Below are 72,089 nucleotides of genomic sequence, written 5' to 3' on the forward strand. Positions count from 1 at the left end.
TACGCCAAGGGAATGAGAGCGCAGTGAGGGTACGACTAGATGCTCGGAGGAGAGGTCAAGGAACTGAGAGGTTAGGGAAGGCGGAGTTTACATGCTGTAGGATTACGGCCTAGGATTAGGACTGAAATGGTGTTGGAGGGCCTGATGAGAGCAAATGATGAAAAAATGACAGGCAATGTGAGCACAGATGAGGGACACTGGATGACAAGATTTAAAGGGAGGAGAGAGGATGGTCTAGACACACTGTGCAAGTGCAAGCAGGATGCTTACCTCACCTCCAAGCCCAGTCTTGGAGGCTCATGGTTGAACAAACAGGACCTACTACTTGAGAGGTGAAGGGGAAACAGTGCCCCAGGGAAGTCAGGTTTCCCTTAAACCAGGACCTGAAAGGAATCCGAAGAAATTCTGGGGAGGCTGAGCTTATAGGAACTGTCCCTTGCATGAGTAAACAGACAGACTCTAATGTGGCCCTACAGGATCTGGCCTCCAGGAATACATGCCCGGTGTGGTCTCCTTCCCTTGAATGGGGGTGGGACTGGTGATTTGCTCCCCATAGAGTACAGCAAAGGTGACAAGATGCATGTGTATAGGTAACTACTTGAGACAGGAATGGAAGAAGTTTACATTTAGCAATATTACTCAGTTCTCTTAGTTCTTCCGAGTATACAGCCCAAGAATCACATGGTGATCAGTTATCAAGTCACGTAAAGTTTCCTTCAATTTTGTTGATAACAAAGAACTGCAAGCCACCTGACTTGTAAGATAACTTATAACCCATTTGTTCTGAGTCATTTTTTAGTAGGGCACCAATTTCTGAATGTTCCTCGGAATTGTCCTAGAGGTTTTCTACATCTTGGATCTATGCGTCTGAGTAATGGGTGAGTTTTTACTTGGGTTTGTACAGTGGGAGGTGAACAGTTTTGAAAGGGGATGCTGTGTCTTCAGGTGCTTTCTTAAGCTGAGCAAAAAAAAAAAAAAAAACAACTCTGCTCCCATGCAGCATGCAGGATCTTAGTTCCCTCACCAGGAATTGAACCTGTGTCCTGGAGGCTTAACCACTGGATGGCTAGGGAAGTCCCAAGCTGAGCAATTTTAGACCACAGAACACATACTGGTGAGGCATCTGGAAATGAACACCTTAAAAATGGTCTTAGAAAGTCTTCATAAAGCCCAGGGAACACCAGTTTGAAGATGACAGTTTTAGAGGCTGTTGGGCAGAAAAGGAAAGAGCACAGGATGGCGTTAGGGCCCTGGGAGTAAAACCCAGTTGGGGGAGAAGACAGATTCTGAGCGACAAGACTTAAGAAATGACTTTAGAACCTTCCAATAGCAATCTTGGTGGGACCCCCAACAGAAATATTTCCTGGTTGGTGAGAAAAAAAATATATGTAAACAGTATGTGTTTTCTGAAACTTTAGAAACATCGAGTAAATGCATTCATCTTGTAAAATTTTCAAATAACACAAGTATATGGTCAAAAGTGGGGTTTACACCTTTCCTTTACTCAGCAGGTAACCTACTTAACAGGTGTGCTGTAGGACCCCAAAAGTCCCTTCCAAGTCCGAGGTTCCGCCTAAACCTCTTCCAACAGGTACCATTCAGGAACTATAACACCTGTTCAGGCTCTCAAATCTGTGGTTCCATGATCTGTCCTGCTCAACCTAAGAAGGCATCTCGAGAGTTTAGACACCTCTGGATCTAGGGACCCAGGACTGGCGGAGAGGGAAGGTGCGGTCACCCCAGTTTCTTTCCCAAATAACCCGCTATAGCTACGTTCTCCCCAAAGCAAGCTGTTAAAAAGTCTCATTTTTTGCGGCCACGCAGGTCCTCAAAAAAAAAAAACAAAAAACGAGGCCCGCCTGATCGTTCCTTATAAACTTACTAGACACCCAATAACACGCCGAGCTCTCCCGCGCTGTTTGGGTACTTTGTGGCAAAGGGACGCCCACGGAGCAGCCGCTCCCCCGACCTTTGCGGGCAGCGGACTCCGCCGGGGCCCGGGACGAGGCCGGGATCCGGAGCTCCCGGCCGCCGGCGCGGGCCCGCGGGCGCCTGCGCAGAGCGACCCTCCCGTCACTCCGGCGGGGGTGCGGGGCGGGGGCAGCAAGAGAAAGGAAAGCGGCGCGGGGCGGGCGGGGGAGAAGAGGGCCAAACCCTGAAGTTACCCGGATGTGGTCTCCGCGCGCGCATGCTCAGTGTCCTCCCGACAAGTTGGCAGCAACAACACGGCCCTGGTCGTCGCCGCCGCCGCCGCCGCCGCCGCGGTAACGGAGCGGCTCGAGTGGCGGAGCCCGCGCTCGTAGCCGCCCTCTGACCTCCGGAGGCCCCCGGCCCGCCCTCCCCTCGGCTCCGCGGCCGCCCAAGGGGGCGGGAGCGGGTGAGGGGAGCCGGGCGCCCCGCGAGAGGGGCACCCCCTGCCCCGGCCCTGCCGCGGGGCGGCCCGGGAGCGCGGAGGCGGCCGGGCCCTCGCGGGCAGCGGCGCGGCGCCGAGGAGCGGGCGGCCGGGCCCCGACGCCTCGGGGCGGGGGGCGAGGGCCCTCCGGGCGGACGGACGAGCCGCGGCGGGAGAGCGGAAGCCCCTCGCCGCCGCCCGGGCCCAGGTAACGCGCCATGTCCCCCTCCCCGTCTCCCGGGCCGCCCCGCGCGCCCCGCCCGCGGCCTCCCCGCCCCGGGGCGGGCTCCCGAAGGCGGCGAGCGCGCGCGGGAAGCCGGCAGGCCCGGCCCGGGGAACCGGCGCGGGCCGCGGCGCCTGGCGGCCCTCGGGCTCCGGAGGCGGTCCTGCGGCCCGAGCCGCCCGCGGCGCAACCGAGGGGAGCCCGCGCTGCGCGTGCTGCCGCGGCCGTCGCCGCTCTTTGTTGTCCTGAGGTAGTTCCCGTCCCTCGCGGCCGAGCGTGTCGGCCCCGGCGGCAGCGGGCGGCCTTCGGTCTGAGTGAAAGTTGTGAATGGTCTGTCTCCATTTCTTTCCCCGAGCAGCTGCTTTCTTGTTTCTCTTTGTCCCTTATTTTCTCTTCCTGGTTGTGTCACTCCAGTTCGTGTTTCTGGCTTTGGTTTGTTGACTTTACTCTTTTGAGTACCGTGGATCGGTGATGGCGGTGTGCAGGGAACATTATTAGCACCTAACTGACCAGCCCGCCTCCACCCCTCCACCCGCCCCGCACTCGTAGTGAAAAATAAGAGCCAACTTATTGTATTGCTCCGACTGCAAGTATTGAGCGTGAAATCGGTGTACGCTGTGTAGGGCGGTGGCTCCATCTCAAGCCCCAAACTGCTCTTGTGATTTCTCAAGCTGAATTTGAGATTTTCGAAGAAGTGGGTGTGTGTCGTTAACTTGAAAGATTTTTTTTTGGGGGGGGCAATATAGAGAGGTTTAAAAAAAATACTGAAAATTGATGATTATTAATATTTCCCCCTTGAAAAACGTAGTAAAATTTTTGAAAATAAGTGTCTTTGCCTGTTTCCAAATAGTTTATTTTGAATTTAGTTTCTTGATGCCTTTAGTTTTGGGGCTGTAGTTTAAGGTGAAACTGCTGGTTTATTTAGGAGTAGTAGATATAATGGGGAGTCATTTTAATTAGTCTGGATTGAGTTTCTGAAGGCACGTTGTCTTGGCTGATTTTAAGAACCTTTGCCTTTTGCAAGACTTAGCATCCCTTCAGTCTCAGGTTGTTTAAAAAGTAGGTTCAGTACTTTTTTTCTGGTAGAAACTATTTAGTCCCAATAGAAAATACAGAAATAAATGCGTTTTCGAACTTTACTAGATTTAGTCCATTGCATTTCAGTAATTTTTATTGCAGTTTGCATACGTTATCTTTGCTATGTTGTACTTAGACCAAATTTATTTCAGCTTGGGGAATGCTAGTGTGCAGCTTTTCTTTTTCTGCTAGAGGATTTATTTTCTCTTTTGGGAAGTTCGGATATGAGTAGTACTTGACATTTCAAGTTGTAAATGACTGATATCATTATCATCTTAAAGTATGATTTTTTAAATGAATGTTTCTTCGTTAATGTTACGATTTTACTTTCTTAAATGGGTTTGTTACAGTACAAATATAATACAGGTAGGCCAGGCGTTTAAAATTTGGAGTCTGTTTAGGTCTAAGGGAGGTGATGAATTATGTAGGTCTAGAGAAAATTGATATAACATTTTGTGAGTCTGTTAATAGAAGTGGCTTTTTCTTTGCTTTCCAGGTTTTTGGGGGAATTGCTTTAAAGAGGTATTGCGTCTTAATTTTTTAATTAAGTGCCTATGTAGAAACTTCTTTGTTAAGTTCCTTAGTTGTATATCTTAAGCTTAGAAAAACTGCAAGTCGATTTCAGATTTAATGAAAACCTGTGCTGAGAAAGTCACTGTGAAGTTTTTTGAAATAAGTTTTATATGCATCATTGACCTTTCTCGATGGCTTTGCTGTTCGAAGCAATTCTGCTTATACTGGCAAGCAGCAAGTCTTATTTGCTTATAAAAACCTGTGCTTCACTTTCTTAAGCCACATTTTAGTTGAGCTGTTTTACCATTTGTATGTGAATTTATTTTTCTGCATTCCCCTTCAGATCCTCCCCTCCAACCCCCACCCCCACCCAAGTGTTAAACTAATTTATGCTGTCCAGTCACACTCCAGCTTTCTGGCTTGGAAGCTGTTTTTTTTTTTTCTGATTGAGTTGGTGTTATAGTAACATCTTTAGACGCTATTCTAATTGAGCTGTGAATTGCTGAAGCCTCTACCAGGGCAGTTAACCCTATAGGATCTGCCTCATTATATGTAAAATGCATATTTAATTTCATCTAAAATTTTGTCCATTTTGGTGAGAACATACATTATTTTTCTTATGTGTAAACTTAGTTCTATTGTGTCCCCCTCTAGCTTATGCTGCTTTTTTTTTTTTCCCAGTTTTTTTCATTCAGTGACCATGTTAGTCATTTCAGTGCTCTTTGTACATGTTTGGATTTCCTTTATTTTTGTACCCTACAAGATTGTGTCGTTAGGCAGAAATTTTTGTTTTGCTTTAGTGATGATTAAAAGTGACTATTATGTGTAAAACTAATCTGATGGAAATGGTTTCGATTGATTTTATTGTTTTCTACACCAAAGTTAAAGGAGTTAGATAAACCTAACCCAGAATTTAATACCATTTTGTTAAATTATTAAATTTTGGATTTTTTTGCTCTACAGTTGATGAAGATTTGTTTTAAAAAGAGAAAAAAAAATCAAAAAAGAAGAGAAATTCAAGCAGTTGACAAATATGTCTAGATATTATTCATTTGAGCAACTTTGAGTACTGTTAGCATAGATAATATGCCAAAACATATGCTTAGTAATGAGTCATATTTAGAATTTTTGGATATTTTCCCCCCATCCTAAAATGTGTAATTTTGGTGATAGGAAATGTGGCTAAATTCCAGCTTCTCAGGAACAAAGTATTTTAGGTTGTGTCACCTTGACACTATTACATGGTGTACTTGGCATCCAGGAAAATTTGTTTTAACCATGAGAGTGGATAAAAACTAGGGTAGCACTTACCTATGTAGAACTGAGATGGCAGATCATCAGAATCTTATAACTTAAGATTGTTTACTACTGTAAATTATATCATAGGTCATATAGTTATTACATACTGTAAGGAGTCTATTTTTACATCTTAATTTAAAGTTGTTGATAATTCTAAATACCTTTAAATTTAAAGTCTATACTTCATTATTTACATTTTAAATGAGAATTGTTTGCATTTTGGAAAACTTGTTACTGTGTGGGGTTCATCTTTTTGTTGTTGTTGTTTTAACTCTCAAGGTTTAAGGCAGTGATTCCCAACCTTGGTTGTGTTTTGAAATCTCTTGGGGAGTTTTGCAAAATACTGATGGCTGGATCACACTTGCAGAAATTGTGACTCAGTTGGCTTGGGGTGCAACTGGGTCAGAGTTCCAAAATGGTTGAGGTATAGGGTCCTCTGAGTTCTTTTTAAAATTTTTTAACTGTTTCACCGTGTCAGGTTTACATTCTTTAATACAGTGATATACACATTCACATGGTTCCTTGAAGGTATTGCCATATTTCTTTTGCTTCCAAGTCGGTCCCTCTGTCTCCTGTTTGAACCTTTCTTCATTTTTCAATTCATTTGAGTTGTCTGGTAGCAGGTTTTAGGAAGCTGTATTTCCCCTGCTGAGAAGTTGGTTTATCATTGCTATCCTAAATAGGAAGTTGATATTTTAACATATTCTAAAATGCTTACTTGGGCTCCTTTTAAAGACTAATGACTTGGGTTAGGTGCTGAACTTTGCAACTATACTCCCAGTGGGAATTTGGTCTTCATAGGGGGTTGATCTGCTTGGAAACAGTCACATTTTGTAGGCAACAATTAACTGGTCACGTCATTGGTTCCTGAGAATACTCTCAGAGGTTAATTTACACACTATGAGACGGTTGTTCAATAAGGGCAAGCCACTCGAGTACTCTTGCCTAGAAAATCCCATGGATGGAGGAGCCTGGTAGGCTGCAGTCCATGGGGTCGCTAAGGGTCGGACATGACTGAGCGACTTCACTTTCACTTTCCACTTTCACACATTGGAGAAGGAAATGGCAACCCACTCCAGTGTTCTTGCCTGGAGAATCCCAGGGACAGGGGAGCCTGGTGGGCTTCCGTCTATGGGGTCACACAGCGTCGGACACGACTGAAGTGACTTAGCAGCAGCAGCAATGAGTTCTTCTTTTAAACATGAATTATTTAATTTTGGCTGCGCTGGGTCTTTGTTGAGGGGCCCAGGCTTTCTCTGGTTGTAGTGCAAGGGCTTCTCGTGGCCGGGGCTCCTCTTGTGGCTGAGCTCAGGCTCTAGACGTGGGCTTCGGTAACAGTGGCACATGGGCTTAGTTGCCCTGCAGCATGTGGGATCTTCCTGGATCAGGGGTCAAGCCAGTGTTCCCTGCACTGCACGGCGGATTCTTACTTAACCACTGGATCATCAGGGAAGCCCCATTAGCAGTTCTTTAGAGATCATCCAGGAGAGCATGATCAGTTCTCCAGTTACACTACCTGAAATAGTTCACAAGTGCTGGTTTACTAGTAGTTGCATCTGGACGAGCTATTTAAAAAAAAACACAACAGAATATTTTTTGTCCCTTCTGCACGTCCCATCCCCCAAACACGGATTCAGGATGAGAATGGAGTGGAGGAGGCATTGGAATCTATATATTTTTTTGTTTTTTAAAAAAAAGAACCTCTTGATTTTAAAGCGTTTGGATATGTTAGTATGCTTATCTTTATTGCTTCATTTGTTTTGATGCGGTATAAGCTTTATTTTGCAGTCCTTGAAGCACCAGAGTAATTTACTTAAAATTCATCAACCCCTAATTTGCGTGTTTAGAATGCAAATCTTCTTTATGATGTTTTAACAAAAAGGACTTCTACTGAATATTTGTCTTTGGTATGAGTAAGGTATAATCTTTTTTAATCTTAATGTAGATGAATGTGTGTAATTCAGATCTTTTACGTTTTTCAAAATGTATTTCTGAATGTAAGACTGGGTTAAGGTTATTTATCTGTGGCATTCACTAGTGAATTCTGGAGCATTTGATATCAGGTGGCCAGTCATTGTAATAATTGAATCATCTGATGAGAGGACAACTGAAAGTAGTGCTTAATGTGATGAGATAAAGAGGAATTACTGTTTAAAGTAACACTTGGTGCAGCTATGTCATACAGGTCTACCAAAACTAGTTGAAGGAAGAATTTTATGTGTGCAGATGTTGAAATCAATCAACTAGCTAATAATAAGAAAGATGGCACAGTTTCTATGTAATTAGTCTTTTTAATAGTTTCTTATATCCATGACATTGTAGTTTGTTCCACTGTCTTTCTGGTAATTTGTAAAGTGCAGCATGTAGCCTAGTACAGACTACATCAGCGCTTTGTGAAATTGATAGCACCTCAGACTTTGGGTGCTTTTAAAGTTAGGGCCGCACTCAGTATAGATTTAGTAGGGCTGGTGTGACCTGCGGGGGAATTCTGGTATAGCCCCTGTTTGAAAGAATAAGCTTGATGACTTGATAGTCTTCTTCAATTTGAGGTTTTATGAAATGTATTTTTCAGTTTCCAGTTATTAAAATCCACCCTACTTTACAGTCTTTTAAAACAGTGTTTTCCAAAGTGTGATTGACTGACTCCTGGGGATCCCCATGTCCCTTCTAGGGGTTCATGAAACCAAAATCATTCTTATAATAAAACAGACATTATGTGCACTGTTGCTGTGTTGGCATTTGCCCTGATAATGAGGAAGCAGTGGTGGGTAAACTGCTGGCACCTTAGTTTGAATCAAGGCAGTGGTACCAAACACATGTTAAGCATTTGAAAAAAAAAATGCCAATTTCATTTTAAAATTTCCTTGGTAAAGCAGTAAAATGTTTTAATTTTTAAAATCTCTACCCTGGAGTGCATGTCTTTTCAGTATGATTAAATAAATGTGTAGAGACTTCCCTGATGGTCCAGTGGTTAAAAATCTGCCTTGCAGTGCAGAGAACACAGGTTCGATTCCCTGGACAGGAAACTGAGATCCAATGCGCTATGTGCTGCGTGCTGCGCACAGAGTAAAGCCCACCTGCTTGGCTGCTGAGCCCACACAGCATGAGTCTTGTTCACCGCAGCAGATCCTGCATGCCGCAACTAAGACCCAACACAGCCAAATAAATGTTAAATAAGTTAATAAATAAATTGGGCTTCCCTGGTGGGTCAGTGATAAAGAATCTGCCTTCTAATGCAGGAGACTATAGAGTTCGATCCCTGGGTGGGAAAGATCCCCAGGAGAAGGAAATGGCAACCCACTCCAGTATTCTTGTTGGAGAAATCCCACGGACACAGGAGCCTGGTGGGGCTACAGTCCGTGGGGTCACAAGCAGTCGGACATAACTTAGCCACTAAACAACAACAGTAAATAAATAAATATTTTAAAAAATTGAGGTGTGCATAAAGTTCTTCTGCACATCAACGTACAAAGTTCATCTCTAGCAAAACAACTCGCCACTTTTTAAATGGAACACCACTTTTATTTTTACTTAAAAGAATAATAAGCTGTCATTACTTAGACTTGGATATTTGGCAGTCATTTTCCTTGAAAATGAGTGAAATGAGCCTGCCATTCAAGGATAATAACTGGTTGCTACCAGTGATAAGAATCTAGTCTTTCAAGTGAAAATTAGATTTCTGGAAAACGTGTACCTGTCACCATGGGCTTGCCAGCTTCCAAGTACTTAAAATATTTTTCTGATGAGATTGGTGATGATATTTAGGAATGTGATTTTTTAAAAACATATTCTATAAGAAATGTGTCAACCCTGGGAAGGTCTGTGTAACTCACTGAACCAGTATTTTTCTAGATGACCAAGGCATGATGTTACAAATCATTTGTGGGTAGAAGAGCCATTGGAAGTGTAATATGGACCAGTGGATTTTTGTGTAACAGAGCCAAGAAGTTCATTGATACAGTTTCAGATTCCACATTGCAACTAACTTTTAGGAATTGCCATTTGTTGCGTTTTGCATTGAATAAAAGATGAACAGCCATCATTATATAAAAGGGCCATTAAAATATTCCTGTCTTTTCCAATTACTTATCTGTGTGAGGCATATTTTCTTCATGAACATTAAACATCACAATGTATTGAATGCAGCAGCACTTACGAGAATCCAGCTGTCTTCTCTTAAGCTAGACCTTAAAAAAATTTGCAAAAACAAAAATGTCATTCTGAATATTGATTTTTTTGTTTTAGAAAATACTTATTTTTCATAAAATTTATATTAATATGTAATGGATTTGTTAAGTTAATTGAATCGAGTAAACATTTTAGATTTGTGATATGGTAAATATTAATAGATGTGACTCACGTAAACAAAGGTTGTTTGGAATTCTCAATAATTAAGCATGTAAGTAAGTGGACTGGAGACCAGTTTGGGAACTGCTATTTTAAAGTAACTTATTATTTGTGTTGCTGACAAAATTATTGGTTATTATTGTTGGTATATGTGGTTTGTATTATATTATTCTTATCTCTCAGAATGTTATTAACTCAGTTTTAAGGAAAATTGAAGCATAGAGTTGATTTACAATGTTGTGTTAGTTTCAAGTGTACAGTGCAGTGATTCAGATATATATATATGCTTTTTCAGTTCTTTTTCCCTTATAAATTATTACAAAATATTGAGTCTAGTTCTCTGTGCTATACAGTAGGTCTTCAGTTAAGTCAATTTTTGTTCAGTTAATTTGGGAAATATGTTGCAATCAAGTGAAAAGGGAATTGATTGATTTGGTCTGTAATCAGAGCTGGGCTCAGAGTGCTGGATCAGGGGTCACAAGGAGCCAGTATCATCAGGATTCTGTCTTCTGGCTGTGCTTCCTTTTCTGTTAGTTTAAGTCTCAGGCAGGGTCCCAGGTGGTGCTAGAGGTAAGGAATCCACCAGCCAGTGCAGGAGATGTAAGAAATGTGGGTTTGATCTCTGGATCGAGAAGATCCCCTGGAGTAGGAAATGGAAACCCATTCCAGTATTCTTGCCTGGAGAATCCCAAGGACAGAGGAGCCTGGTGGGATACAGTCTGAGTGGTTGCAAAGAGTCAGACACGACTGCAGTGACTTAGCAGGAAGGCAGGCTCCAGACTGACTACTCCCAGCTTCAAGTTCAGGTCCAGCAAAGAAAGACCTTTTTTTCTTTTTTCTGTCTGTGGTTCCAACAGAAGTCCTAGAGCTGTTGTTAGCCTGACTTGGGTCCTCTCCCATTTTTGAAACAGCTGATATGCCATGGAGGTGACTCTGGTTAGGCAGAAGGGGGATTATCCCACCTGCCCGGGTACATTCTCCTTCGGAAATCAGAGTACTGTTACAGAAAGGAAAATATATGCTGGCAGACAAAAAACGTGTCAACTAGAGGACTTTGCTGATTCTTCTTTTAGCAACCTTTAGTATATTCATTCAGAAAAATTAATTTTACAATAAGATTATTAATTATTAAATTATTTAGGAAATTGGTACACCAGTATGACATTTAAATCTAAGCCCAGAGGGTGAACAGCAAACATTTAAAAATTTGTCCCTTATAGTTCATCTTCATTCTTTTTGTTTCTTTGTATTATTCTTATCTTAAATCTTTATAATCATTGAAAAGTGTTAGTCACTCAGTTGTGTCCAACTCTTTGTGACCCATGGACTGTAGCCTGCTAGGTTCCTCTATCCGTGGGATTTTCCAGGCAAGAATACTGGAGTGGGTTGCCGTGCCCTTTTGCAGGGGACCTTCCCGATGCAGGGATTGAACCTGGGTCTCCTGCACTGCAGGCGGATTCTTTACCTTCTGAGCCAGTTAATATTGTGCGTGTCATTCGTTGTGCCCTTGGAGGTTTTCCTCCAGCTGCCCTCGTTTTGATGGGGCTCAGTCCAGGCTGTAACTTGGGATGCAGGTGGCTTGTGTCTCAGGTGATTGAAGTGAGCGTGTGCCCTCTCCCGCCCCACCCCTGGTGAGTGCCTGTGCTTCGAATTCTTCCTAACGATACTTCACCAGGCCAGGCTGGTTTTTTTCCTTGTTAAACTTAAGCAGTTTCTCAAATATTCCCATACTTGATCCTTGACTAAGATATGTATAACTTGTAGAAAATATGCCTCTGTGTTTGTTTTACAAATGTAATCATCCAAAAGTAAACAGACATCTGAGAAATTAAAAAATGGCAGCATTCATTAATTACAGTTCATGAATCTCCATGAGAGCCTCTCCAGGCAGCACTCAACCTGTTTAATTTTACTGAGTATTTTAATTATTGTGACTTTATACTACATGGAGTTGCTTTTAGATCTGTGATCAACTTCAGGTGGCACCTTATGTTTAATAGCAAGGCTAGGGACAAAACACAAAATAGGTAGATGTAAGAATAAACCTCTGTCCCATTTGCTGACTTCTGCTTCCCATTAATTACCCCATTGCAGTGGGATTGTTGTTCTATTACAGTGATTTTATCTAATATCTCTGTGTTAGGGACTTTCACATAGGCTTGACATCTTTAATGGGCTGTTATTAATACAGCATATTTAAAGCTGAATTTGTTACTTAACCACTTTTAAATCTTTTATTCTTCCTTCATCTTTCAGTAAACCTATCTGGGAAATGGGCCTTCTTTGGACTGTTTCTTCTTTTCACTCCTTGTACGCAGTTGACTAAAAAAATTCTCATTTGTTCTGCCTAGAAGTGTCCTGTTGGTTTCCATTGCCCATGCCCCTTGTCTGGGCCCACTCATTCTTCTAATCACTGTCCCCTAACTGGTTTTGTTTTCCTCTTTGCAAAGCTATCTTTTTGCTGTCAACGAAGGTTTTCTTTCTAATGCAGATCCGATGCTGTTTCTCCTCCCCCGACCCTTCCTACCGTAAACCTGCTCAAGGTGAAACATCTACACTCCTGTCCTGCTTTTTCCTATGATTTTCCTTCAGCCTGGCAAATTCTTATTCACATGTGGTAGTACTATTTCATCAATATTCTCATGGCTCTTCTGGTGCCTGGTAATACTGTACTTCTCTCTGTCTCCCTCCCCAACCTTGAAATTAGCCTTGGTCCTGGATTTCTCAGCTCTGGCACTGTTGACATTTTGGGCTTGGTAAGTTTTTGTTACGGGGCGCTGTACTGTGTGTTGCACGATGTTTAGCAGTAGCCCTGGTCTTGACCCACTAGATACCCAGTAGTACTCTGCCCTCTACCACTGTCCAGTTGTAGAAATCAAATATGTCTCTAGACATTTCCAAATGTTCCTGGAAGGACAGAGTTGCTCTGGTTGAGCCACTGGCACGGCTATGTGACTGCCCATCAAGTGTGAGCAGAAGTGATAGTCAGCCTTTAAAAGCCAGAGTATGAGTTATCCTATCTTTCCCCCTACTTACTTAACTTATATGAGGAGTACATCATGAGAAACGCTGGGCTGGATGAAGCTCAAGCTGGAATCAAGATTGCCGGGAGAAATATCAATAACCTCAGGTATGCAGGTGACACCACCCTTATGGCAGAAAGTGAGGAGGAACTAAAAAGACTCTTGATGAAAGTGAAAGAGGAGAGTGAACAAGTTGACTTAAAGCTCAACATTCAGAAAACTAAGATCATGGCATCCGGTCCCATCACTTTGTGGCAAGTAGATGGGGAAACAGTGGAAACAGTGACTGACTTTATTTTTTTGGGCTCCAAAAATCACTGCAGGTGTTGACTGCAGCCTTGAAATTAAAAGACGCTTACTCCTTAAAAGAAAAGTTATGACCAACCTAGACAACATATTAAAAAGCAGAGACATTACTTTGCCAACAAAGGTCCGTCTAGTCAAGGCTGTGATTTTTCCAGTAGTCATGTATGGATGTGAGAGACTAAAGAAAGTTAAGCACCGAGGAATTGATGCTTTTGAACTGTTTTGTTGGAGAAGACTCTTGAGAGTCTCTTGAACTGCATGGAGATCCGGTTGGATCTCCATCCTAAAAGAAATCAGTCCTGAATGTTCATTGGAAGGACTGATGCTGAAGCTGAAACTCCAATACTTTGGCCACCTGACGTGAAGAAGCCCGACTCATTGAAAAAGACCCTGATGCTGGGAAAGATTGAAGGCGGGAGACAGAGGATGAGATGGTTGGATGGCATCACTGACTCAGTGGACGTGAGTTTGGGTGAACTCCGGGAGTTGATGATGGACATGGATGCCTGGCGTGCTGCAGTCCATGGGGTTGCAAAGAGTTGGACACGACTGAGTGACCGAACTGAACTGATCTTTCCCCCTGTCATTTAAGGACATACGTAGAAATGGAGCTTTCTTAGCCTAATCCATGAGAGATGACAATGAGCAGTGATGAACATTGCTCCTCTGGACATATATTTGTGATTGATGTTTAGTTTATGCAGAAAACATATCTTTGTTTTAAGCTGCTGATTTTGGGGAGTTGGTTGTCACTGTGACATAGAGTAGCGTCACCTGACTGATCCATCGTGCTGAGACTTAGCTAACCTGTGGATTTTCCATGCTTTCCTATTTCTAGATCACTTTAATTCCTACCTCTTTTAGGAATCTGGTATGTTTGGATGGTCTCAGTCAGTGGTTCTCAGTGGAGTAAATACTCAAACTCCAACACTTTGGCCACCTGATGCAAAGAGCTGACTCATTGGAAAAGACCCTGATGTTGAGAAAGATTGAGGTCAGGAGGAGAAGGGGGTGACAGAGGATGACATGGTTGGATGGCATCACCTACTCAGTGAACATGAGTTTGAGCAAACTCTGGGAGATGGTGAAGGACAGGGAAGCCTGCTGCCGTCCGTGGGGTCAGTTGGACAGGACTGAAGGACTGAAAAACAAGTGCTCTTTAAGAGATGTTGTGGAGGTTAGTGGGAGGAACTTTGGTGCAGGGGCGTGAGCATGACCTCCTGCGTGGGGGAGGCTGTAAAGGATCTTCTGCTTTCCACAGTGCTTCCTTTCTTTTTGTTATTATTTTCCCACAGTGCTTTCAAATGCCCAGAATACTCATGTAGAAGGAAAACATAATTAGTCTAGACCCTAGCTCCATCTTAACATATATTCAGTTTTGGGGAATTAAGTTTCTCTGTTTGTTTTTGTTTACTTTTTATTGGAGTATAGTTGATTTACAATGTCGTGTTTCTGCTATAGAGCAAAGTGAATCAGTTATACATATGTTCACTCTCTTTTAGATTATTTTCCCATATAGATCATTACAGAGTATTGAATTGAGTTCCCTGTGCTGAACAGTCAGTTCTTATATTAGTTATCTATTTTATATAAAGTAGTGTATACATGTCAATCCTGTTAATTCAGTTTCTTAACTGAAGTTGTTTTGTTTGGAACTTTATCAGCAGTTAACATTTTGGAAAATCCATGTCACGGACTACAGTGCCATTGTGTCAAAACCACACACCTGTCTTGGAAGGTCTAAATTCACAGCTGTCATATTTATGGTGATTAGTACTCTTGCCTGGAGAATCCCATGGACGGAGGAGCCTGGTGGGCCGCAGTCCATGGGGTCGCTCAGTCAGTCAGACACGACTGAGCAACTTCACTTTCACTTTTCGCTTTCATGCATTGGAGAAGGAAATGGCAACCCACTCCAGTGTTCTTGCCTGGAGGATCCCAGGGACAGAGGAGCCTGGTGGGCTGCCATCTATGGGGTCACACAGAGTCGGACACGACTGAAATGACTTAGCACCATATACGTCCTAGCATCTAACCTTTGTTATACTTTCTAATTTTGTTGATATGCTTGAGCAGTTTTATTGAAATGGCAACCCACTTCAGTGTTCTTGCCTGGAGAATCCCAGGGACGGGGAAGCCTGGTGGGCTGCCGTCTATGGGGTCGCACAGAGTCGGACACGACTGAAGTGAATTAGCAGCATACTGCATTATATATTACTCTTTTCCCCACTTTATTTTAGGGTCTTGTTTATTTTAAAAATCATAGGTAGGTTAGAACTTTGTTTCAGGATAGCTAATGATGTGATACAAATTGTTACAAAAATGGGATGTTCTCTGTAGAGCATCATTTTCTGACTACCTGTTGCTTGTTTTGTATCTGTAAGTGCTTTGTTCAGAGGGGATACAGTGTTTGTTGAATTTGCCAATTCATGGTCCCCAGGTTGCTTTGATAGATACACTGTTGCATTTGATAACCATAGCCAGTCTGTAAACTTGGCAAGGCAGATACTGTTTCCATTTATAGACTAGAGAATTGAGAGAGATGTTAACATACAGTCTTGCTACTAGAACTTTGATTAAAATCTATGCATTTGTTTATACCACTTAAATGCTCTTGTCTACTGTCATCCCCTATCACTCTTTAAAATATTGTAATCTAGAACTGTTTAATTTAGGAAAACACCTGTACACCCCTGCTGGTATTATTTTTTTATACTGCTGCTGCTGCTAAGTCACTTCAGTCGTGTCCGACTCTGTGTGACCCCATAGACGGAAGCCCACCAGTCTCCCCCATCCCTGGGATTCTCCAGGCAAGAACGCTGGAGTGGGTTGCCATTTCCATACTAGGAGCTTTTCTATTGTTTCAGACAGTTGTGGTCATAGGAGTATTTCTACTAGTTTTCAGAGAAATGTGCAATTAAAACGTTTTCTGAGATATTGTTAGGGCCAAAAGTATCTTAAATTTTAGAGGTGGTTACATCTGATAGTGAGATTTGTTGTTGTTTTTCAGTGTATCTGACGCTGCTACCCCATTGACCGCATCATGCCAGGTTCTTCACTTCCCTGTTGTTCACTACTGTATCCCTGAATTTGCTCAAATTCATGTCCTTTGAGTCAGTGATGCCATCCAACCATCTCGTCCTCTTGTTCCCTTCTCCTCCTGCCCTCAATCTTCCCAGCATCAGGGTCTTTTCCAGTGAGTCTGCTCTTCATATCAGGTGGCCAGATTATTAGTGCTTCAGCTTTAGCATCTGTGAATACTCAGGGTTGATTTCCTTTAGGATTGACTGACTGGATCTCCTTGCAGTCCAAGGGACTCTCAAGTGTTTTCTCCAGCACCACAGTTTGAAAACATCAATTCTTGGTGCTCAGCCTTGTTTATGGTCCAGCTCTCACATCTGTACATGACTGCTGGAAAAACCATAGCTTTGACTATACGGACCTTTCTTGGCAAAGTGACATCTCTGCTTTTTAATCCGCTGTCTAGGTTTATCATAGCTTTTTTTCCCCCAAGGAACAAGCATCTTTTAATTTCATGGCTGCAGTCACTGTCCACAGTGATTTTGGAACCTGAGAAAATAAAATCTGTCACTGTTTCCACTTTCCCCCATCTATTTGCTATGAAGTGATGGGACCAGATGCTGTGATCTTGGTTTTTTGAGTGTTGAATTTTAAGCCAGCTTTTTACTCTCCTCTTTCACTCTCATCAAGGGATTCTTTAGTTCCCCTTCCCTTCCTACCGTTAGAGTAGTATCATCTGCATATCTGAGGTTATTGATATTTCTCCCGGAAGTGTTGATTCCAGCTTGTGCTTCATCCAGCCCGGCATTTCTCATGATGTACTCTGCATATAAGTTAAATAAGCAGGGTGACATTGTATAGCCTTGATGTACTTCTTTCCCAATTTTGAACTGGTTTGTTGTTCCATGTCCAGTTCTAATTGTTGCTTCTTGACCTCCATTCAGGTTTCTTTGGAGACTGGTAAAGTGGTGTGATATTCTCACCTCTTTAAGAATTTTTCCACAGTTTGTTGTGATCCACATAGTCAAAGACTTTAGCATAGTCAATGAAGCAGTAGTAGATGTTTTTTTGGAATTCCCTTGCTCTTTCTATGATCGGACAGATGTTAGCAATTTGATCTCTGGTTCCTCTGTCTTTTCTAAATCCAGCTTGTGCATCTGTAAGTTCTCAGTTAATGTACTGCTGAAGCCTAGCTTAAAGGATTTTGAGGGTTACCTTCCTCGCATGTGAAATGAGTGCAATTGTATGATAGTTAGAATGTTCTTTTGGATTGGAACGAACATGGACCCTTTCCAGTCCTGTGGCCAAGGCTGAATTTTCCAAATTTGCTGATATATTGAGTACAGCATTTTAACAGCATCATCTTTTAGGATTTGAAATAGCTCAGCTGCAATTTCATCACCTGCACTAACTTTATTTGTAGTAATGCTTCCTAGGGCCGACTTGACTTCACACTCCAGGATGTCTGACTCTAGGTGATTGACCACACCGTCGTGGTTATCTGGGTCATTAAGATCTTTTTTGTATAGTTTTTCTGTGTATTCTTGCTACCTCTTCTTAATCTCTTCTGCTTCGTTAGGTCTTTGCTGTTTCTGTCCTTTATTGTGACCATCTTTGCATGAAATGTTCCCCTGGTATCTCTGGTTTTCTTGAGATCTCTTGTCTTTCTCATTCTGTTGTTTCCCTCTGTTTCTTTGCATTGTTCACTTAAGACTTTCTGATCTTTCCTTGCTACTCTCTGAAACTGTAATCAGTTGGGTGTATCTTTCCCTTTGTCTTTTACCTTTCACCTCTCTTTTCTCAACTGTTTGTAAAGCCTTGTCAGACAACCACTTTGCCTTCTTTCATTTCTTTGAGGTGGTTTTGGTCACCGCCTCCTGTACAGTGTTACAAACCTCCATCCATAGTTCTTCAGGCACTCTGTCTACTGGGTCTAATCCCATGAATCTGTTGGTCAACCTCCATTGTAATCATCAGGGATTTAATTTAGATTATACCTAAATGGCCTAGTGGTTTTCTCTACTTTTCTTCAGTTTAAGTCTGAATTTTCCAATAGGAGCTCATGATGTGAGCCATAGTCAGCTTCAGGTCTTGTTTTTTCCTGACTGTATAGAGCTTCTCGATCTTTGGCTGCAAAGAATATAATCAGTCTGATTTCGATGTTGACCATCTGGTGATGTCCATGTGTGTAGTCTTCTCTTGTGTTGATGGAAGGGGGTGTTTTCTGTGACCAGTGCGTTCTCTTGGCAAAGCTCTGTTATCTTTTGCCCTGCTTCACTCTGTACTCCAAGGCCAAACTGTTAACTCCAGGTGTCTCTTGACTTCCTACTTTTGCATTCCAGTGATGAAAAGGACATCTTTTTTTGGTGTTGGTTGTGGAATGTCTTGTAGGTCTTCATAGAACCTTTTGACTTCAGATTCTTTGGCATAAGTGATTGAGGCATAGACTTGGATTACTGTGATGTTGAATGGTTTGCCTTGGAAATGAATCGAAATCATTCTGTCATTTTTGAGATCGCACACAAGTACTGCATTTTGGATTCTTGTTGACTGTGAGGGCTATTTCATTTCTTCTAAGGGATTCTTGCCCACAGTAGTAGATATGATTGTCATCTGAATTTAATTCACCCTTAATTACATTATAAGCTGGAACAAGTCTTTTGGATATAATATCAGAATGAATTCAGCGACATATGTGTTTGCATTCTTCCAAATTTGTTGCAAGGTAATGGTATTGAATAAAAAAACTATAGTCAGCTTGTAAGCATTTGCCTAGTATATGAAGGGAACAGGGCATTGTACTGGGAATTTCTAAGATGAGAAGGTACTGCCGTTTTTCTAAACTTTGGCAACAGGGTGTGAAGCAATTACTTAATCAAATAACTACAATATAATGTATTGAGTTGTAATTGGGGTGTGGTTTTGAGAGTGGTGTCAAATAATGTATTAGGGCACACAGTAAACACACTAGGGAGATAGTTCTCCTTCAGGATTGCGGTGAGAGGAGACAGTGTGTTAGGGGAAACTCTGGAGGCATTGAGACGTTTGCACTGCACTTTGAAAAGTGGCTAGGAATTTACCGAGTAGATAAAATGGGACTGGATATGGGACTGTTAGGCAAAAGAAATAGCCTGGATATGAATCTTAAAACACAGGCAGAACTGCATTCGTTTAATAAGAAGAAGCACTTATATGTCCTATGGGCATATAATGATTAGTAAGACAAGTATTACTCCCTGTCCCAGAGAGCTTTCAGTCTAGAAATTAAAATTGTTATGAGGTTGGCTTTCTGAGTTTTCAAACTGATGATTCTCTTGGGACAGATTTGAGTTGAAGGTGTGTTTGGTTTGGCATTCACAGTAGTTTCTTTTTCTCATTCCTTCCTCCCCTTTCCCTGCAAGTAAGTTGCAGTACTTGTTTTTGACATACAATGGGCTTTGAAAATGTGGCAGCTCAAATGCTACTTCTGCTACTCACTTTAGATGGCGCACTTACTTGCCTTAGTACTTTTCTTTACACCTGCCACATTTTATTCATTTATATAATTTGCCTGACTCCTGTATGCCTTTGTGTTGTGAGTCCTGGATGGGTGGTTTACTGCTCTTCCTGCCCTACTAAATTTTCTTGGACAAATTTTATTTTTACATAGTGAAAACTTTTATATTTGGAATTAGCCAGCTGGACTCAGTTTAGATGATCCCAATTTTGTTGGCAACATCCAAAGCATCATAGTCAGGAGCCAGTCGAACATATGCCTTCTTCTCTCCATCAGGCCTGATCACAGTATTGACCTTAGCCATGTCAATGTCATAGAGCTTCTTCACAGCCTGTTTAATTTGGTGCTCGTTGGCCTTGACATCCACGATGAACACCAGTGTGTTGTTGTCTTCTATCTTCTTCTTGGCTGACTCGGTGGTGAGGGGGAATTTGATGATGGCAGAGTGGTCAAGTTTGTTTCTCCAAGGGGCGCTCTTCTGAGGATATTTGGGCTGCCTCCTGAGCCACAGTGTTTTGGGCCGCCGGAAGGTGGGTGACATCCAGATCTTCTTTTTCTTGTAGCTGTGGGCACCTTTCAGCACTGCTTTCTTGGCCTTCAAAGCCTTTGCTTTGGCTTCAGCTTTAGGAGGGGCAGGGGCTTCCTTCTTCGCCTTCGGCGCCATCTTCATCTGGACAAATTTTAATAAGAGAAAATGTAGAAAAATGCATAATGTGTTGTAGGAAAATCTTTAAAACAATTAAAAATTTTGGTATTCAGAAAGTTCTCCTTTTTACTCAGCATTTATGAGCATTTACTCATAAAGGCACTGCTGCTGCTGCTGCTAAGTCGCTTCAGTCGTGGCTGACTCTGTGCGACCCCATAGACGGCAGCCGACCAGGCTCCGCCGTCCCTGGGATTCTCCAGGCAAGAACACTGGAGTGGGTTGCCATTTCCTTCTCCAATGTGTGAAAGTGAAAAGTGAAAGTGAAGTCGCTCAGTCGTCTCCGACTAGTAGCGACCCCATGGACTGCAGCCCACCAGGCTCCTCCGTCCATAGGATTTTCTAGGCAAGAGTACTGGAATGGCTTGCCATTGCCTTCTCCGCATAAAGGCGCTAGGCACCTTTATATAGATTTTTCCACTTTGAGCTCTGTATATTCTCCTTTTAAATCCAGGTTGAGAGAGTTTAAGTAACTTAATTTGTCCCACTATTTAGTGTGAGACTTGGGATTCTAATCCATATCTCTTAACTCCAGAACCCACCAGGCAGGTAATCTCTGGTTGTCTGAAAAGTACACCTTCAGCATGTATTTATTGAATGTGGGCAAGTGGCTCAGTATTCAAAGATACACAAAGAATGTGTTTCTGTCTGCCTGGGGCAGGTGTTTATATAAGATAGAGAACAATAGAAGGGAGCATGTGTTAAATATCAAGTAATATAAATTTAAAGGAAGCCCAGAACTACATCAGTGTCTGATAGAATAGGAATTGGTAGAAATGACCAAGGTGAAGAATCATGTAACTTTATGAGAGAATAGAGGGGAGGTCAGAGACAGGTAGGTCAGAGATGATGATTTACCAGGCTTTCCATAGCTGGGTAATTGAGTGGTATTCAAGCTGTACGTGGAGAAGGAAATGGCACCTCACTCCCGTATTCTTGCCTGGAAAATTGCACAGACAGAGGAACCTGGCAGGCTACAGTCCAGGGGATTGCAGAGTCGGCCACGACTGAGCACATCAGCAAGCTGTGCAAGTAAAGGTTGTCAGAAGAGGAATCGATTTTGGCAGACTGATGAGTTAGTTTTATTAATTTGGTAGTAGAGAATGAGTTTTTAAAATTCAAGTAAACAGCCAAAGAAAATAAAAGTAAAATAAGCATGGGACACAGCAACATCAGCAAACGCGTGCAGAACAACCTGGCGTGAGAAGAACAGCCTCCGCTCCTGCTTCGTCGCCTTTGTTCTTAGGCTGATGGCCTTTTCTTACTTCATGTGAGATTTTGAGGTTAGATAAATTAGTTTGTGTTATAGATGTTGAATGGATTTTTAATGAATATTAATTTCCTATATTTGAAAGGAATTTACCTTGTTGCTTTTATGGGTAAAATCTTCTGAGGAATTCAGTGGTGTCTCTTTTTTTAATAATAACTTTATTGATGTGTTAATTCATGTACTATAAAAGTCTCCCTTTTAAGGTGTATGATTTGATGGTTTTCACTATAGTGACAGAGTTGTGTAGCTATCACAAGTATCAATTTTAGAACATTTTCATTACCCCTAAAGGACTGGTGACTCAGTGGTAAAGAATCTCCCTGCAGTGTAGGAGACACCGGAGATGTGGGTTTGATCCCTGAGCTGGGAAGATCTCCTGGAGAAGGACATGGTTACGCACTCCAGTATTCTTGCTGGAGAGTTCCATGGTCAGAGGAGCCTGGCACAGTATATAGTTCATGTAGTCGAAAAGAGTCAGGGGTGAGCGACTGACATAAAGGAAACTCCATACCTGTTAGCAGTCACTCCTCACCCTCCCCCCCTAACCTTTGACAACCACTAATCCACTTTTTTTTTTTTTGGTGCTTTGCCTGTTCTGGATATTTCACATAAATGGAGTTATACAGCATGTGGCCTACTGTGACTTTCACTTAGCATGTTTTCCAGGTTCATCCATGTTGAAGTATGTCCCAGTACTTCATTCTTTTTTATAACTAGATAACATTACATTGTATATATTTATACATTCGTCAGTGGATGGGCATTTGAGTTGTTTTGGCTATTAGGAATGATACTGCTATGAACATTTATGTACGTATTTTTGTGTGGACATAGGTTTTTGGTAATTTTGGACGGAATTGCTGAGGGTATATCGCTGGATTATATGGTAACTTTGTTTTTAACATTTTGAGGAATTGTCAGAGTCCTTTTCCAAGGTGGCTGTACCATTTTGCAGTCCCATGGGCAGTGTGTGAGGGCTCCATTTTCTCATGAATGCTTTTTGTCTATTCTTTAGATTTATCCAACCTAGTGAATGTTAAGTGGTATCTCTTTGTAGTTTTGATTTGCACTGATGCTGGGAAAGGTTGGGGGCGGGAGGAGAAGGGGACGACAGAGAATGAGATGGCTGAATGGCATCACCGACTCTGTGGACATGAGTTTGAGTGAACTCCGGGAGTTGGTGATGGACAGGGAGGCCTGGCGTGCTGTGATTCATGGGGTCGCGGAGAGTCGGACACGACTGAGCAACTGAACTGAACTGAACTGAATGATTAATGATATTGAGTATCTTTTATGTGCTTATTGGCCATTATTTGGAGAAATGAGTATTAGAATCCTTTGCCCATTTAAAAAGTATTCATCTTTTTACTGTTGGTGGTGGTGTCTTATAAGAAAGATGGCTGTTGCTGATGGATAAACAGCATTTGGGACCAGGTGATGGTGAATTTTTCATGTGTATTAGTGGTTGACTTTTTAACTTTAGCTAGTTGTTAATCAAGAATATTTTAAAGTGCTGCTCTTCAGAAGTAATCCATTTTAAAAGTTCTGTTAAGATTTTACTTTAGGGTGACTAGTACAGTCAACAAGACTTGATTGAACATGCCTCTATAATAATAAGGTCTAACTTCAATATTTTGGGAATATCAAAAACGGCAACATTTTACTTAAGTCATTTAAAACTCTAAGCACCACATTTAATTATGTGCATTGAGTCTTTGACTTAACTGAAGCAATTCCATCTTTTCCAAAGTAATTGAATCTGCTTTATGAAATGTGTTCTGATATCTGTGTCTTTTTTTTTTTTTTTAGATTATCCTGAATACTACATGTCTAACAGTTTTCCTTGCAACGTTAACTGTTGTTTTTCGCTGCCTCCGAAAGATCGCAATTGCTCCGGAAATTGGAGACATATTTGATTTAAAAGAAATACCTTTAACAAATGGACAATATGTCTATTACGAACACACCAACAAGTAATGATGCCTGTCTGAGCATTGTACATAGTTTGATGTGCCATAGACAAGGTGGAGAGAGTGAAACATTTGCCAAAAGAGCAATTGAAAGTTTGGTAAAAAAGCTGAAGGAGAAAAAAGATGAACTGGATTCTTTAATAACAGCTATAACTACAAATGGAGCTCACCCTAGCAAGTGTGTTACCATACAGAGAACATTGGATGGAAGGCTTCAGGTCAGTCTTGTTCCAGGGTTTCTTCTGTACTCTGTAGTGGCTGGTGTTTACAAATTCTTGTTTCCTCTTAAGTTACTACGGAAATTTCATCCTTGCTCCATCTTTTTAGATACTGCAGTACATCCTTTAGTACAGATATTATCAATACAGGATCCTGCTTAAGTTTTTAAAAATGTTTTGATTAAAAAAATGTTCAGTATAGAAAATTGGAAAATAAAAATCAGAAGAAAACGTACATCTTTAGCACTTTGGTATTCATCCTTGTAGCCTTTTTTTTCTTTTTTGCTATTATATGTACAACTCAGTTTTTTTTAATGGTTTAGAAATCTGGTATTGTATGTCTGGTACTTTTATGTGAAAAACAATCCAGAAGAATTCAACAATATTTTTAAAACTTATGGAGGTAACTTAAATTTACAAGTCTTTACCTTTTGTTTTCAGGGATCAGATTTTTCATGTAGAATTACATAATCTCATGTGTTTAATATTTTTAAAGAAACATATAGAAAACATATTGTTAGGTTCAAATTTTTTTATTTTAAGTATTGTTTCTTCATTAAACGCATACTTTTTTGTGTATTTTTAAAGCCTGGGTCTAAGCCTTGAAATCATACTTAAGTTTACTACTTTGTGATCTTGTCCAATTAAGTTATTTTTAGCTTTAGTTTTCTCGTTTAAGAAGTAGGAATTATAATACTAACTTTGTAGGATTGCAAGGATTAAATGAGAATGTATCAAGTGCCTTGTATAATGTGTGATGCATAATTGATGCTCATTAAATGGTCATTTACTTTTCTTAGGTGGCTGGTCGGAAGGGATTTCCTCATGTGATCTATGCCCGTCTCTGGAGGTGGCCTGACCTTCACAAAAATGAACTAAAACATGTTAAATATTGTCAGTATGCATTTGACTTAAAATGTGATAGTGTCTGTGTGAATCCATATCACTATGAACGAGTTGTATCACCTGGAATTGGTAAGTAGACTTTACTTTTATGCTTAGAAGCATAAAGGGAAAAGATATCAATAGTGTTTTAATTTTTCTAAGTTAAATTGTAAATTTGGAGATAGCCCAGGATTTCAACTAATGTTAAAAGTCAAGACATTTTTAATGAAATATGTGTATTTAAGTTTGAATTCTGAGCAAGCTTACATTTTGACTACTAAAACTAAGTGTGCATACTTGGTGCTTTGCCTGTTTAGAACACTGCTCTTGAAAAATAAGATGGAAAGCACTTTTGCATTGTTAGATAGCATTTATACTACTATTCTTGAATTGAACTGGTTCATGGAAAGTTTGAATCCCTGGTTTAAATTTATATTCTGTAATTTTAAATATGGTGGAAATTATTTTCATGATAATGATTAATATTTTATTTTTTTTCCCCTTTAAAAATTTAAGATCTCTCAGGATTAACACTGCAGAGTAATGGTAGGTAATCCCTTTCTTTTAACTTTCTCTCATCTTTTATCCCATCCCCTTTATTTTTTATTGACCTAGAACTAGTCTGTATGGGTGGGTGCTGGTAACATATACAAGAAAAGTACTTACTGCTTTGAAAATGTACATTTTGCAGGGCGGGGGGCATGCATCAGCAATTAAAACTGGATTTAGTAGGCTGTTGACCCTTCCATTTTGAACTGCTATTCATGACTGCAAGTAGTCTAAAAAATGTGATGGGGAACATAAAACATACACAGAAAAAGTAACTTTTGAATTGGTAAAACTGGCTATTTTAGAAGTAAATCTCACAGAACCAGTTTCAGTGGGTATAAATAACCTGTTTGATAATTTAGAATCATGTGTAACATAGTTTAAAAACACCCAAATTCTCATTTTTCTTCATTTCAGCCGAACTTATTTTTATGGTTGATAATTTTGTGAATGACTTAAAACTGTATACTATATTAATTTGTTTCAGTCTTGTTATATTTTGAGTAAATAAAACAAGGCTACTTTAAAGTGTATGGCAATCACAGATGTTCTAAGCCTATTTTAAGTAGAAAGCCTATTTCTAAGGAGACAGTTTTGAGATAGGAAAATGAAACAAATAAGGGGGTGTTTTTTATTTTTTGTGTAGTATTTGAGAACAGATATCTGTTACAACTTTAGCTCTGTTTCTTGGAACATGTTAATGAGCTAACATTTCTGTAAGAACTAGTTACTTTGAACAGAAACTGATAAAAAGCCACTATCACCTTAGAAGGCTTCCCTGGTGGCTCAGATGGTAAAGAATCTGCCTGGAATGCGGGAGACCTGGGTTTGAACCCTGGGTCAGGAAGATCCCCTGGAGGAGGAAATGCAAGCCACAGTATTCTTGCCTGGAAAATCTCATGGACAGAGGAGCCTGGTGGGCTACAGTCTGGGGTCGCAAAGAGTCGGACACGACTGAGCGACTAAACCAATGCTATCACCTTAGAAAGGTGTGCTGTTGTTCTGAAGGGGAATTAGTGGTTCAGCAGCACTTTTGCTACAGAATCCTAGAAATGGGTCAGAAGTATCATCTGACCTTAAAATTTGGGAAGAACATGAAAGGCTACTTGTTTTTATTCTCCATTTCTCTTCCATGTCAATAATAATAAAGGAAGACTAGTGCCTTTTGGTGGAGAAGGCAATGGCACCCCACTCTAGTACTCTTGCCTGGAAAATCCCATGGACGGAAGAACCTGGTGGGCTGCAGTCTGTGGGGTCGTTTGACTGAGCGACTTCACTTTCACTTTTCTCTTTCATGCATTGGAGAAGGAAATGGCAACCCACTCCAGTGTTCTTGCCTGGAGAATCCCAGGGATGGGGGAGCCTGGAGGGCTGCCGTCTATGGGGTTGCACAGAGTCGGACACAACTGAAGCGACTTAGCAGCAGCAGCAGCAGTGCCTTTTGGTATTTGTTAAGGGTTAGTTGGTTTCTGAGAACAGTGGGTTAATAATGGAAGCTGTTGTGGTCTGAAGGGGTAGCTTTAAGATTAATTGGGTAAAGCCCAGCTTATTCATCACCCAGACATTGATATCATGTCACCTCTTTTTGAAAGTAAACACCCTCTAGATATTCACTGTTCTCCATCTGCAGTTTTGGAGAATGAAAGCTTAAAGCTTAACTCAGTGGGTGTTTGCGGTGATAACTGTATTAGAATCCCCTACGGAGCAGTTGTGATGCGATCTAATTCTGAAGACTCATTACACTGCTTCCTGTCCTAAACTGTTGCTGTTATGAGTGCTTGTCGTTGATGGACTTGTGTGGCTTGGTAGCCCCTTTTCAGGTGCTCTAGCCCTGTCTTCAGCCTTATGGATCCCCCTAGTGGTGGCTGTCTGTACAAAAAGGCTGGCCTCGGTGGCTTCTTTCCTCAGAAAACGATGGGTGTTTCTCACAAGGTCCTTTTAGATTTGGACAAAGTATATAAGGCCAGGTAGCCAAAAGTTAAGCAGATGGGATAATTCCTTCACTTTTGAGTTTGGATCTTGGTGTTAATTATTTCCAGTCTGTCTCATCTCTTTTATGAAACTTTCCATGACCACATCCACTTGGGTATTGATTTTAACAAATGTTTAATGAGCATGTATTGCCTGGTACTGTGTTAGGTTCCAGGGACAATGGGATAAATAAGGTATGTTTTTTCCACTCGAGGAAGCACATTGTCTAGTGGAGGAAAGAAAAGGTAAATAAGACAGAGGCAGTACCATCAGACAAGCTGTGCCCTGCTTGCTAGTAGTGTTAAAGAGCAGAGACGTAGGATGAGCTCAGTGTCTGCAGCTCTTCTGTCTGCTGTGAGTTCTTTACTCCTCATAGAGCATTTTACAATCTATATACGTGTATGACTGCTCTAAAAATATGGTTAAATCATAATAGCTAACACTTGCTAGGTACGTATTCTGTGTCAAAATGATCTACAAATATTGTGTCATCATTGTCATAATACTACCATAATAATGGTAGGTGGCATTATCCACATTTTATCAGATACAAAGAAACTGGTTCCTGGAGAGGTCAGGGAACTTGCCCAAGATGAAGGCAGCTGGGAGGGGCTCACTATTGTTTAAATACCTAAGTATTATAAAAGACTGTAAGCCCTGCTAAGGCAGTGATCTGTCTTTTGTTTACTGATGTATCCCAAGTATTAGAACAGTTCCTGGAACATAGGTGCTCAATAAATATTTTTTTAAATGAATTAATTTGTTGAATGCTAGTCCATAAAGAAAAATACTTAGTGGTTTGGTGTCTGTTTCCTGGACTTTAAAAATATATACTATATGTTTTTTTAATTTTATTTTTTTGAATAGGCAATACATGGTCCATAAAATCAAAATACTATAAAAAGGTATACAGTGAAAAGAAGTGCTCCCACCCCTGTCCCCATTCCCCCCTACCTCAGGTAATCACTTTTATTAGTTTCTGGTGTTTCCTTCCAGGGTTTCTTTGCGCAAAAATACATGTATTATTTCCCTCCTTTCTTACATAAAAAGCATATTGTGCACTGTTCTGGACCTTGCTTTTTTACTTAGAGTATATGATTTTTTGAAACGTGAGTGTGATTGTAGTGTACAGTAGTGTTTTTTAACCAACTTTTTTGCTCTTGGAAAAAATGTATTACAGACATCTCTTCTTGTTGATTCCCAGTTTCACCTAAGAAACTTGTTTTAAAAAGAGACATGTTGACTGGTAGAAGTTCCAGACTTACACTTGGGAAGGTTTAGTCAATGTGTTAGGCAAGAAAAAGTTATGAAATAACTTTTTAAAAGCAGAATTCAATTATTTTCAGATCTTTTTTTTTTTTTTGGCTGCGCTGTGTGGCTTGCAGGCTCTTAATTCCCCAACCAGGAATTGAACCTGAGCTATGGCAGTGAGAGCACCTAGTCCCAACCAGTGGACCGTCAGGGAATTCCTGTAATTCAAGTGTTATGATTACACAGTAAGCCAAAACGTCACTTGGAAAGCAGAAGCAATGAATATCAAGTTAACCAGCTGTATCCTCCAATTAGTAACTTTCTCCTTAGGTACTAGAAATACCAATATCTTGATAAAAAGATTCCAGTCACTGTAAACAACAAAAGCCCTAAAATTTCCAAAAATTAAATAGAGATATTAGGATCTTATGGAGAAAATCAAAGGACTTTGTTGACAAGTGTAATTTTTTAAAAATTGAATAAATGCAGTCATACCCACATGGTTTTTTCTTTTCATTTTTATAATTTGGCCAACATTAGTGATGAATGGTTAGATCCACTCTTTTTTTTTTTTTACTGACATATAATGATATGTTAAGCTCCTTTTGGTTGTCTTTTTGTTTCCATACAGTTTTCTAAAGAGAAACCCTTTGGAGTGGAATTTATGGGTCTTAAAAATATCAGTGTCTTCATTGTGATGCATGACAAAGTCCTTTCAGAGATTATGTGTGGAAATCTGAACAATAGATTATTCTTACCTCTTTGAAATGTTCTAATTTAATTAAAATAGCCGTGTAATGAATTAGTATTTATGTGTAACAGATTTTTTCAAAGATTGACATAGAGAAAGATAAGGAGCATTACATGCTGATTCTTAATGGAAAAGAGAATGGCTTTTTGTGGACTGTTGACTGCTCTAAGAACAGAACCTAGTATTAAGAGTTCAGTAGATTATAAAATTCTAGGTTAGTGTTAGTTCAGGTGCAGTAAAGGGTTGCTTGCTAAAGATAAAAAGCAAACCAAACCCCCAAACTATTACCTAAAAAGAAGTGGGAAGTTCTGGGCAGAGCCACTGATACTATAAATGCAATTTCAATTTTCTTTCTTTCCTCACAGTAAAGTGGACTGACTGTTCCTGGTTTGTTTAAGAAAAAGATGTTGTATCAAGTAGGGTCAGTTTACAGGGTTACAATAAGGTATAACCATGTAGGAGAAAGATGTTGTTTATTGAGTTTTTTCGCATTCCATATTTATGAAGTATCATTATTTGGATTGGGTTTCTAGAAGGAAATTTCAGTTTGACTTACCATTTGAGATTTTTCTGCTCGTTCTAATTTTTTAGGGGACATTTAATATACTTCACTTTCAAAGAATACATTACTTAATAATGCTGGATCCTGGCATTGGATAGCTGTCAGATCCCACTCATAATTTTACACTGTGAAATTAGCAAAAAGATGAAAAAAATTAATTACTCAATTTCAAATTTGGTCTTCTTAATGAGGTAAACACTTTCTCCAGCCACTTGATTTTTGCCTATGTTGTATATTTAAGGTGATTATTACCTTTAGATTATTGATTGGGAAGCTCAGAAATACCTTTTCAGGACCTAGCTGGAGGTTGTTGGAATTTAGTCGCCTTCAGATTTCAAGGAGTTAATCAGATTGATCTGATGCCACTATCTCTAAATAAATAACTTTGGCTGATAAAGTAGAATGTTTTTAAAGTAGAATGAGAAAATTCTGAGTTACAGTCAAGTTGATTTTAGGTGTTGTTACGTTACTTACAAGATTTTTTTCCCCTGGGAATAAAAGCTTGCAAGATTTTAAAATATGTTTGTTTTTCTGTGTAGCTCCACCAAGTATGTTGGTGAAGGATGAATATGTTCATGACTTTGAGGGACAGCCATCATTATCCACTGAAGGGCATTCAATTCAAACCATCCAGCATCCACCAAGTAATCGTGCGTCGACGGAGACATACAGCACCCCAGCTCTCTTAGCTCCATCTGAGTCTAATGCTACCAGCACCACCAATTTTCCCAACATTCCTGTGGCTTCCACAAGTGAGTTGTAGAGTCAGATGTAATGAGCAAGATGAATTTTCCTAACCATTGAATATTTATAGGTAGTCACTTGGAGGAGACCTCCGAGTAAGTGAATATTAAAAGTACTGTGGTTATCTTTCATAGGTTAACAAGCATTAAATAGGTTTTTGAGTTGTCCTGGAAAAAAAAAAAGATATTTGTAATTTTAAAAAGTTTAAATTTATCTTAATGTAACAGAACATAAACCATCTTATGTTGATGTATAGTCCCTTGGAGTTTAAGTAATGCTTTAAATTAGTGGTCTAATTTGTACTTTATTACATGTGGAAGAAGTCTATTGAGCTTTTACATAAATTTTAGAGAAATGTTTAAGTAGAGAACAAATAGTTTTGAACCAAGATGTTTATAGAAATCTGTATTAATGGAATTGCAAGCTTTCCTCTTAATCAGTGTTTTTATTTTGCTTTATCCAGCAGATTACTTTATAATTGTCATCTCGGTCTCCAGTTGTACAAGCTTATTAGAAAAAAGGATCTTGACAAATTTGTTTGTAACATATGACCCTCAAGATAGATGTTAAGTGTTCTAGTCAATTTTGAAATAAAGCTAAATTATATGTATCTTTTTTTTTCCTAACAAGAAGTGTATTTTGAAAAGATTGTTTCCAGTTTAGAGGTACTGCCTTCTCTGCCCTGTCATGGAAGCAGAGGGCTATTAGGTTCAGCTTTTCTTGGGGCCTGGTCAAGGCAATAATGACCTTATGTTGGACAGTTTTCAGCTTGGCAAATGGAGTGGCCTTTTTTTAAAAAAAAAATAATAATTGGGGTATAGTTGCTTTACACTGCTGTGTCAGTTTCTGCTGTATAGCAGAGTGAATCAGCCATGTGTATACATGTATCTCCTCTTTCTTGGATCTACTTCCCACTTAGGTCACTGCAGAGCGCCGAGTAGAGGTCCCTGTGCTATACAGTTGGTTCTCAATAGTTACAGTTTTATACACTATAGTGTATGTATGTCAGTCCCAGTCTCCCAGTTCGTCCCCACCCCGCATTGTTCCTTTTTTTAAAAAATTAATCTCAGAACAGGGTCTTGGCATTTTATTGTGTTATTTGTATGTCGGTGCTAAGGAGATTGTGTCTCAGCCCACAACAGCAGTGAATTGTTGATGCATCTGGACTGATACTTTGTATATTGATATCAAAGGAAGCATATTCTATTTACTTTAATATGAGATCAAGTTCAGTATAGAAATTTGACCTTTGGAACAAATGGAGGATTTATTTCTGCAGTTGAATTTCAGATAAAGTACACCAAATTTCCCCCACTTTAATTTATTTTACCTTTTCAAATAATATCCTTTGTATTTCCTACACAAGATGACAGTCTTCATATAGACAGCTTATTCCAAATAGGTTGGACCATATAGGTTAAACACATACTTTAGAGCCTGAACCTTTAGTCACTTGGTGCTTCTGTTATCTCTGTATTTACCAGTTTGGGAATATAGCTGATAAACGAGTGGGTAGGGAAGGAAAATAAAAGAAGGTACATTATAGCCACTTGATCATAGATTAGTGCCACTTAACCTCTGTTGGTCGCAGAAGGCAATGGCACCCCACTCCAGTACTCCTGCCTGGAAAATCCCATGGATGGAGGAGCCTGGTAGGCTGCAGTCCATGGGGTCACTAAGAGTCAGACATGACTGAGCGACTTCACTTTCGCTTTTCACTTTCGTGCACTGCAGAAGGAAATGGCAAGCCACTCCAGTGTTCTTGCCTGGAGAATCCCAGGGACGGCAGAGCCTGGTGGGCTGCCGTCTTTGGGGTCGCACAGAGTCGGACACGACTGAAGTGACTTAGCAGCAGCAGCAGCAACCTCTGTTGATAGTATCTGAGGATTGAATTGGCATGCCTTTGTTGATGATTGCTCATGCAACTTCATTTTAACTATTAATGTTCCCTGGGACCAAGTCCTAGTCAAGATCAGAAAAAGTGGTATGAATGAAATAAGGGTAATTTTGTCTATGTGTTTTTTGGATGTATTTTCACAATAAGTAGTAATTAACTGTAAGTTTTAGAATTTGTTGCAGAATGTTTCCTTAGATCTTAAAAAGTATATTGATAAAATTAGAAAAAGGAAAAGAAATGACTAAAATAGAGGAATTGAAAGACTTCATGAGTTGTTTAATTTCATTTTATGTATTTGGAATTGTGTAATGAAAGTATTTGGTATAGATAACTGTAGTGGGCGTTATGTTCAGTTGGAACCTGAATATCTTCAGGGATTCTTTCTAAATTAGTTTAATTTTTCCTGTATAGTGACAATTTTTGTAAGATAGCTAAGAGTATATAGCATGTACAGTTGTTAAAAATGAGCAAATATGCAATTAACCTTTAAAGATAACCTGTAAAAACTTGAGGATGAGTAGGAAGGGAGGTTGCTGAAAACATCATCTTTAAAAATAAATAATTTAGGGAGTATTGAAGTAGTCTCTTTAGCTTTTAATTTTGTAATCTTAGCCTTACAGAAATCTGATTTGTAGCAGGAAGAAAAATTTTCTTTTTTCTTGATACTTTGAGCTGTTTGTTGCATATTTGAGCAATGGTGTCATTTACTCTCTTCTATCTGATTATACTCCTGTATAGATGATAAAAGATTGAGGTAATGCCAGTAACAATAATTATGGAATTTTAGTGCTTTCCAAGTGAGATGCACAGTTGACTTAATACTTGCTTGAAAAAATTTAGCTTTTTCCACACAAAAGATAAAGCCTTAAAAATGTAAGCAATTTCACAGAATGGTTTTGAATAGAATAGTTCTCCTGTTATATTACATACAGAGAGGGCAACTAATTTCCTGTAAATCCAGGAATATGATAGTGTTCTTAGAGGCAATTCTTGATTTTTAAAAGCACATGAGAAAATTTCAAAATAGATTGATTTTTTTCTTTTGTGGTTTGTTTTATTTATTAAAACTCGCAGATGCTGCATTGACTGGACAGTGGAGCATACCTTGTTTCCTCTTAACTTTTTCACCTTACCCATTACATTCCATTTAAAATACTTGCCTGCTCTGCTTTTTTATTGAACTTTAGCGTTCTGCCATTACTAGTACCATTGCTGATAATAATGAACTTTCCAGTTTTCAACATTTCCTTGAGCCTGGACTTTTGGAATCCTAAAAGAAAGATGCAAAAGCTAGATGGAGTGGCTGTGGGTGAGCTAATGTACTTCTGAAAAAGTTATTAAGATAGGCTAGACCTGTACTGGGGTTTTGCTGGCATTTGGAGAATATTTGTGAAGAATGGGCCACTACAATTAGCTAATTATTACTTAAAGATAGAATAATTCTGAACTTCTTCAAGTTAAGATTTACCTTTATAGATGGCTGTAGGATTTTTTATTTGATCGGCCATGGGTGAGTTCCACTCTTTGCTCATCTTTATAGTTGTGACTTTCAGGTGCAATTAATCCTTCATTTACTGTGTAAAGCCATAGGATTGCATCTATAAATGTACCATATTAATGTCTTCTTGTTCCTCTAGGTCAGCCTGCCAGTATACTGGCGGGCAGCCATAGTGAAGGATTGTTGCAGATAGCTTCAGGGCCTCAGCCAGGACAGCAGCAGAATGGATTTACTGGTCAGCCAGCTACTTATCATCATAGTATGTACATGCTTTTTAAAATCTTTTTAAGTAGTTGAGAAAAAATAGGCAGACTTTATAAAAGCAAATTAATCCATGTGGGCCTTAATTTTTAGACAGCACTACCACCTGGACTGGAAGTAGGACTGCACCATACACACCTAATTTGCCTCACCACCAAAACGGCCATCTTCAGCACCACCCGCCTATGCCGCCCCATCCCGGACATTACTGTAAGCTCTTGTTTTTGTTGTAAGGGCTTTTTCTTTTTTGAAGTTTCTTTTCTTTCTGTTTTTTAAAAAATGTTTTTACATCTTTTGTTCATCTTACAGTTTAGTTTCATTAAATGATTAGTGCTTTTCAGTTTTTCGTAGTTATATTATCATATCTTTGTTTTAGAGGATTGATATTTACAAAACACTTTTATTTCTTCCTTGCTGATGTTTCATTAACACCACATTGATTGCCATTCATTTGTTTGTTTTCTATATGTTCTTAGATCTCATGTGTATCTGTGTATCCATCCTAAGTGGACTGAAACTCCTTGAGAGTCACGATCTCAAGGTTTCTCTCACTGTAGAGTTCAGCATACCATAGACACACAGATGTTGAATCTGTAATTATTCTGTTCAGGCTTGATTGGGAGGGGTACCCGACTGATAACCAACTGTAGCTTGTAGTTTCAGGCAGAATAGGAACATTGTTCATTTGGCTTAATAAAATCAAGAGTATAAATCTTTCATATATATTAAACCCTTTTCCTCCATTATAAGAGTAATAGTACCAAAGGAAACTTGGAAAATAACACAGAGGAGTAAATAAGAAAATAAAAATTACCCAGAATTCTACTACCCAGAAATAGCTACTCCTAATATTTTGTCACATTTTTCTTTCCAGTCATATAATTGGTATATGTGTTAATTTGGGAGGAAGAGGCTATCAGACTGTGAATATGTTACTGTACCTTGCTTTTTTATAGTTATGTTACTATGTTTCCCTGTCTTATGAGGGTGTAACTTTTACTGGTTGCCTGGCCAGCATAGTTGTTAAGGGTGCTGAGTGTGGACGCTTAACTACCTGTGTGACCATTGGCAAGTTATTTCACTTCCCTAAGCCTTAAGGGTATTAATAGTAGTATATATCTCAAGGGACGCTGTAAGAAGTAAATATTAATTCATGTGATTCGTTTAACACAGTGTCTTAACACATAATGATCTCTCAGTTATTGCCAGTTTATAAATATTCTTAATTTAATAAATCATAAATACTTATTTTAAAATGGATCTAACAGTTTGGATTATATTTTACAGTATGAAATATACTATATTACATGTTATATGAATAATTTACTTAATAATTTGCGTTGAAGTTTGCATGTATTTAAACTATTTGCATGTATAGTTATTATAAATTAATAGTTGGCATATGGCATTAAAACGTTGGCTATTAAATGTCTACAAAAGCAAAAGAAAAAAGTGATTCAAGAGTATTTGCATATTATAATTTTAAAATAAACCAAGTTTTTAAGTTCTTATACATTGTATAAACTTGATTTAAACAATTCCTAAGGTATAATAGTTGTATTTAAAGGTTTATTAAAAGTTTCGGCCTTGGAAAACTTTTAATAAATAAAAATGGGATTTTTTTTACTGTCTTTTCTTTAGGGCCACCAGTTCACAATGAGCTTGCATTCCAGCCCCCCATTTCTAATCATCCTGGTAAGTGTATTTCAAAATGAATTACCTACATTTAGTTTTTCTTTATGACAATGAGACATATATGCACACAGATTTTAATACAACTACAGAATAACTTTTCAGATAAGTACAATATTCATTATGGCATTAGTTAATTAACAGTTTATGAGTAATGGATATAATCACACATAAACTGTCCATGTTTGATTTTTTTTAACTGTCTGAAAGAAATGACAAGATTCCTGTTTTTGGCTAAAGTACCAAAATGCTGGTTTTAAGACAAACATTTGATACTTAAATGTGCAGTGGAAGAAACCAGTTTTCAAAATAGAACAGTTGTAGCACTGTAGCTTAAAAAGCCAGAAAGAATCTGAAGTAGATGCAGAACAGAAAAATAATTCACTGTATCTGTCTTAGGTAGGTTCAGGAATCTCTGGTTAACTGGAATTTAGAAACTGTTTGCATTAAATTATGTTCAAAATAGTAGATTAAATAGCTCAGTAGATTTCAACTATAAACATAATAAAACAGAAAGTTTGGAAATAAAATACTGAAGGCTTCTTAACATAAACATAGGATTTTGATTTGTTTTTCTTCCCTCTGTCCTCTTGTATCTGTTTTTCTTTGCTTAGAAAGATAGAGATACATAATTTCAATTAATCACCTTAGTTTTTCCCCAGTTAAAAAAATTTTAATTATGAAGAATTTCAACATATACCAAATACCAGTATAGAAAATTCTCATTCCTCAGTTTCAGCTGTTATCAGCTACTGGCCAGTCTTGTTTCTTTCATACCATCACCTGCTTTTCATACCCTTACCTGTTATTAGGGTAGAAATCCTATATAATCATTTGATACATAAATATTTCCATATTTATTTTCAGTGAAGATTTCTAAAAAATGTAACTACAGTAACCATAAGATCAAATTAAAGGGTGACGCATAGTTCCTCAAACAGATCTACATTGTTTTCTTAAATAGTGTTCAGTTATCTATTTTTTTGTTGGTTCTGACGTCTAGCTGTTAAAAAAAAAGCATTGACGGTAGGTTCTTTATTCTTTAATTGGTCTCATATTTCAGTTAGGAGATTTAAAGAATTTCTGTCTCAAAAGGCCAAGTTGCTTTAGTGATCACATCAGAGTATGAGAACCGTTTTACCGTGCTCACCAGTAGTAGATATGATACTTTCATTAACTTTTACTGATTTGAGAGGCAAATGTTTGTTTTGATAAGGAGGAAAATGCTGCTGACGGGACACTAATGTTTTTTAAACATACGTATTTAGTAGTTGAGCAAACTCCAGGAGATGGTGGAGGACAGGGGAGCTTGGCGTGCTGTAGTCCATGGGGTCATGAACAGTCAGACACGACTTAGCGACTGAACAACAGCAGTGACTTACTAATTGCATATATACATTTTTTAACCATGTATGTTTACTAGTTAAATTATCCTTTTTAGTGGATTTCCTATCTTATTTGCACATTTTTGTGATTTTAAATATTTTTTTGTGAGTCAAGGGGTTTTGCCTTTCTATAAACATTGTTAATTAAGAAATGTAATAAACAGAGAAGTACATAAAACCAGTATACATATAGTCTAATGAATAATGTGAAAGCCAGCACCTGTGTAACCAGCACCCAGACTGAAAATTAAAACATTGCAGCACAGCCAGAAATCTTCCTACCCTACCCGTTGTCTCAGTCAAAGGCTTTTTCTCCCCTCCTCTGGAAGTAGCTGTTGTCTTGCTTTTTATGGATTTGTATTTCATTTACAATGAATGCATCCCTAGACAATCCAGTTTAGTAGTTTGGTTTTACCGCTTTTTGAAATTACATAAATGGAATCATTGTATCAGAATCTTACTTTGTGTTAATAAATATATTGTGAGAAGCCAGGGAAATCTAGAGGCTTAAGAAAGAGAATTTTGCTGGTTTCAGGTAGCATCACTGAGAATCAGTTGTGGCCCCAGCAGCTTGGAGGGTCTCAATGTTCATAGTGACAGGCAGTCTACAGGAGGAAGGGTAATGAGGGCTCTGAACAAAGATGTACCCTGGATGAGCGGTGGAGTGGGGTTGGGAATGGTGGCATTTAGCTAGTTATTTGGGTTCAATTTTGGGTTCATCAATTGCTTTGGCCTCTGGATGGATTTACTTCATTTTTCTCATTGTAGAACTGATGTTGAGACTCAACACCTCCTGGTGATTAGGGAATAGCATTCATTAGTTACTAGGATACGCATCTGTAGTGCCCTGCACTGGCATTAAAGCTTCTGTTTTATGAGTAGAATGGGAAATGACCAATTAGTGTTGGTCTTTACCTTGGTGTAAAGGCTTTCAAACAGGACATCTGCTTGCTGAGTTATGTGCTTTGACTTTGATGGCTAAGTTGAAGAATATTTTTGGAAAAAGCTAGTCTTTCATTTCTAATTTATTTTGACTGATGCTCTTTTTTATGAAACTGAGATAATACTCATTAAATATTGATTACAAATTAAAGTGAAGAGTTTTCTTCAGCGTCTTGAGGTGGTTTTGGTCATTGATACGTGGATACAGAATTCACAGATTTTCAGATTCAGGGTACTCTGGAACTACCATTTAAGAGTGATTTTATATTCTGAAAGAGATAGGAATCCCAGACCACCTGATCTGCCTCTTGAGAAACCTGTATGCAGGTCAGGAAGCAACAGTTAGAACTGTACATGGAACAACAGACTGGTTCCAAATAGGAAAAGGTGTACGTCAAGGTTGTATATTGTCACCTTGCTTATTTAACTTATATGCAGAGTACATCATGAGGAACGCTGGGCTGGAAGGAGCACAAGCTGGAATCAAGATTGCTGGGAGAAATATCAGTAACCTCAGATATGCAGATGACACCACCCTTATGGCAGAAAGTGAAGAGGAACTCAAAAGCCTCTTGAGGAAAGTGAAAGAGGAGAGTGAAAAGGTTGGCTTGAAGCTCAACATTCAGAAAACAAAGATCATGGCATCTGGTCCCATCACTTCATGGGAAATAGATGGGGAAACAGTGGAAACTGTGTCAGACTTTATTTTTTTGGGCTCCAAAATCACTGCAGATGCTGATTGCAGCCATGAAATTAAAAGACGCTTACTCCTTGGAAGGAAAGTTATGACCAACCTTGATAGTATATTAAAAAGCAGAGACATTACTTTGCCAACCAAGGTCCGTCTAGTCAAGGCAATGGTTTTTCCCGTGGTCATGTATGGATGTGAGAGTTGGACTGTGAAGAAAGCTGATCGCTGAAGAATTGATGCTTTTGAACTGTGGTGTTGGAGAAGACTCTTGAGAGTCCCTTGGACTGCAAGGAGATCCAACCAGTCCATTCTAAAGGAGATCGATCCTGGGTGTTCATTGGAAGGACTGATGCTAAAGCTGAAACTGCAATACTTTGGCCACCTCATGAGACGAGTTGACTCACTGGAAAAGACTCTGATGCTGGGAAAGGTTGGGGGCGGGAGGAGAAGGGGACGATGGAGAATGAGATGGCTGGATGGCATCACCGACTCTGTTTTGAGTCGACTCTGTTTTGACATGAGTTTGAGTGAACTCCGGGAGTTGGTGATGGACAGGGAGGCCTGGCGTGCTGTGACTCATGGGGTCGCGGAGAGTTGGACATGACTGAGCGACTGAACTGAACTGAACTGAAAAGATTCTCACAGGACATCTCATTCAGATCTCAATAACAAAAAGAGTAATTCATAATGAGCCACTTAGGTTCTTTAACCAAATTTTTAACTTTTTCTTGAATGACTTTTGTTTAAGAAATTAAAGATAATGCCTTGGAGACTTATGTTTTCAATTATAGTTGAACAACAATTTTTTGATAAAGCTGTGCTTTGCAATACATTTCCCCATTACAAAAAAATACTTAGCTGAGTTTTTAATATATTGTTAAAGAAATTCATGTTGTTAAGTCAGTCTTTCAAAACCTTTCCCCTGGTCAGTGATGAGCAGCCCATAGACTTCATGAGACCAATTCAACCTCACTAATTTAAGGAACAAGAAACTAAAAATAGCTACGTCAGCAGACACTTAAGTGGTCTCTCTCCCTTTTAGGTGAGTTGGGACATTAAGAATGCTCTCTTGAAGCTGAGTAAATTCTGTCTTGCTGTTGCCATTAGCTTTGAGAGGCTGCAGGCTTGTCACCTATATGACATTTGGTTCTTGGAGCAAAAGAGCGCAGGGAGATCCAGAAAGGCTTAATGTGTGTTTCCTATTACCTTCTCCTGTTTTAAAAATAAGAATGTTCCCTCCTAGTTGTATAGGTTTTGAGTGGACTAGAAAATGTTTCACGTGGTATTTTATATCCCCACACCACCAAATTCTCCGGATTGCCTTTTAGTTACTCTAGCACCCTCCCTCCTCACAGATAACCCGTTTCCTCTTGCTTTCCTGGGCCTTAATAATCCTGTTAATTAGATGGTTGTTTTTATCCCTGGTCTGTGGTACAACTCTGATGTCAGTGTCATTTGATCCTCACAGCTGCCAAAATGCAGCTTTATTGTATGGTGTCATTGTTGTATTGAGCTCAGTCGCTTCAGTTTTGTCCATCTCTTTGCGACCCCGTGGACCATAGCCCACCAGGCTCATGGAATTCTATAGGCAAGAATACTGGAGTGGGTTGTCATGCCCTTCTCCAGGGGATCTTCCCAACCAGGGATCAAACCCACGTCTCCTGCGTTGGCAGGCGGGTTCTTTACCGCTGAGCCACTGGGAAATGTATGGTGTGAAATACTAAGCAAACACAAATCCCTTTGGTGACTTGGAAATAATAAAGTAAGGTTTAAGTGTAGTTGCAGATGTGTACTTTATGACGATCAAAGTATATTTTTCTTATTTAAACATGAAGATAATACAACTCTTTTTCCCCCTCAGTTGACTCTCATGGAAAAAAGACCACTTGCTATGGCACTTTACTTGAAGTAGTGTTCTTTAGTATGAACTAGGTGGAGAAGGCAATGGCAACCCATTCCAGTACTCTTGCCTGGAAAATCCCATGGAGCCTGGTAGGCTGCAGTCTATGCGGTTGCTAAGCGTCCCACAGGACTGAGCGATTTCACTTTCACTTTTCATTTTCACACGTTGGAGAAGGAAATGGCAACTCACTCCAGTGTTCTTGCCTGGAGAATCCCAGGGACGGGGGAACCTGGTGGGCTGCCACCTATGGGGTCGCACAGAGTCGGACATGACTGAAGTGACGTAACAGCAGCAGCAGCAGTATGAACTAGGAGATGCATGTTCTTGGATCTCATTTTTTAAAATATCATTGAAAACATTCATGACTTCAGGATATTATTTGTAACAAAGTTTACTGTTTGGGCTGATTATTTAAAGATCTTTTTTAAGTGCTATTACCTTTTTTTGCTGCCAGAACATTGGGTAATTTTTATGTTGTCTTAGACTACCTCTTTAGTTTTAACTTCAACCAGTATATCCACCTTCTATGTTTGATGAAACTTCTTTGTCTATAGCATAATATAATGCCTTTAATAAATAGTTTTACTTATAAAGTAAATATTTACTATATAAATATAAAGTTTCACTTTATAAATATTTCAAATCTAGCCTTTTAAGAAGACACTTTAATATATTGCTGCTAAGTCATGTCAGTCGTGTTCAATTCTGTGCGACCCCATAGACAGCAGCCCAGCAGGCTCCTCTGTCCCTGGGATTCTCCAGGCAAGACTAGTTTTCATGTTACAATGATAAAAAATATTTAAAGGAGTGTTTGTGACTAGTTGGTTCTTCTGTATGGTAGAATGTTTGCATTATTCAGATTTTGAATCACCCAATTTTCATGTGGTCTTTTTTATTAATACTTCATTGGGAAATACTTTTTTTCCTTGATGACATTTTGAAAAGCAGTTAGATATTTACAGACTTGATAAGAACTTTGTTTTTAATACATTTTAAGCATTTATCATATTTCATTTTAAGATCTTTTGGGAGGTTTAAAAATGCTTTTTTTTTGGTCATTCTGAGTATCTTTTCATCTTGTTGAAAGTTTTATTGCTTCATATTCTAGTTCAGCCAAAGTTCATAAATGGCACAGTAATATGCAGGTAAATAGTTGGAATCATAGAAAACTTGAATCCTCTCTTAAGTGGCACTGTCCTTTTCCCGCCTTGTGTCAGACCCCTTTCTACTCTCTAGACTTTTGCATTTGCTTTCCTCTTGAGATTTACATTCGCAATCTCCACATAGATACATGGTCTTTCAGGTCTGACTTCTTCAGATAGGGTGTACCCGTACTGTCTAGTTTGAAGGACCTTCCCACTCTTCTTCTGTCCCATACCCTTTTTAATTTTCTTCATAGTACTTGTTGTTACCCGAGTTATCTTGCTAATTTATTCACTTATTTGTCTGCTTCACCTCCATGAAAATAAGGACAGTGATTCCCGTGTACCCCATAAATACTTATTATTTCAAAAAGGAAAATCAAATAATTTCGATGTATGTGGGTTCTATGTAATAATTGTATTCTAACAAAAATTAGAAATACTTGGTTAGTTATATTTACATACCAAACCAGATAGTGGCTTTCTTTCCCCCAGTCATTTAAAATTATTTAAAATCATTTATTGTTGTTAAATGAATACACTATGCACATTCTCAAAGGTAAAATTGTAGTAGTTATGAATGGACTTCACCAAAAACACAGATGGGACAAATGACCTTTCATCTCAGAGACAGTTGAAAATTCCTGCTTACAGAAGCTATGTAGTTGGAGTGTAATTAACTTTGACTCTCTAGCCTTGAATGTCTAACTTGGTTATGTCCTTTCTCTCATTTAGGGATCTATAAATATATACCATAGATTGATGTTACTCAAGAACACTTCTCTGAAATATATATTAGAATCTGTGTTTTGTTTTTTTTTAAAGTTCAGACTACATAGAAAATATATGTGCAGTCAGATGAAACATCATGGTAAAGATTTTATGATTCTAATTGTTTCCATTCTTTAAATTACCTGTTGATTGGGTACTTTGAAGTAAGAACAAAATTATGGATTTTAAAAATGATTTTTTTTTAAACTTTAAGAATGCTAGGTAATAAGCTGAAAAATAGAAGACATGGACGTGCTTTGTAATGCATTGTCAATTGTTTTGGATGCTCTCCCCTTTCTTTAGCCTTTAAGAAAAGCTTTGTCTTATGGAGTGAAAGTGAGAGCCTTGTAACTTTCTCACATGAGTGACTGTCTTCTCCCATTTGTCTCCTATAGCTCCGGAGTATTGGTGTTCCATTGCTTACTTTGAGATGGATGTTCAAGTAGGAGAGACATTTAAGGTTCCCTCCAGCTGTCCTATTGTTACTGTCGATGGATACGTAGACCCTTCTGGAGGAGATCGCTTTTGCTTGGGTCAACTCTCCAATGTCCACAGGACAGAAGCCATTGAGAGAGCAAGGTATTGTTGTATAGTTAGTTCATTTTAAAAACTGAAATTCTATTTAAAGCTATATTTTTCAGTGTAAATTATGCTTTTGACTATAAAGGAATAAAGATGATCTTAAACATTTAGAACTTGTAAGCATTTCAAGTGTAGATGTTTGTTATTTGATAAAATACAATCTCTTTTTAAAAGTTCATGAGGTTTCTATGTTTTGAATAGTAACTGGACGCTATGGAACCCAGTTTGAAAACTAGTTTTTATTTCCTCTGTTTGTATAGTATTTCTACAAATTTACTGGGTGGAAATAACATAAAATGAAGACATGTTTCTGCCAGTGTTATTTATAATGAAAGACTGATAAAGAAATGCTTAAGTAAATTTTAATAAACCTTTGTTTTTATGCAGTCATTAAAATATAAAAATTTATATAATCAAGTGTAAATACTTATGAAATATTACAGGAAAGCTTACACAGTTTTAAGTATTGTGTGATCTCAGCTCTTTAAGGAAATATGTGTGTGTATAAGCACATAATCTTGACTCTGTCACTATTTGTGTGCCTTTGGCAGATTATCTACTCTCTAAGCCAGTGCTGTTTAGTAGAATTTTCTGTGACGAAGGAGGTGGTTTACCTGTGTTGTCCAGTATAGTAACTACTGGCCACACATAGCTATTGAGCATTTAAAATTTGGTTCATATGATTAACTGAATTGTAAAATTAATTTTAATTGAATGTGAAGGTTAAAGGAGAATTTATATTAAATGTTTCTGACATATAATAAGCATTATTTGAATGCTCATCATTATTACATGTGACTCGGATACTAAAAAAATAAACAAAAATGTTAACAGTGGCTTTCTATCTTTTGGCTATGGTTTATAACCAAAGTATAATGTCCTTTATTCTTTAAAAATTTTCAGTATTGGGTATGCGATATAGTCTGAACTAAAATTTGTTTTTAAATACCTATCAGAATGAAACATGACTCGCTTTTCCTTCGTAAGGTTGCACATAGGCAAAGGTGTGCAGTTGGAATGTAAAGGTGAAGGTGATGTTTGGGTCCGGTGCCTTAGTGACCACGCAGTCTTTGTACAGAGCTACTACTTAGACAGAGAAGCTGGGCGTGCACCTGGAGATGCTGTTCATAAGATCTACCCAAGTGCATATATAAAGGTTAGTTGTAATTTTACCCAAACATTTTAGATTTGGAAAGCTCTATTTGTTGTTTACGGACTTGAGATGGATGTGGGAGAAATGTAAAAATGTCTTATGTATTAAAGATATTATGTTTGTATTAGCAAATTTGTTAAATGTTCTAGAGAAATACACAAGTTCTTGGAAATACCTTTGGTTACTTTGAATTGTCTTTATCAACAGCTCAGATTCTGAACGGAAGACATTTCCTTTTCAGTGAAAGCCTTAATTTTACCATCCAGTATAACAGATGAAACCTGTTATGGGATAGACAGTACACAGTGAGGAGGCAGCCTGGGTTTCAGTTTAGCAGTGTAGTCAACAGTTAGTCCTTCGGTGTGAGTGCTGTAATTACATAAATAACCCGTGTGGACAGGAGGTTTGCTGCAGTGCTTGATGAGTCAGTTCACCACGTCTGTAGATAGGAATCGCGGTGTTTTACACTTTCGTCTTTGTGGTTACCTGTAACACGTGCTCCTGGTGTTAGCAGAGATTTTAAGACTGTGGTGATCGCAATTGTTTATAACATATTGTGAAGAACGTGTGTGTGAAGATCTCTTGGTCAATGTTTAATTACTCTTGGTGGAGGTGGGGTATGTTGAGAACATACTTGAATCCAGGAAATTATAAGTAAGCTGTATTCCCTCTTCCCAGATGATATAAGATTATATATGGGCCATACTAGGTTAATGGTTAAAAAAATTTTTCAAGTGGTTGTACTTAACGTAAATGTAAAATGTAAAACTCCTAGAGGATAATATAGGAGAAAATGTACATGACCTGGGGTATGGCAGTGACTTTTTAGACATAACATCAAAGGCAGAATCCATGAAAGAAACAGTTGATAGACTAGATTTCATTAAGATTTAAACTGTCTGGTCCATGAAAGACGGTGTCAAGGGAATGAGAAGATTAGCCATGGACTGGGAGAATATATTTGCAAAAGACACATCTGATAAAGGACTATTATCAAAAATATAGAAAATACTTAAACTCAGCAATAAGAAAACAAACAACCTAATTAGAAAAAGGTGCAAAAGACCCAAATTGGTGCTCAGGAAGGAGGATATAATGATAGCAAGCAAGCAAGCGTGTGAATAGATGCTCAGCTTCATGTGCCATTATGGAACTGTGAATTAAAACAGCACTGGGACACCACTGCATACTTGGAGAATGGCCAAAATCCAGAAAACTGACAACACCAGGTGCTGGCCAGGATGAGGAGCAGCAGACACTTTGATTTGTTACTGGTGGAAGTGCAGAGGGGTATGGTCACTTTGGAAGACAGCCTGGTAGTTTCTTACATTCCCAAACATATTCTAACCATATGATCCATCAGTCAACACTCCTTAATATTTACCCAAATGATTTGAAAGCTTATGTCCACAGAAAAACCTGCACCTGGATGTTTACAGCAGCTTTGTTCACAATTGCCAAAAACTTAGAAGCATCCAACACATCCTAGAGCCACAGAGTAGAATATTACGCAGCACTGAAAAGAAATGAGCTATTAAGTCATGAAAAGACTCAGTGGAAGAAGCCAATCTGAAAAGGCTACATACGTTCTATATTATTCTTACTGACATTCTGAAAGAGGTAAAACTATGGAGACAGAAGATGAGTTGTTTCCAGGCATAGAGAGGAGGGAAAAAATGGACAGGCAGTGCTCAGAGGATTTTTAGGGCAGAAAAAATACTATATCATTATGCTGTGTGTGTGTGTGTTAGCCGCTCAGTCGTGTCCGACTCTTTGCAACCCCATGGACTCTAGCCCACCAGGTTCATCTGTCCATGGAATTCTTCAGGCAAGAATACTGGAGTGGGTTGCCATTCTTTTCTCCAAGGGATCTTCCTGACCCAAGGTTCAAACCCGAGTCTCCTGCATTGCAAGCAGATTCTTTACCATCTGAGCCACCAGGGAAGCCCACATATCACTATACATTTGTCTAAACCCATAGAATCATAAAACCAAGAGTGAGACCTAATGTAAACTGTGACTGTTGGTGATAATGTTGTATCACTGTAGGCTCATTGATAACAGGTGTGGCTCTGTGGTGTGGGATATGGCAGTGGGAGAGGCTGTACCTGTGTAGAAATAGAGAACTCTTTACTTTTTTGCTTAATTTTATCATGAACCTAAAACTGCTCTAAAAAATAAAGTTTGTCAATTTCCTTCTTTAAAAAAAGTCATCGTGCAGCTAATTGGCTTTTCAGATATTTGCATCCCTATTTTGTGCTGTGCTGGGTAAGGTATTCTAAGAGGTCAGAGCACAGTGGAAAAGTTCAGAATCTAATGAACTGTTGAGAAAACGGCGGTTTTTGTTCTGGGCGTTGTGGGATTTCTGATTTCCAGACCTTTGTCATGCTTCTTGTCCCTTTTAGGACTAGCAGCTTGGTTCCGTAATAAGTACATCCATATTTGACAAACTTCGATTCAGAGACTGAGATTGTCTAAGTTTTGTCCAGCATTGATGTTAGAAGATCGGCACTGAGTAGAAAAATCAGTGAATAGGAATTTGGTTTGCTGTGTGGGGAGGATTCTTCTGTTTATTATTGTTGTATGCTCTTATGGTTCATGTAAAGACCATGACTGAAGACAATCAGAATTTTTTAAGGAATCTGAAAATTACTGGCTTGGGTTTCTGATAAAGTTCTGTGTTACGCATTCTTCGATTTCTTTTATTGTCAAAGATAATTACGCTCACTCATATTTGGGTTTTGTGCATACTTGGATTGTTCTAAATTGTACTTTACTTTTGCTGAATGAATATAGTCACATGGTTCAGAAATTAAAATGCTGTTTAAAATGTGCATTGAGCAGTCTTGCTTCTACTCTCTCCTTGTCTTCCTTTCCTACAACTAACTTCTCAAGGTGACCACTCTACTTGTGTAACCTTCCAATGCTTTAAAAAATGCCAGCCCTTGGCATGGTTGGTAAAGAGCATTGAAATTACTTACAAGCTCCTTAACTCATCCTGCAAGGTTGGTGGCTACCTGGGAGGCCAAAAACAAAATAAAAAATAATAAATAACATTTATTGAGATCTTACTATATACTATGCCAAGTTTACAATAATATGAAAAAGCATTGCACACTTAGCATTCCCATTTTATAGATAAGAAAGTTGAGGCTTCAGAAAGGTTAAGAAATTTAACCCACATAAGTAGCAGATATCAATGATAGGATTCAAAGCTAAGCAATTTTTAAAAAATCATGAGCATTTTTAAAATTAATGAGAAACTAGTTAATGGAATCCCATATATCCATCACTGAGATTCAGTAGTTGTTAAGATTTTACATTTACGTGATCAGTTCTTTTTCCTTTGTTTCTAAAGTATTTAAACAAGACCTAAATATCCTGTTAGATTGCTTCTGTGCATCTAAGATATGCCCTTGTTTTGTTACATAGTGACAGCGCCTTTTACTCATTCCTCCAGATAGTTAGAATGATAAAGAAAAGAAGCTGACCGTATGACCTAGGCCGTCAATTCTACCTACAGAAAGCTCTTCATTTAGTTATGAAAGGGTGGGATGATTTCTTAACTTCATTTTACACACTGGTGTGGTTTTTCACAAAGGCAGTAATGGCTGACCCACACTGAACTCAGATAAAGGATACAGAGGCCCGTGGCAACCCAAACTGTCCTAATAGTGAGCTGTGCCTCTTTGGTGAGCTTCACTCAAGCCAGCTTTCCTAAGAACTTACCATCTACATAAAAAAATTAAAAAATTGAATTAATTCTTTAATCCTGAGAGCTAAATCAAGCTGTGAGTTTTAAATTGATTGTGCATTGGTTTTGACATATGGACTATTTATGCTGGACTCATGGCATAAAACTTATACTTGTTATTTTTTTTAAGGTCTTTGATTTGCGTCAGTGTCATCGTCAGATGCAGCAGCAGGCAGCCACGGCACAAGCAGCAGCGGCTGCCCAGGCAGCGGCCGTGGCAGGAAACATCCCGGGCCCAGGGTCAGTAGGTGGAATAGCCCCAGCCATCAGTAAGTATGCTTTTGATTTTTTTGTTCAAGTGTAAATAGATGGTGCTTTATCTTGATTGACTCAGTTAATTAGTTACTTTAACCAGTAATAGAAAGTGAAGTTCTTTTTGCTGGGACAATAACATTTTTGAATTTGTACAAAAAAAATAAAAACCTGTTCATGTATAATAGTTGCCCTTTGTTTATGGCCCTGTGTTCATTCTTTTTGTATCAAAAAAGGGACTGTGGGATAAAGAAGAAAGGGGGTTGTTGTTATATTGATCAGTCTCCCCTATTTTTGTTGATGCTTTTAATTCTTGCCTCACCAGCCAGGGTGGGTTGTAATCACTGGTGTACTTTGCTTTATTCTAGAAGGAAAGCATATTTCAGTTTCAGAATTAGACATCTCTCCAACTTTTTTTTTCTTTAAGTATACTAAAGCATGGAGAGAAAACTAAGTGAGGGTGGTATTTTGATAACTTGTAGACTTTTTTTTAATTTTAGGGTAAAATTGAACTGTGTGCCAGGTTTCACACTGATGGGGAATTTTTTACTGCAGAGTTAAACTCCTGACTATAGACTTTTATGATGGAAACACGTGGCACCCATCTTCCACGTCTGAAGGCATAACTAGTGATTCAGTCAACCCCTGTTCTTAACCTCTTCAGTGTGGTAAGCAAATCACACTGGCTAAGAAAACTGCAGTGGCCCTGCAGGTTTCTCTACAGTACATGCAAATTCCTCCCATAGTTTCATTGTAATATTGATGAATGCAGATTGACTATATGACTGTATGTTCTGACTGGAGAATTAGATGCAGAGTCCCCGTTGTGACTTATGCTCAGGAGTTTACAATTTTGAGGTAGATAAGGCATACTCATTTATAGAATTAGATTTTTTTTTAAAATGTGGGCATCTAAACCATTAATTTGCTAGTTTTGATGTTACAAATATGCTTTTAGTGAAGAATCCAGAGCTGTTACTAAATTTCTCCTTCCCATCTACTGCCCCGCCATTGAGTAATTGCATACTATCTTTGTTGCATTGTGAAACTGAGAGACAGGCATCATCTGGGTCATCCAAGAAGTCTTAGTGGAACCAGGACTGTTTTCTATCTCATTGTTAGTCATGTTTTACCCTGAACTAGACAGTTTAGACAGAGAGTAAAGTTCTTAGAACCAACGTGTAGACATGCACTGCCTCTTAAAAACAAATTGTTTCTTATCCCTTCACCTCCACTTCTAAAGAGAAAAAACAGATGGGGTGTTGGTGGATTGTGGTAATTTATAATTGATGGTAGCTAGAAGACCCATGTGGAATATACATTGTCTTAACCAAAAGTTTTCAGTCCCTGTTGACAAAGTATAGATCTATACTTACTTTTTGGCACTTTGACAGAGAAGTCTTGTGCTGGGGAGAATGCAGTAAAGAAAGCTGGTCACCTTGTTAATGTAAGATTTAGCGGGGATGGGAAGGGTTCAGCCTGCTCCGCTGACGTCTTTCAAATCTTTTCTGTTAGGTTTGTCAGCTGCTGCCGGAATCGGTGTGGATGACCTCCGTCGTTTATGCATACTCAGGATGAGTTTTGTGAAAGGCTGGGGACCTGATTACCCAAGACAGAGCATCAAGGAAACACCTTGTTGGATTGAGATTCACTTACACCGGGCCCTCCAGCTCCTCGATGAAGTCCTTCACACCATGCCTATTGCCGACCCACAGCCTTTAGACTGAGGTCTTTTAACTTAATGTTGGGGCCCTTACCATTATCAGGATGGTGGACTATAAGATGCAATCCTGTTTATAATCTGAAGATATATTTCACTTTTGTTCTGCTTTATCTTTTCATAAAGGGTTGGAAAATGTGTTTGCTGCCTTGCTCCTAGCAGACAGAAACTGGATTAAAACAATTTTCTTTTTCATATTTAGAACTTTTCAGGCATGGCTCAGAGCTTGAAGATTGGGACAAATACATTCTTATTAAATCTTCACCAGTTATGTTTGAAGGAATCATTCCAATGCTGGAAAATTTAGCCCTTTGAAATGTTTTAGAGCCTTTTATATGCAGAACATCAATATGTGTGTTATTCTACAGAATAAATTTAATATTGCTGATTTTAAAGGCAGAGAAGTTCTCAAAGTTAATTCACCTATGTTATCTTGTGTGTGAGTTGTTACTGTTGAACATACTTTACTCCGAAATATTGTGCCATGTGGGTGAGTTAATTTTACCAAGAGCAACTTTACTCTGTGTTTAAAAAAGATAGTAGTGTATTATAACCTTTTATCCAAAATATTTTTTTTCAAGTTAAACTAGTGAAGATGATTTTAACTCAGATTGTCTTGCGACTTCAATTTTTCTTTGCCAAGGCAAAACACTAATCTTGTGTATATTGAGAATTCCTTAAAATTACCAGACAGAGGAGTATCATTTAAAATTACGTTTGTTATTTTGCTTGGATAACTATTTATCAATAAATATACTTTTGCCCTGTTAAACAGTAGATGTATCCTGTATTTCTAGGCACAGGGTTGGTTACTAAGGAGCCTAGAAGAGGAATTTCTTTCCTTCTTTAACATAGGGAAAGATTTTGTATTTTTAAAAACACTAAAAGCAGTGTCACTCCATCTAATATCTTACTGTTCTGCACAGGTGGCAGTGCTAAGCTAAATAATGAGTATTTTGGAAACTGCTAAATTCTGTGTTAAGTACTGTGCAGAATAATAGAAACATTACCATTCATTGATAGGTAGTTTGGATATTTTTGTACTTGATTTGATGTGTGACTTTTTTTTTTTTTCGTATACTGTTTAAATCATGTATGTTATGACAGTGTTTAAAATTCAGTTTTTGTATCTTGGGGCAAGACTGCAAACTTTTTTATACCTTTTGGTTATTCTACGCCCTTTGCCATCAATGATCATATCAATTGGCAGTGACTTTGTATAGAGAATTTAAGTAGAAAAGTTGCAAATGTATTGACTGTACCACAGACACAATATGTATGCTTTTTACTTAGCTAGTAGCATAAATAAAACTGAATCTCAACATGCAAAGTTGAATTCTAGGTTTGGTTTTTAACTTTTTTTTCTTTTGCACTTTTGAGTCCAACCTTAGTGGTGAGACACCTTCTACTAAATGACAGGCAGCAGCTAGTGCTACTGGGCAGCTTTGGGTTTCTTCTCCCACTCTACTGGGACTCCCCAGGGATGGTACGTGTCAAGTGTAGGGTTGGTTGTTTTTTTCACTTTTATTTCACTATAGCAAAGCTAGGCCTGGTTGTCTATAAGATAGATAGGTTGTCTGCAGGATAAACAGTGTGAAATAAAATCAAAGATTATCTTTCAGGTGTTTTTGCTTTTTTCATGGAGGGCCTTTCTTAGTGTAATAAGATTATTTCAGGTGTGTTGCAAGTTTGAGACATGAGAAGTACTTACGCATGATAGTCATCCTTATATCAACTTAATTTAACAAGTATTCTACTTCCTTGCTTTGGTCTTCTTAATAAGACCATCCTAGAAACCACTGAGTTTGCTTATTTCTGTGATTTAAACCTATCTTGATCTAAGCTACATGTCTTTTGTTTTTTAAAATAACATTTCTGCCAACTCATTTATATTCTTGAGTTCTTACAAACACTTCTATTAGAGACCTAGTTCTAACCTGTAAAAATATGGTGATTTTACGCTTTATTGGCAGATTTTCTAAAAAGGTATCTTCATTCTCTAGGAATTTTTGACTTTAGGTCTGTTTTACTGTGAATGAAGAGTAGGAGCGAGAGGAGAGAGTTGTAGAGTAACAGATTTTTAAAACTGAGTTTCTTTGACTAGAACTATAAGCATGCTATGATATAATACATTGCCTCCTTTTCTACTTTAAAGAAAGTTTACGTGTTTAATCATCTGGGGGAAGTATTGTGGAAAATATTTGCTAAGTACTCTGTCTTTGAGGCCAGGCCACCCACTTTGGTTGCTTTTTGCAAAGAGCCATAAAAATACTACAAGTACATAGAAGTACTTCTAGTTATTAATTGCTTTATATCTGTGCCTAGGTCCAGTCACATGCTTTTAAGAAAACATTTAGTATATTATAATCAGTTATTTCTGAGGGTCTTAGTTGTTGAACAGCATTTACATTTCTTAGAGGTAGTCATCTTGGATGAGTAAGACTAAAAGAACCACTAGGTTTAAGATTTTATGGCTATTTTAAGAGTAGAATAGATTCCACATTTCTTGGAATCTGATTGTTATGAAGATAGGGTTCTGGGTGGGTTTTCTCTAGCTAGTTCATATCTCAGAAATGCTCAAAATGTTGAATTTCGGTGAAAACTGAGTGAGAGTTAAACCAAGTATGTACCTTTATAATCCAGTATATGAGGCCCTTTCCACTTTTGTCTAGTGCCTTTCAGTGCATTATCAAAGGGAAATCCTTAAATCCAAAATGGTATTGTTGCCTTTATTTTCCAGGGGGTAGGTTCTTTTGTGGGATATAGTCTTATCTCATTTTTTATAGTATACTACCCCTGTTCTATAAAGATAATGATAATAAATCACTGCCATATAACCTTGTCTTTCTAGAAGCATGGCTCATTTGTATTGACCTAACCACCAAATAGGTTGCCTATCCCATTCCTCTTGTAAACATTGTAGGTTTACAGTTTAGGTGACCTGGCTTAAGGAGAACCATACTCAAAATATCCAGATAAACTGAACACGTATTAGTTGTGCTGCATTTCAAAATGAAAAATCCGCTTTCATGAGGAAGGGTGTAATGTAAAGAAGGGGTATTTGTGATAGAACATTTGACGGCAGAATAAAATGTCCTGTCTTCCAGATGATAAATATCTTTTATTTTAAAAGCTTAGTTGCAGTTGTCTTCTTGACCATGCCCACCTAAAGAAGGGAAATTTTACATTTTTCCCATGGTGCTCCTTAAGTATCTGTGGAGGTTAAAGAATATATGGTGAAGTATTTCTATTCTTGATTTGGTGGTAACTAGTTAATAGTTACCAGCGATTATGCAAAATCAGATTAGTTCTGAACCTTTTTGAGAGCCTTTTGGAAGGAACAGTGTTATTCTGAGTAAGGCAGAATCCTTTTTGTTGATAATTTCTAAAGCTTGTTTGCACCATCACTGAGTCATTTTACTGGCATTGTATTTAATGACAGCAGATTGGGAAAATGGAGTGTTTAAGTTACTGGGGTAAATGAGTGTATGAAAGTAATTACCTGTAAAGTCAGTTAACAACTCCTGTGGATGGGCTTGGTTAAGACTTGCAGATGGTAGAAATGCTTTTTTTCCTTCCTAAAGGCAGGACCCCTCTTGTTGCAGATAGCTATCTGTGAAATAATCGCCTAAACCCTCCTTTGCAAGATGATAGAAAATGGGATATGAGAACCTTGTGTGCAGCCTTTCTATTTTTTTTCTTGGACAACTAGATACTTTCTTTTCTCCTAAGATACATTAGGAAGGACAGAAAAAGCTAGTGACCTTGTTCACAGTATCCTTGGGCCCAGCCTTGTCCCAAGCACTTGCCCCAGTGATGCTGGAATGTTTGTTTATCTTACTCTTCTGCTCACACCACAGAATGGGCATTTTTGCATAATCCAGATTTACCTTATTTAAGTGGTAAAACCGTTTTTACTGTGCTCATTTTCTGGGGTGGAATTATTTGATATTTGTATCAGAGAACATATTGGATATGGTGTTTCTCTTGAGCCTTCTGGCTTGTAGTCTTGGGGGTCTGCTAAGACATGTGGGACAGTTTTACCTTCACTAAATGGTCACAGGCTTCTGTGCTTTGAAATGTTTGGTTTTGTTAGCCACAGACCCCTTCCTCCCCCCCGTTAATGACAGCAGCAACTTCCTGTGTGTTGTCAGTATACCTCCCCTTTCTTCCTTCTCCCCTTTCTGATTGATTTTCCTGACTGCTTAGGCAAGAAAACCGGATAACCATACTTATTAGAACTTTCTTTAAAACACGGGCAAACTGGGACAGGACCCAAGAAACTTTCCTGTAAAGTATTGAAAAAGACTTTAGGGCTTTGGCATTTGATATCAGTTTGACTGCTGAGTGTGCTTCCTGATCCTTGCCGAGTTTCAGGTAGTTGAGAATAGAGAGAAGTGAGTCATATTCATATTTGTTTTACCCCTTGAAAGGTTTTGTTGCTCCCACTTGAGTGCTGCTCAAAACAAAAACTGGGGCTACAAGTGTTGGTAGGTTACGAAATGAGCATCAGTAGTCAAAGGCAGCATCACTGCCTAGAGGACACCAGCAAAAAAAGAAAAAACAGCAAAAAAACGAAAGCTTGGAAAATGAGAGGGTTATTTTTGTTTTGTTTTGGTGTCCCTTTTTGAGTCCTCTATCTTCTGGCCTTCCTCCTCGCAGATATTTTTGACCTTTAGGTGCCTTTATGAGAATTGAGGGTCTGATAACCTGCCCCAAGGAGTAGCTAAAGTGATTGCTGATGTTTTCAGGGATTTTAACATCAGCCTTGAATGAGGAGTGAATGAACCTTTTTTCTTCCCCTTTCATCTTTTTTTTTTTTAAATGTAGGAAGAACTAAGGAGAAGACTGGTGAAGACAATCATTTCTCTCTACTGATGTGGATAATTTTCAGTTTATCTCAGATTATTTCTCAAATAGGTCTCAGAACCAGTGTTCTTGCTCAGCCTGAAACTAGTGACTCTGGGCTGGGGCCAGAAGCTGCACCCTCTAGTTTGCGCTCTGCCACTAAAACTTGATGTATATGACCTTGGGCAAGTCATTTCCCTTCTTTGGGCCTCAGTTGCCTCATCTGTAAAATGAGGGAGTTGGACTAGATGAGTTCTTCCAGCTCTGAAGTTTAAGTGACCTTGCCTACCTTGCAGCAGTTTGGGAGTTCTTCCTTACTTTGGTCTGCTGTTTGAGGGGGCTTTTTACTTTTTTCCACGTTATTCAAATGAGACTAGGCTTGATATTTTATTACTGTTCTGTGGACAAGAAGTTACATAATATGTCCTTAAGACTTAAATTCAACCAAAGGCCTAGCACCACCTTGGGGGCTGCAATAAATACTTAACAATAATAATAAGAGGGAGAAAAGCCTTCATTTTATTTTCCCATCATCTGTTTTCATGGTGTATTAAGGCTTCTTTTGAGTCATGATATAAAAACCTTTTGGGTATGTGTGTGACACCATCATCTTAAGTGCTGTGTGCTGGTAAAATTTTTTAAAACTAAAATGAGTTGAAAACTTACTGTAAATGCCTAGTGATATTAGAGGTCATTGCTTTGGGTCTTTGGTTTCTTAACTCTTCTCAAAATAGAGAAATTCCCTTCAACTGTATCAATTAAAATGGTTTATATGACTCAAGAAAACAATACCAGTGGATGATTATTCACTTTATTTTTGGCTCTGGATAGGTCCATTTTGATCAGAAGACTTGGCTGGAACATTCCTTTCAGAGTTCTCTTCCAGCCTATCCTTGGATTAGTATAATTAATGGACTTGGCTTTTTCAAGGATCAAGCCTTCTTTGGGGATGGGTCAAGGGTAGGGGGTTGGGGAGTCCTGGTAGAGGCCAGCTCAGTGGTAGCTGGAAAGGAAGGGATGAAACCAGCTGCTTTTGCTATGGCTGCTTGTCATTGATAGAAGGACTCAGGGCTTGGATTGGTTAAAAGGCTAAACATGGAGTCAACAGACTTCTTCCAAGTATTGGGTTCTGGCCAATGCCTTGGACGTGTGATTTAAGGGAAAAGTGTGAAAGCTTGTAGATGATGAAAACCTGGTGGGCTGCAGAACTATTTGGAAGAGGTGACTAGGGGCTGGGGACAGATTTGGTGGTAGTATCTCCCAACTCTGTCTCCTCTCCTGAAGTCAGAGGAGCCGTGCCATAACTCAAGAGACGAGCCACACTTAGTTTCTACTTTGGGGAAAACTGATCAGCTAAGGGCTCTGGTAGGTCCTTTGTGGCTTTCTGTATGCTTTTGCCTGGTTGAAGTCTGTGGCTAAAAACAGTTGAACCTTTCCTGAGAACTCTGTAACAAAGTATGTTTTTGATTAAAAGAGAAAGCCAATTAAATCATTATGTGCTCATTCTTTTTCTTAAGCTTGTGGGTGTTTTAGATCTAAAAATAATTCCTAATCACTGAGTGAATTCTCAGACTTGAGGACAGCATTTTCCTTTGTTGCTTTGTGACCACTGAAATGGGAACTGAAGCATTTCAAATAAGACCATGGGAGAGGAAGCCCGATTCTTATTTCTAAAAGGAGAGAGTGAAGTGGTGGTGGTTGAAGAGGTGGCTGCAAGGGAGTTAGAACCAAGACTCTTAAAGTGAAAGTGAAAGTCGCTCAGCCGTGTCTGACTCTTTGTGACCCCATGGAATTCCCCAGGCCAGAATACTGGAGTGGGTAGCCTTTCCCTTCTCCAGGGGATCTTCCCAACTCAGGGATGGAACCCAGGTCTTCTGCATCACAGGTGGATTCTTTACCAGCTGAGCCACAAGGGAAGCCCAAGATGCTTAAAGGAGAGATGGAAATTGGGAACCCTATCATTGCTTATCTAAAGGCAAGGAAAGCTATTCCCCTCTAGCTGCCTCCTCTATGGGGTAGGGGGTGGTCAGGTAAGGTGATTCTTTGGCAGTGACTTGTTAAAAAAAAAAAGAATGACCAAATCAGGATTTTCTTTCTGATTTTGCTGATGTAAGTTCTAGAGATGTTTATCAGGACGAGAGACTTGGCCTCACCTGACCTAAAGTTTACAGTATTTTAAGCCAGAACTTGAAGAGGGTTGTCAGTTGGCATTCTCTTGAGGGCAAGAAAAACATTTCTTTGTGGAACATTTCAGGAGAAAGGGCAGTTACATGTATTCATCTCTTTCTGCCCTGTGCTTTTGACCCTTGACTGTTTGTGCTTTATTCCATCTCCTGCCTTACCACAGCTCCCCAAAAATGACAACCTGAACAGTCCCAGCTCCTCTCAAACCCTTCTCACTCCGTCTTCTATGATAAATTGTAGCCCCTTCTGTTCTCAATGAGCAATTCTTTTTGTTCTGGCCCTGCTCTGGGGGTGGCATTTTGATGTAGTCCTTTTGGGCCATCGCTTGGGCTCAGACAGATGGACAGAATGGGTTCAGGGAATTTTCATCAGCAGATCTACCCTAAAAGAATGGCAAAGGAGTTTCTTTAAACAGGAAATTATAAAAGAAATTTAAAATATGGTAAGCAAAAAATACAGTAAGGAAAAATGTGTAAATCTTGAATTTTCTAAGTTATGTTTGATAGTTGAAGCAAAATTGTAACACTACCTAAGGTGATTCTAAATGTAAACAGAGTAAATATTTAAAACTGCTGAAAAAACGGAACAGATGAACTCAGAGTACTATAGATAAATCAAGATGGAACTCTAAAGTATGTTCAAGTAACAATAATGAGGCGGATGGGTGGGGGAAGGTGGCATAAAACAAGCAAAAACAGAACAAAGAGAAATATTTTTTTAAAAATCAGACTTAAGCTTTAACATATTAATAAATGGTCTAAATATACCAATTGAAAGGCAAGTATTAGTAGCATGTATTAAGAAACATGACCAAACTATGTACTATCTACAAGAAACTTCAAATACAATAATATCTGAAACAAAATCTGAAAGAAAAGTTTATAGGAAGAAAATACATATTAGGTAAACAAAGAAAAGCAGGAATGGCTATGTTAATATCAGATAAAGGAGATATCAGAGCAAAGAAAAATACCAGAGATAGGGACATTATATAATGATAAAAAGAGTTTGATTCATCAAGACAGTTAATCCTAAGTGTGAGGAAAATATGAGAAGCAAATTTTAAAGAATTGAATGGAGAAATATAGCCACTACCATAGTTGGGGACTTCAACATAGCTTTTTAAACAATTGATAGAACAACCAAACATAAAATCATCGAGGGTATAGAAGAAGTGAACACCACCATCAACCAATATGATTTATAGAACTAATCATCCAACAACAGCAAAATACTATTTTGTTTTTTTAATGCAAGCAGAACATACACAAACCATATCCTAGATAGACTCAAAGCCCAACAAAAATTAAATCATAAATGTTCTCCAACCACAAGGGAATCAAACTGGAAATCAATAGTAGATAACAGGAAAATATCCAAGCACTTAAAAACTAAGCAAAATATTTCTAAACCATGGGATTAAGAGGAAGTCCCAAGGGAAATTAAAAAAAAATAATACACTGAACTGAACAAAACAGTGGTTGTCTGAGGTGGCCTTACAAATATCTTGAGAAAAGAGAAAGGGAAAAATATACCCAACTGAGTGCAGAGTTCCAGAGAATAGCAAGGAGAAATAAGAAAGCCTTCTTAAGTGAACAATGCAAAGAAATAGAGGGAAACAATAAAATGGAAAAGACAGAGATCGCTTCAAGAAAATTGGAGATACCAAGGAAACATTTCATGCAAAGATGAGCTCAATAAAGGACAAACAGCAAAGACCTAACAGAAGCAGAAGCGATTACAAAGAGGTGGCAAGGATACACAGAACTGTACAAAAAAGATCATGAAATTCATGACACAGATAACCACGATAGTGTGGTCACTCACCTAGAGCCAGACATGCTGGAGTGTGAAGTCAAGAGGGCCTTCAGTTCAGTTCAGTTCAGTTCAGTCGCTCAGTCGTGTCCGACTGTTTGTGACCTCATGAATCACAAGAGGGCCTTAGGCAGCATTATTACGAACAAAGTTAGTGGAGGTGATGAAATTCCAGCTGAGCTATTTCAAATCCAAAAGATGATACTATTAAAGTGTTGCTCTCAATATGCCAGCAAATTTGGAAAACTGAGCAGTGGTCACAGGACTGGAAAAGGTCAGTTTGCATGCCAATCCCAAAGAAATGCAATGCCAAAGAATGCTCAAACTACCGTACAATTGTGCTCATTTCACATGTCAACAAGGTAATGCTCAAAATCCTTTAAGCAAGGCTTCAACAGTACATGAAATGAGAAATTCCAGATGTCCAAGCTGGATTTAGAAAAGGCAGAGAATTCAGAGATCAAATTGCCAACATCCACTGGATCATAAGCACAGAATTCCAAAAAACCATCTACTGCTACTTGGTTGACTATGTGAAAGTCTTTGACTATGTGGATCCCAACAAATTGTGGAAAATTCTTAAAGAGATGGGAATACCAGACCACCTTACTTGTCTCCTGAGAAACCTGTACGCAGGTCAAGAAGTAACAGAACCAAACATGAAACAACAGACTAGTTCAAAATTGGGAAAGGAGTACGTAAAAGCTGTATTGTCACCCTGCTTACTTCTATGCAGAGTATATTATGTAAAATGCCAGGCTGGATGCATCACAATTTGGAATCAAGATTGCTGGAAGAAATACCAACCTCAGATATGCAGGTGATACCACTCTAATGGCAGAAAGCAAAGAGGAACTAAAGAACCTCTTGATGAGGGTGAAAGAGGAGAGTGAGAAAACTGGCTAAAAACTCAACATTCAGAAAACTAAGATCATGGCATACGGTCCCATCGCTTCATGGCGAATAGAAGGGGAAAGAGTAGAAGCAGTGACAGATTTTATTTTCTTCAGCTCTAAGATCACTGTGGATGGTGACTGCAGCCATGAAGTTAAAAGACGCTTGCTCTTTGGAAGAAAAGCTATTACAAACCCAGACAACGTATTAAGAGACATCACTTTGCCCGCAAAGGTCTGTATAGCCAAAGCTATGGTTTTTCCAGTGGTCATGTATGGATGTGAGAGTTGGACTGTAAAAAAAGCTGAGCACTGAAGAATTGATACTTTTGAACTGTGATGTTTAGAAGACACTTGAGAATCCTTTGGACAGCAAGGAGATGAAGCCAGGCAATCCTAAAGGAAATCCGTCCTGAATATTCATTGGAAGGACTGAAACTGAAACTCCAGTACTTTGGCCATCTCATGTGAAGAACCAACTCCTTGGAAAAGACCCTGATGCTGGGAAAGATTGAAGGCAGGAGGAGAAGGGGACGACAGAGGATGAGATGGTTGGATAGCGTCACTGACTCAATGGACATGAGTCTGAGCAAGCTCCGGGAGATAGTGAAGGACAGGGAAACCCGGTGTGCTGCAGTTCATGGGGTTGCAAAGAGTTGAACATGAGTTAGTGATTCACCAACATGAATGAGAAATGAAACTATAATGTTTATATCTGTAGGAGTCAGCTGAAGCAGTACTGAAGGGGAAATTTATAGCACTAAATGCAAACATTAGAGCAGAAGAGGAAAAAAAATCTACGCTAAAGCTTCCATATCAAATACCTAGAAAAATTCAAAGCAAGCAGAGGAAGAAAATAAAGTTGGAGCAGAAATCAGTAAAATTGAAACAAAACCAACAGAGAAAAATCAATGAAAGAAAAGTGGATTCTTTGGAAAAGTCAGTAAAATCAACAAACCTCTAGCAAGACTGACAGAAAAAGACAAGACACAAATTACCAATATAGGGAATTGTTCAATCACTCAGTCGTGTCCGACTCTTTTCAACCCCATGGACTGCAGCATGCCAGGCTTCCCTGTTCTTCACTATCTCCCGGAGTTTGCTCAAACACGTGTCCATTGAGTGGGTGATGCCGTCCAACCATCTTGTCCTCTGTCTTCCCCTTCTGCCTTCAATTTTTCCCAGCATCAGGGTCTTTTCCATTGAGTTGGCTCTTCGCGTCAGGTGGCCAAAGTATTACAGCCTCAGCATCCAATGAATATTCAGGTTGATTTCCTTTAGGATTGACTGGTTTGATCTCCTTGCTGTCCAAGAGAGTCTCAAGAGTCTTCTCCAACACCGCAGTTTGAAAGCTCTTTTAGGGAATAAAATGGGATATTACTGCAGCCACTGTAGATGTCAAAAGGATAACAAGGGAATACTACAAACAACTTTACACTTGTAAGTTTGACAACTTAGATGAAACTGACCAATTTGCTGAAGTCACAAATTATTAGAACTCACCCAATATGAGATAGGTTATTTGACAGCTATTAAGGAAATAAGATTAATTTTAAAATCCCTGAAAAGAAATCTCCAATCCCCAGAATTTCGCTGAAGATTCTACTACAGAAGAATTAATACCAATTACACAATCTTATCCAGAAAATAGAAGAGAACGCTTTCTAATTCATCTTATGAAGCAAGTATTACTCTGATACAAAATCAAACACAATACCAAAAGAAAAAGAAAATAATAGACCAATAACCCTCATGAATAGATATACAATAATCCTTAACAAAATATTAGCAAATAGAATTCAGAAATATACAAAAAATTATACACAAGCAGGTAGAGTTTCCTCTAGGAATTCCAGACTGGTTCAATATTTGAAAGTCAGTTAGTCTAACTACCACATTATAAGACTGAAGAAGAAAAAAAATCTCACCATTCTAGCAATAGATGCAGACAAACCATGTAACAAAATTCTACACCCATTCATGATAAGCTCAGAAAATAAGTGAGAGTCTTACTAGTATCTTTCAAAGGGCATTTTAAAATTCCAATTAAGTCAAATGTATCAAGTTTTTCATTTATTATTTATGCTCTTTGTATCCTAAGAATTCTTTGCCTACCATATCATGAAGATTTCCTCCTGCCTTTTCTTACAGAAGTTTCATAGTTGCAGTTTTTACATTAAGGTGTAGGATCCATTTCAAATTGATTTTTATGTGTGCTGTGAGGTGAGGGTCAAGGTTTTTTCCTATAAGAATATCCAATTGTCCAAGCACCATTTATTGAAAAGTCTTTCTGTTTCATCTATTAAATTATTTTGACATCTTTGTAAAAAATTAATTGACTTTTACAATAGAGAAACCCGGCAAACTTTACCTCAGCCATATGATCAAAGTTCACATAAATATTGATAAAGTCATGTGCCCTCGATATAATGTGATGAAAATGGGACTTTACACCTTTGATCTTCCCAGTCTCATGAAGAGAAAAACAAAAAATCTCAGTTGAGGGACATTCTACAAAATACCAGTACTCTGCAAAACTGTGAAGGTCAGCAAAACCAAGAAAGTCTGTAAAAAGTCACAGCCAAGAGGAGCCTAAGGATACATCACAAATAAATAGAATGTGGGATCCTGGGTGGGAGCCTGGGTGTGCTCCTGGGACGGAAAAGGGACATTGGGTAAAAACCAAGGAGATTTGAATAGAACTTCCCTGATGGCTCAACTGGTGAAGAATCCGCCTGCAATGCAGGAGACCTGGGTTGGATCCCTGGGTTGGGAAGATCCGCTGGAGAAGGGAAGGGCTACACACTCCAGTATTCTGGCCTGGAGAATTCCAGGGACTGTATAGTCCATGGGGTTGCAAAGAGCTGGACATGACTGGGCGACTTTCACTTTCCCAGATAGCCCAGTGGTTGGCAGTCCGCCTTGCAAGGCAGGGGACTCCAGTTCAATCCCTGGTCTGGGAAGATCCCACATGTCTTGGTGCAACTGAGCCTGTGGGCCACAACTTCTGAAGCCAATGTGCCCTAGAGTCCGTGCCCCACAGCGAGAGAAGCCCCCTCAGCGAGAAGCCTGTGCACCTCGACCACAGAGAAGACCCCGCTTGCCGCAACCAGGGTGAGCCGTGTGAGCATTGAAGACCCAGCACGGCCAAGATAAATAGATAATTTAAAAAGGAAATCCGAATAAAGTGTGGGCTGTAGTTAACGCATCAGTGTCATTAATTGCAAGGAATGGACCATTCTAATATAAGATGCTAATAATAAAGGAGAGCGTGTTGACAGAGGGTGGGATGGCTGGATGGCATCACCGACGTGATGGACGTGAGTTTGAGCAAGCTCCGGGAGTTGGTGATGGACAGGGAGGCCTGTCGTGCTGCAGTCCATGGGGTCGCAAAGAGTCAGACACGACTGAGCGACTGAACTGAACTGAATAATAAAGCAAACTGGAGTGGAGTACATGGGAGCTCTTTGAACTAACTTCACTAACCTTTCGTAAACCTAAACAAAAATTTTACATGCTTTCTCTTCACTTTATAATTTTTCTCTTACATTTATTGGAAGAATCTTAGGCTTATTTATACAAAGGGTTTTTTTTTGGTATTGTATTTCATGGTAATACCTAAAATACATATTTTACATGAAATACATATTTTAAATATAAATAAGTTGGTTCAGGTGTCTGCTAAAATTTCTGAATGTTCAGAACCTGACTCTTTGGAATCTCTTCTGCCCCAAATGGCCCACGACTATCAGTAGATATATGTGTCCTCTTCACACCATCCAGAGTCTTGGACACGGGATTTCTTAAAATTCCACTTCACTACTGCCTCAGGGAGTTTCTTCTACGTTGACACCCATTCTGCAGTTTTTGAAGCTGTCACTTTCTTAATCTTATGAGATATTTAACAGAAAGTTTTCAGACAACAAACAAGATTCGCATTTCTTCACCCAACAGTCCTTTAATGATTTAACTGAAATTTTGAGAATTCACGTATACTCAGGCAGCATAGTCACTGGGCCGGTAGCACTTTACATGACATTGATGTAAGGTGACTTCTTATTTTCAGAGATGTTGAAAGGTGGTTAAATGTGGGTCTCAGAAACAATAGAAAATATATGTCAGTATTCTGAAAGTTCCTGTTTCATCTACTGATATATACACATCTTTTTATGTTAGTCTGTGCAGACCTGCCTTATTTTAACAATAACTGCAGTATTCCACCATGTGGATGTCCCACAATTTATCTAACCACTGTTCTATTATTGGATATTTGACTTTTCTGGATATTATGAAAATACTACAATAAATATCTTTCACAGGCCTTTTAAAAATATTTCTCTAGGATAGACATTTAGGGTAGAATTGTTAGATTAAAGAATTTGCCAATTTAAATTTTTAAATTGTCCCCTAGAAGGCCTTATCATTTTGTAGTCCCAACAAATGAGCATTAGAGTATCTGTATTCCCTCACCCTTATCAACTTAGAAATTGTGCCAGTCACACTGGGTCAAGAGTGATGTCTTACTGTTATTTTAGTTTGGCTTTTCCTGATTACCAGTAAGTTTAGAAGCTTTTCATATGTTTATGGCTTATTTCCTTCCTTGATGAATTGTAATCTTTAAAATTTATCAGTGTAAGGTGTTATATATTCTGAACTTAGATATTTATCCTTCGTTTCATGCACGCTCAGTCACTCAGTTGTGTCCGACTCTTTGCGACCTCATGGACAGCAGCCCACCAAGCTCCTCTGTCCGTGTGACTATCCAGTCAAGAATACTGGAGTGGGTCACCATTTCCTCCTCCAGGAGATCTTCCCAACCCAGGGATCGAACCTGTGTCTCCTGCATCTGCTGCATTGACAGATTCTTTACCACAGAGCCAGCTGGGAAGTCTACTTTGTTACGTATGTATAAACGATTTCTTTCCGCCTGATTCTTGCTTTTAGTTGTGTTACTGGTCCCAGTGTCTACATGAGGGTTTGAATTGATGTAGTTAAATTTTTCAGATATTTCTTTTACAGCTTCTGTGTTTTATGTTTTGCGTAGGAAAGCCTTCTTTACGCAAAGATTATAAAAATATTCTTCTACAGTTTTGTAACACTGTAGTATTTTACAGATTGTATGGTTATTAAATTATTTATTTTAGTCATTTAATCCAGTTTTAATTTATATGTGATCTGTGGTTGAAGGATCTAACTTAATTTTTCCAAATGGATACCTTAGTGGTCCAATACCATTAAATAAACATTATTTATTCACTAAATTAGTTCAATGGATATACATCAGTGGTCCTACACCATTAATTAAACATTATTTATTCAATAATTTAGTTCAGTGGATACATCAGTGGTCCAACACCATTAATTAAACATTATTTATTCAATAACTTAGTTCTTGATATGCCTCTTTTATCACGAACAAAGATTTCATATCTATATATTTAGTTCTGGGTCCATTGTATTGCATGATTGGATTAATCTACCCCTATCTCCGAGCCCAATGCCAGGCAATTTTGATTCTTCTGGCTTTAAAATATACTTTAAATACCTTGTAGGCCAAAATTTCTCCTGATTGCTTTTCTTTTTTTAAGTTGTGAGGAGAAAGTGCCTCCAGCCACTAGAGCTCCCTACCTGCAGCGGAGTTGAGAAGCTCTGCCCTGGGAGGGGCCCAGGGGTTAGATCAGTTTTCCACTGTCGTGTGACAAATGACCTCAAACAGAACAGAGGACACGATACCTTTTATTGGCTCACAGCTCCCACGGGTCCAGCACATTTTAGCTGGCCCTCTGCTCAGGGTCTCTGAGGCTGAGACCAGGGCCTCACCAGCTGCATCCACATCTGCAGGCTCCACGAGGGAACGAGCGGCTTCCCAGCTTCCAGAGAACTAACTCCCTTGTTACTGTAGGACTGAGGTTCCCCCCGTTTTACTAGTGGTTGGTGTGGACGGCTCTCGGCCCCCAGAGGCTGCTCTCAGCTCACTGCCACGGGGCCCCTCTGGTCTCGAGTCAAACCCCTCTTACACTCTGAGAGCTCTCGGACTTGCTGTTGTGTGACCAGCTGAGGAAGACTCTGCGTTTAAAGGACTCATGTGATGAGGGCTGCCCCCACCCAGATAACTTCCCTATTTTAAGGTCAACTGTGCCATAGAACACAGCTTCATCACAGGAGTGAAAGCAGCATGTCAGCCCTGGCGATATTCAGTGCAGGAATTTCCTGGGATGCAGGAAATCTTGGGGGCCATCTTAGAACTCTGCTTACCACACCATCTAAAGTGAAAGTCGCTCAGTCTGTCCAACTCTTTGCAACCCCATGGACTGTATATTCTCCAGGCAAGAATACTGGAGTGGGTTGCCATGCCCTCCTCCAGGGGATCTTCCCAACCCAGGGATCGAACTGAGGTCTCCCACATTGCAGGTGGATTCTTTACTGTCTGAGCCACCAGGGAAGCCCCAGCACAGTCACACTTGACCACAGAAGCATCACAGATGGACTAATAAAAAAGGGAAAGGAAGCGCGGGTGAAACAAGTACCTCTGCAGTGTGCAGGGCAGCACCACCTCACGAACACTGGTGGCCTTTTACTGGCTGTGGCAAGCCAAACCCCAAGACCTTTAGTTTTCCTGGAAAATCAGACCACAAGAAAATTGACCTTAACAGTTGTTTACGGTTGCATTGTGTCTTCCATAAAGATATGCTGAAGTTCTAATCCCCTTACCTGTAGACATGACCTAATTTGGAAATAGGGCGTTTGAGGTGGGGTGGGAGGTGGTGCTCTGCAGAGACGGGAGTGATGAACAACCAGCCAAGGGTCGCCAGGACCGCCCCTCCACCACCAGAAGCTGGAAGAGGTGGGGAAGGACCCTCCTCCTTGGGAGGTGGGAGTATGGCTGTGCCCACATCTTGATTTTAAACTTCCGGCCCCCAGAGCCGCGAGAGAAGTTTCTGCTGTTTTAAGCCACTTGGTTTGTGGCACTTTGTTACAGCAGGTCCAGGAAATTAAGGCAACATTCATTTCTCGATTCTTGAAATAGGTAAAAAGTGTCCACTCACGGGGCGGTGCTGGGGGGCCTCACGGCTCTCGGTGGGGTGAGATGAGGGCAGCACAGGACGAGTGGATTCTCCAGGGACGAGTCAGCTGGAGGCCAGTCCAGGACAGGTAGCAGTGTCCCTAGGGGGGCCCTCTGAGAACCGGGGACTCAGTCTGGAGGGCAAAGGCTGAGAGGCAAACTCTGAAGGAGAGCACATCTGCGCATCTCCCAGTTCAGGGTTAGGGCTGCGGGCGGGTGGACTGCGGATTGCCGCCTGGGGTCCTGGAGGCGCCTTTCCTTGGTACGTGGAGGACCCGCAAAGAGGAGCACTCAGACAGGAGCTGGGGACCTGCCAGTCTCCCGCCGAGGGTGAGAACACTCCGGCAGCGGCACCTGATCCCCGGTGCACTCGTGGCTGGCGGACACCCGCAGGCCAGGAGGTGGTGCTTCGAGGGTCTTTGGCAACGTCAGACCCGCAGTTACTCACCATCGCGCCTTTGGCAACTTCTCTAACTTAAGCTTCAGTCTCTCTATCGGTAAAACACTGACAAGCATAGGGAGGGTCTTATTTGACATGAGGATACACTGAGAAAACGTATGTGAAGTACTTGACTGAGCGCCCGCTGCCAGGAAGGGGTTGCTGGAGCTCAGCCATCGCCATCACCAGAGCCTCGACGGAAAACCTGTGTCTGGGGGCGGCCCCTCACCATTGGAAGGCGCGGCTCTATCAGCGTGCCCGCGGGAGGTGGGCTGTTGGGGGTCGCCATTCGGCCCCGGGGGGCTCCCGTCCTCCCCCGCGCATGCCCTGCCATTTCGGGGGGTGCCCCTGCTCCGGCCCCAGCGGGGTTCGCAGTCTGGGGCGGCAGAATTTGGGGTCCGCAGAAGCCAGGCGGCGGCGCGGGGCCGAGGACACTGCGGTCCCCCCGGGGGCTCTCCATCAGTCTCGCGCCGCGTGCCCAGACGGCCGCCAGGAGCCGCGCGCACCCGGGGGCCGGCGGGGGGCCGGGGCCGGCGTCCCGGCGCGGGGGTCCTCCCCGCGGGCAGTGCGGCCCGGCCCGGGAGGGGCGCGCGTCCGCGTGAAGGCGGGGCCGAGGCGGGCCGGAGCCGCGGGGCCCGGGGCCGGGAGGCCGCCTCCCCGGCCACCGCCAGGGGCCGCCGTCGCCCCGCGCAGCGCCCCGCTCCTCCCGGGCGGGACGCGGGGACGCGCCGGCCCCAGCCCCGAGCCGCTCGCCCGGTACGCGAGCCCGACGACGGCGCCGGGAACCGGACGATCCCCGGCGCGCCCGCCCCTCGGTTTCGGGTGTTAGGAATCTTTAATCCGCTGTCGCAGGGACTCCGGGAGCCAGCGTGGGGTGGCTCTCGTTTTCCTCCGCCGGAGCCTCCGTCTTGCTGGGCTTGCTTGGACCAGGCCCTGTTTCGCTGGGAAGCTGCGGTCTGAGCGCGCAGGCCACGGGCCACCTTGGAGGTCGGAGCCCCTTCCCTTCCCCGGTCCCTTCCCGAATGGAGGCCCCCCGCATCCCCCATGCTGATGGCTTGCTGCACTCTCGGACATCGGAAGGAAAGTTGGTACTCATCGGCACCCCCCAAAACGCTCCCGAGCGGTTTGAAAGGTTAGGGATCCCCGAGCCCAGGGAGCCAAAGAGGAGATTCTAGGGCCAGGCCCCAGAGGCATGAATACTAGTAATGGCTAATGACACTGAGTCAGCGCTTACTAGGTGCCAGGCAAAGTTCTGAGCTCCTTACCTGCAGTTAGCGCGTTTCATCCTGACAAGCACTTTCCGAGGGAATATCATCACTGGTTTACAGATGGGGAAAGTGAGGCCCAGGATCTTCAATCTCTCCGGGTCTCAGTTTCCTGAAACTTTAAACACTTGTGAAGGAAAGTGACCCACCAGGTAAATCATCAATCATTTTTACTGAAATAGCAGCCAATTCATGGTAAGTGGCAAAGTGTAGGGGTGAGACCGGGAAAATGTGTTTTCTGGATGTGCCGGTGGGGGACAACAGGGCTAGAATGGCTTGGAAATGAGCCACCCCTGAATTTTTCTCTTATTTCCACCAAGGCGACTCCCTGGTGGAAAGGGCGGGCAAGGCTGCCACCTTGACAAGTTTCCTAGAAGGGATGTTGATGGAAGTAACCAGTTTTACCCCGAGTGTGAGAGCCTCCCCGTGTGGGCAAAGGGCAGCTGACATGAAGCTGGAGGGAATGGTCACTGAGTCACCCAGCTGGCTGATGGCCCATTGAGAGGGAGCCAGCTACAGACAGCCAGCCCAGGGCTGAACGGAGGACTGGGCCTCTTATTTGTGGCGTGTGAACCGCGTGGCAGAGGTGGAACTGGAGGGGGTGGTAAACAGCGGCTTGAAGCTCCACAGCAGTCATGGAGCTGCGAACGCTGTCAGAAGCTCCAGCCCTGGAGGTGGCACAAGGCTGGGTCCCAACTTTGCCCCCTTTGAACCTAGAAGATTCTTCCTGGTGCTGAGACAAGGCCTGCCTCCCTGAAACTTCCTTGCAGGCCCAGAGCCCTGCTTCCCCAGAGAGGGCATCTAATGCCCCAGGAGGGATGAGCTCATCGGATGCCTTCTAGGGTGCAGTTGGGGGGACCCCTGGGACAGCTGGAGAGGGGTGCTGGACCTGTTTCAGAGCTGCCTCTGTAGTTAGAGCTCAAACCCTCCCCAGCTCCTGCCTTGGGTGTGGCCGAAGGAGCAGCTGGCACAGGAGTCCTCACACCCCCGTCAAAGAGCTGTCGGGTCCACATATCGGGAACAATTGAGGGCAGAAGGAGAAGAGGGCGTCGGAGGATGAGACGGCTGGATGGCAGCATGGACGCAGTGGACATGAACTTGGGCAAACTTCGGGAGATGGTGAGGGACAGGGAGGCCTGGTGTGCTGCAGCCCATGGGGTCGCAAAGAGTCGGACACAACTGGGCGACTAAATAACAAGAACCACTTGTCCTTGAGACTGACGTACCCCCGTGGTAGGATGAAGGGACATTCAAGGCTGTTGTTGCAGAAGACCCGGCCCCTTAACGTGATTGCCAGCTCCAGGGCACAGGGGTCCCGTCTCATGCTGCTACCCTAATGGTTGGGGAATCTCTACTCAGACCACCGGGATGGTTCTCACCCACCACGTGTTGACTTCAGCTTCTTCCCAGATAAAGAAGCTGCCTTGTTTGGGGCCAGTTCCCACCCTCAAAACTAGTGATCAGCCATACAGTGTCTAGCACTGGGTGGTATTTGAAAATGTTTATTTAGTAACCTAGTCGAAAGAACGTGAGCCTTGAAGATGTGATTGTAAATCTCACTGTTTATCAGCTAGAATATCAGAGCAAGTTTCCTTATCTCTAAATAGTGGTGGTGGTGATGGTGGTGAATGAAAGCTGTCTAATGGAACGTTGAGAAGATGAAACGAACACCCGTGGTGGGATTTTGCAAACAGGAGACGGGCAATCCAGGTGTCCGAGTCTTCAGGGGCGCGGTGTCTCCTGCAAGATTTTGGATTCTGTCCCCTCCCCTGCAGGGCTTTTGGTCTTGGAAACACTCTGTGATGCCCCATTGCCGCAGGCCTCCACCTGACCTGGTTCCAGAACAAAGGCCCTCAGCTGTATGAGATTTACACAGGGGGCTACGTGGGAGGCAATTTAGAGAGAAAAGATTTTAAAATAATGGCAGCTCATACAGTTGATGAGCTAAAAAAAAGTCAGACGCTTAAGTCTGGGGAGGAAAAGACTAGGGAGAACTGGAGAAGGAGACTGAGAGGCCAGGTCAGACACAGGAGAGTTTCCTGAGTCGGAGCATCGGAGGAGGCGGTCAAGGCGTCAGCAGAGGTCATCAGCAAGAGCTCTGCAGCCAGACTGCTGGGATCTCATCCTCTCTCTCTTTTTTAATATGTATTTTGATGTGGACCATTTTTTTAAGGTGAAGTCTTAACCACTGGACCAGCAGTGCGTGCGTGCTAAGTCACTTCCGTCCTGTCTGGCTCTGTGACCCTATGGACTGTAGCCGCTGCCAAGCTAGAGTCAAGAAGACTAGAGTGGGTTGCCGTGCCTGCCTCCAGGGGACTTTCCCCCTGTGGGGATAGAACCTGCATCTCTTATGTCTCCATCATTGGCAGGTGGGTTCTTTATGACTAGTGCCACCTGGAAGCCCTGGACCCCCAGGGAAGTCCCTATACTTTATGTATCTTTTGCCACTATTTTACTTTTTTTAAAGCTCCTCTGTCCATGGGATTTCCCAGGCAAGAATACTGGAGTGGGTTGCCATTTCCTCCTCCAGGGCATCTTCCAGGTATTGAACCCGTGTCTCCTGAGTCTCCTGCATTGCAGGCAGATTCTTTACCACTTGAGCCGCTAGGGAAACCCAGGTCTCATCCAGCTCTTGCACTTCCAAGCTTAGCCTTCAAGCATCTGTGCCTCAGTTTCTTCATCTGCAAAGTGGGGATGGTCACACCCCTTGAGAGCTGTTGCAAGGATGAAATGAATTCATGTGTGTCCGTCACCGAGCAGCGCCTGACTTGTGCTGAGGGCTCTGTGAGTGCCAGCTGGTGTTATTTTTCCTTTGGAATAAAAAGTTAGAGAATTAGGGAACGTGTACGGAGCGACCGCAGAGACTCCGAGCCTAACCATTCCTTCTACAGGTGAGCAATCTGAGCCCGGAGAGCTGCTCTCCCCACAGCCGCTGTGTGGATGCTCCAGCCTCACGCCCTCCACCAGTTCCTTCTTTGCTGAACTGCTAGGTTCGCCTCCACAGCACTCTGGGGGCCTGGGTCTCGCTGAAACGCAGCACCTGGGCAGGGTCACCGAGGCCTGCTGTGCACCAGTCACGGTGCTGATGCTGGACACCCTCTCCGTGGGATTCTCCAGGCAAGCATACTGGAGTGGGTTGCCATTTCCCCCTCCAGGGGATCTTCCTGATCCAGGGATCGAATCTGAGAGCCTCTTGGGTCTCCTGCATTGGCAGGCGGGTTCTTTACCACCGGTACCATCTGGAAGACTTGGGATGGACAATCCAACTCAAAACAGGTTAAGGAATAAAAAGAAAAAGAGACGATTGCTCCTGTACCAAGGAGTCTAAGGTGCCTTTCAGGCATAGGTGGATCCAGGGTGTGAAGAGA

General features: G+C 40.4%; 1 protein-coding gene and 1 pseudogene across 2 annotated transcripts; one reads left to right on the forward strand and one right to left on the reverse strand.

Moving 5' to 3' along the window:
* The first annotated feature begins 2,460 nt into the window (after positions 1 to 2,460).
* Positions 2,461 to 56,551, forward strand: SMAD4 (SMAD family member 4). Of its 2 annotated transcripts, XR_008684704.2 has the most exons (13): positions 2,461 to 2,600; positions 23,480 to 23,858; positions 24,659 to 24,833; positions 25,260 to 25,289; positions 30,367 to 30,579; positions 34,106 to 34,225; positions 34,321 to 34,437; positions 35,869 to 35,922; positions 43,149 to 43,332; positions 44,323 to 44,491; positions 48,373 to 48,511; positions 49,050 to 49,162; positions 50,010 to 50,146. XR_008684704.2 is itself a non-coding variant. In XM_055417376.2 (12 exons), exons 2-12 carry the CDS (start codon positions 23,610 to 23,612, stop codon positions 50,219 to 50,221), a joined length of 1,662 nt encoding a protein of 553 aa, XP_055273351.1. In that variant the 5' UTR covers positions 2,461 to 2,600; positions 23,480 to 23,609; the 3' UTR covers positions 50,222 to 56,551. The 2 variants fall into 2 exon arrangements, 1 of the variants encoding a protein (XP_055273351.1); XM_055417376.2 differs by lacking the exon at positions 49,050 to 49,162 and having other exon boundaries at positions 50,010 to 56,551.
* On the reverse strand, positions 19,891 to 20,367 carry LOC129549855 (large ribosomal subunit protein uL23 pseudogene; annotated as a pseudogene).
* Positions 56,552 to 72,089: the final 15,538 nt, after the last annotated feature.

The sequence above is a fragment of the Moschus berezovskii genome, chromosome 28, assembly GCF_049115385.1.
Source record: "Moschus berezovskii isolate FMDL1 chromosome 28, NW_MosBer_1.0, whole genome shotgun sequence".
Classification (NCBI taxonomy): Eukaryota; Metazoa; Chordata; class Mammalia; order Artiodactyla; family Moschidae; genus Moschus; species Moschus berezovskii.

What these genes read in the sequence shown, in the direction of transcription:
- SMAD4 (XM_055417376.2), top strand. Translation starts at nt 23,610, where the DNA reads ATGGACAATATGTCTATTACGAACACACCAACAAGTAATGATGCCTGT. An exon ending in CATTCCTGTGGCTTCCACAA is followed by an intron (nt 30,580 to 34,105) that starts GTGAGTTGTAGA and finishes TTGTTCCTCTAG; the next exon opens with GTCAGCCTGCCAGTATACTG. An exon ending in GCCAGCTACTTATCATCATA is followed by an intron (nt 34,226 to 34,320) that starts GTATGTACATGC and finishes CTTAATTTTTAG; the next exon opens with ACAGCACTACCACCTGGACT.